This window comes from Primulina eburnea, chromosome 5 (genome assembly GCF_022965805.1).
Source record: "Primulina eburnea isolate SZY01 chromosome 5, ASM2296580v1, whole genome shotgun sequence".
NCBI classification, from domain to species: Eukaryota; Viridiplantae; Streptophyta; class Magnoliopsida; order Lamiales; family Gesneriaceae; genus Primulina; species Primulina eburnea.
This window is the reverse complement of record NC_133105.1, coordinates 5,873,154-5,934,325: the sequence shown is the minus strand read 5'-3', so window position 1 is coordinate 5,934,325 and position 61,172 is coordinate 5,873,154. Positions and strand designations below refer to the sequence as shown.

At 33.9% G+C, this 61,172-nt stretch overlaps 10 protein-coding genes and 1 pseudogene across 15 annotated transcripts; 5 read left to right on the top strand and 6 right to left on the bottom strand.

The window, feature by feature from the left end:
• Positions 1-3,584: 3,584 nt before the first annotated feature.
• On the bottom strand, positions 3,585-6,687 carry LOC140832696 (uncharacterized). 2 transcript variants are annotated; one of them, XM_073196840.1, is made up of 6 exons: positions 6,282-6,687; positions 5,205-5,325; positions 4,593-4,732; positions 4,415-4,474; positions 4,239-4,307; positions 3,585-4,016 (listed from the first exon to the last, which is right to left on the bottom strand). In XM_073196840.1, exons 1-6 carry the CDS (start codon positions 6,492-6,494, stop codon positions 3,945-3,947), a joined length of 675 nt encoding a protein of 224 aa, XP_073052941.1. In that variant the 5' UTR covers positions 6,495-6,687; the 3' UTR covers positions 3,585-3,944. The 2 variants fall into 2 exon arrangements, with proteins under 2 accessions (XP_073052941.1, XP_073052940.1); XM_073196839.1 differs by having other exon boundaries at positions 3,587-4,016; positions 4,415-4,477.
• Positions 6,688-9,228: 2,541 nt separating this feature from the next.
• On the bottom strand, positions 9,229-13,286 carry LOC140832694 (uncharacterized). Of its 2 annotated transcripts, XM_073196838.1 has the most exons (6): positions 13,113-13,283; positions 11,801-12,007; positions 10,411-10,637; positions 10,165-10,338; positions 9,726-10,056; positions 9,229-9,630 (listed from the first exon to the last, which is right to left on the bottom strand). In XM_073196838.1, exons 2-6 carry the CDS (start codon positions 11,961-11,963, stop codon positions 9,386-9,388), a joined length of 1,140 nt encoding a protein of 379 aa, XP_073052939.1. In that variant the 5' UTR covers positions 11,964-12,007; positions 13,113-13,283; the 3' UTR covers positions 9,229-9,385. The 2 variants fall into 2 exon arrangements, with proteins under 2 accessions (XP_073052939.1, XP_073052938.1); XM_073196837.1 differs by having other exon boundaries at positions 10,165-10,637; positions 13,113-13,286.
• A 3,106-nt stretch (positions 13,287-16,392) lies between these two features.
• LOC140832692 (geranylgeranyl pyrophosphate synthase, chloroplastic-like) lies at positions 16,393-17,862 on the bottom strand. Its single transcript, XM_073196836.1, has 2 exons — positions 17,122-17,862; positions 16,393-17,013 (listed from the first exon to the last, which is right to left on the bottom strand). The coding sequence occupies exons 1-2, from the start codon at positions 17,669-17,671 to the stop codon at positions 16,463-16,465; spliced, it is 1,101 nt and encodes a 366-aa protein (XP_073052937.1). The 5' UTR covers positions 17,672-17,862; the 3' UTR covers positions 16,393-16,462.
• A 2,270-nt stretch (positions 17,863-20,132) lies between these two features.
• Positions 20,133-22,205, top strand: LOC140832693 (protein BRASSINAZOLE-RESISTANT 1-like; annotated as a pseudogene).
• A 5,766-nt stretch (positions 22,206-27,971) lies between these two features.
• LOC140832690 (anthocyanidin 3-O-glucosyltransferase 5-like) lies at positions 27,972-29,550 on the top strand. The gene has a single exon (XM_073196833.1). The coding sequence runs from the start codon at positions 28,043-28,045 to the stop codon at positions 29,465-29,467; it is 1,425 nt and encodes a 474-aa protein (XP_073052934.1). The 5' UTR covers positions 27,972-28,042; the 3' UTR covers positions 29,468-29,550.
• A 621-nt stretch (positions 29,551-30,171) lies between these two features.
• On the top strand, positions 30,172-33,677 carry LOC140832691 (lysophospholipid acyltransferase LPEAT1-like). Of its 2 annotated transcripts, none has more exons than XM_073196835.1 (8): positions 30,172-30,848; positions 31,467-31,586; positions 31,676-31,713; positions 32,183-32,247; positions 32,528-32,596; positions 32,753-32,886; positions 33,054-33,194; positions 33,419-33,677. In XM_073196835.1, the coding sequence occupies exons 1-8, from the start codon at positions 30,273-30,275 to the stop codon at positions 33,524-33,526; spliced, it is 1,251 nt and encodes a 416-aa protein (XP_073052936.1). In that variant the 5' UTR covers positions 30,172-30,272; the 3' UTR covers positions 33,527-33,677. The 2 variants fall into 2 exon arrangements, with proteins under 2 accessions (XP_073052936.1, XP_073052935.1); XM_073196834.1 differs by having other exon boundaries at positions 30,179-30,869.
• Positions 33,678-33,902: 225 nt separating this feature from the next.
• LOC140832689 (uncharacterized) lies at positions 33,903-36,631 on the bottom strand. The gene is made up of 8 exons (XM_073196831.1): positions 35,835-36,631; positions 35,124-35,646; positions 34,965-35,019; positions 34,809-34,873; positions 34,660-34,725; positions 34,494-34,571; positions 34,248-34,424; positions 33,903-34,168 (listed from the first exon to the last, which is right to left on the bottom strand). Exons 1-8 carry the CDS (start codon positions 36,224-36,226, stop codon positions 34,130-34,132), a joined length of 1,395 nt encoding a protein of 464 aa, XP_073052932.1. The 5' UTR covers positions 36,227-36,631; the 3' UTR covers positions 33,903-34,129.
• Positions 36,632-37,643: 1,012 nt separating this feature from the next.
• On the top strand, positions 37,644-40,038 carry LOC140832688 (APO protein 4, mitochondrial). Its single transcript, XM_073196830.1, has 2 exons — positions 37,644-38,081; positions 39,083-40,038. The coding sequence occupies exons 1-2, from the start codon at positions 37,813-37,815 to the stop codon at positions 39,801-39,803; spliced, it is 990 nt and encodes a 329-aa protein (XP_073052931.1). The 5' UTR covers positions 37,644-37,812; the 3' UTR covers positions 39,804-40,038.
• Positions 40,039-40,688: 650 nt separating this feature from the next.
• On the bottom strand, positions 40,689-42,961 carry LOC140832687 (arabinosyltransferase RRA3-like). The gene is made up of 2 exons (XM_073196829.1): positions 42,523-42,961; positions 40,689-41,980 (listed from the first exon to the last, which is right to left on the bottom strand). Exons 1-2 carry the CDS (start codon positions 42,697-42,699, stop codon positions 40,868-40,870), a joined length of 1,290 nt encoding a protein of 429 aa, XP_073052930.1. The 5' UTR covers positions 42,700-42,961; the 3' UTR covers positions 40,689-40,867.
• An 804-nt stretch (positions 42,962-43,765) lies between these two features.
• On the bottom strand, positions 43,766-49,453 carry LOC140832685 (probable protein phosphatase 2C 55). Of its 3 annotated transcripts, XM_073196827.1 has the most exons (7): positions 49,160-49,453; positions 47,037-47,944; positions 46,261-46,585; positions 45,876-46,025; positions 44,321-44,611; positions 44,004-44,082; positions 43,766-43,963 (listed from the first exon to the last, which is right to left on the bottom strand). In XM_073196827.1, exons 2-6 carry the CDS (start codon positions 47,789-47,791, stop codon positions 44,050-44,052), a joined length of 1,554 nt encoding a protein of 517 aa, XP_073052928.1. In that variant the 5' UTR covers positions 47,792-47,944; positions 49,160-49,453; the 3' UTR covers positions 43,766-43,963; positions 44,004-44,049. The 3 variants fall into 3 exon arrangements, with proteins under 3 accessions (XP_073052928.1, XP_073052927.1, XP_073052929.1); XM_073196826.1 differs by having other exon boundaries at positions 43,766-44,082; XM_073196828.1 differs by lacking the exon at positions 49,160-49,453 and adding an exon at positions 48,906-49,121 and having other exon boundaries at positions 43,766-44,082.
• A 3,784-nt stretch (positions 49,454-53,237) lies between these two features.
• On the top strand, positions 53,238-55,047 carry LOC140831682 (uncharacterized). Its single transcript, XM_073195429.1, has 3 exons — positions 53,238-53,708; positions 54,421-54,645; positions 54,809-55,047. Exons 1-2 carry the CDS (start codon positions 53,427-53,429, stop codon positions 54,643-54,645), a joined length of 507 nt encoding a protein of 168 aa, XP_073051530.1. The 5' UTR covers positions 53,238-53,426; the 3' UTR covers positions 54,809-55,047.
• The last annotated feature ends 6,125 nt before the right edge of the window (positions 55,048-61,172 follow it).

The window sequence follows — 61,172 nt, the reverse complement described above, 5'->3', positions numbered from 1 at the left end:
AATTTTATTAGTAAGCTTGAAATCAATTCTAATATCAAAGGTATTCTATATCAGATTATTTAATGTTAAATTTTTACACAAATTCCCATTTTTCATGGGGAAAAAAACATTACGATATAATTACAATATAACTTAATTAAATTTATATTTTATATCGAACTTTTATTTATGTGTATGCAATCATACCAATGATGACTTTTTATTTATTTTTTTCTTTTTTGGCCTTAACAAAGGAATATATAAAGCATTCATTATGTTTAATATGATGATTAATTTAAATCATCTTGAATACCGTACAAATTGAAGGTTAAAAATTTGAGTAGATTTCTTGTGAGACAGTCTCACGAATCTTTATTGTGAGACCGGTCAAGTGGTCAACCCTACCGATATTCACAATAAAAGTAATACTCTTTCATAAAAAGTATTAATTTTTCATTGATGACCCAAATAAGAAATCTGTCTTACAAAATACGACCAGTGAGACTGTCTCGCACAAGTTTTTGCCTAAAATTTTAGATGAATTGATTTTTTTTTTCAATTAATTTAACCTCTTTCATAATAGGGTTTATATATATAACTATTTTTATTTTATTTTTTTCTACTTGATTTTTGTTTTAATTATATATGTTTGAAGGTTGATTTGCAAAAAAATAACTAATTTTTTTTTTAAAAAAAATCATTGATTAAGGTTATGAAAAAAAATGCTAGTCCCAGACTCCCAATATTATTGAAATCCCCGATAGCTAAGTGGACGAGTACTATTTAATATATAATCAATGAGCAATTTGGATTTCCTATGAGTATTAGAATAGAACTTCGATTTTGAAATTCCCAATCAACTTGTTCTGCAAAATGTTTGACAATTTGATTGAAAAGACGTTTATTATTTTAATATATATATATATATATATATATATATATATATACATATATATATATATATATATATATATATAAAAGTATGATTTGAATATACTTATCTAAGATTTTCTTTTATAAAAAAAAGTCAACATTTTTATGTTATTAAAATCAACCAATTGGTGAGACGACCACTTTATCTATCTAGTCTACTGAAATGCATCGTCACTTTTTTCTTTCTTTCTACGTCTCATACTTGAACCCTTTCTCTATGAATGAACCTATTGTGGATCAACTTCTTATCAAGATTGAACGAGACTATGATCCAGCATCGCCCTCGACTCGTAAAAGAACCGGCTAGAAACAGCATACGATCTCGAATAAACGTACATTTTTTGAGTGTGTTTCTTTTGTATCTCAGTTAATTAGTAAATAATGATTTGTTGTTTGTTTAATATTATTGATTCATATCATAAAAAAACGAAAATAAAAGGAAAGTATGATATCAAATAAAGTTGCTTCTAAGATTTCTTTTTTCAGATCATTTGTAAAATAGTAAAATAAAATGTATTTTAACTATTACAGGTTGAAACCATTCTTTTTTCTAAATTATTTTATTATTTATATATATTTATATGTACACTCTCTTTTCCGGGAGCTGTGGATGATGGGGTTGGTTAGTTATGAAATGGTTCATGGCTCAATGGTGGCCCTAAAGGCTACAAGTATGGGTTAACGTTTTCCAGATTTTGGCAATTTCAAGTTCCAAATATGCTCAAAAGTTCACCCCAAAGAGGAGTTGCAAACAATTAATTAACTTAAAATTTGTAGCGGTCGGCAATGATTCGTAACTTATTTGACATTAATGTCTAAAGTTTGAGACGAGATATCGAGTTCGATGACCAATACTAACGATATCTTTCTCCAGCTGCTGATTTCGAAAATTTGATAATTAGAATATGAATATAAGACAAATTCTATGACTTCCTTATCCACCCAAAGCATAATTGGGACAAACAACGAATCCAAGAAAAAAAAACTGCAGACTGTGCTTGTGGGTCCTTTTTTTGGGGGGGTTTGGTTGGTCCACCTCACATGGAGTAGGTATCACCAGATATATAATACTTTGGTCATATAATGTTAATTCATTTTTACGCAATTTCGTTCTATATTATAAGTCAAATTTTTTAGTTATAGTTGTCAATTAATTAAATTATATGTCAAAGCGGATAGGATCTCCAAGGGGATCAAAACTTGACTTTGGAGAAAGATCTTGGACACGAGTTTTATAGACGAAATATAAGCACCTGATTTGAACCTAGAACGATTTGACATATGTAAATTTGTTGCTTACTTGGTATCCCCAAGCTCTTGTAAATATATTTCATTTGTGTCTCAAAGTTATGTTCAATTTGGTAGAGTAAGTTAATACTTGATCAGTTATCATAAGTTTGATTATCCCTGTCAATACTTTCTCGGACGTGCATGTCGTGTGTTGCTTGCTTAAGGTGATTTATTTGACTAGTATGTTTGCTGACTATTATATTAGTACGAAGATTTATCCAATATACACCGAAAAAGAACGATCACGAGTTCCTATATTTCCTCACGAATTGACCTAGAGACATATGGGCTCCATCAAAAGAGTGATCTCCAATGCACAAGTTTTTGCATGGACGAGACGTCCAAGTTTGTTTTGGTTTTGCTTTGCATTTTTATAGGAAAAATATATGTTTAAGAAGCAATTTTTTTTTCGTTTTTGAATATGTTCTCTTTACTGTGAATACAATATCACGAAATAATATGCTGGGTCGGTTACGCCAGATTTTATACGTATAATTTTTTAAATAGTGTTTGGTGTATACTTAAAATTAAACATGTTACTTATTGTCATAAATATGATACAATATTTTTTAAGAATTACAAAAAATTAAAAGTCATGTTTGAAATATATTTTCTTGAGGGAAATATATATATAATTTAGTGGAAATAGATGAATTGGTTTCAAAATAAATACTAAGCAAAAAGCAATTATATAATCATAATCTCAAATTTTCCCTTAAGAATAAAGGTAATAAATTGACCAAATTGGAGATCAAAAAGTAAACATTGGATACCCTTTGCAATGATCTATTTGTACTTTGTGTTGTTTTTTTAAGAATATATCTTTTTCTCTTCCCCCAAAAGAATTGGACATTTGTGGCATTTACATTTATCATGGTCGTCAACTTTAAGCCTAATAAATCTCGATTTGAAATCTCCTTCTATTAATATGTTTTGCCCCAAATTATCGACATTATTCTCTGATGGACTATGCAATGCTAGTTTCACCATTTTAACAATTTTTTAAAATCTACGGACCAAGATTATAGTTGTTGCCGAATCTAGAAGCCAGGTTAGATTAAATTTGCGTGCAACGAATTTGATTCTGGCCAGAAAGTGGGCTAAAGTAAAGTAAATTACAATAATTTTTGTACATCCTCTATTTATATTAATAAATAGTAAAAGATACACACATGACCATGACATTGTGGATGACATTGTGGAAAAGGTGTTCTACTAATTTAAAGTCTAATCCTTGAAAAATATATAGTTTGGGACATTTAATTATGTTTCATTTAAGATGAATATGAATTTTAATTTATATGGATGAAAAATAAGCAAAATCACACCCCTCCACAGTCTCACACATGACATCTCAAACAAACGAAAAAGAAAAAAGGATAGCTCTCAAAGATGATCCCTTGATGCTTGACAAGAAAGATTGGTGATCTAAGCATACGTGAAATAGGTCTATACATTTCCAAGAAAGCTCCCCCTTCGTTAGCAATACATTAAACCAAAGCCTTAGCCAAGAATGGCTTCTTAGTAGTCGAGAGTGTCATCGGATAGTCCACCGGCTTTTACATATATCTACATAGCTAAAAACTAGGCCTACACTAATAAAGGGATAACCCTAGAAGATACATGCATATACACATTCGGCTAAGGGAGGAGATGGGGTAGATTAAGGTATCTCGATTAGTTAAGAGTCAGCAAACAGCAAACCAACGGCATGCAAAAGAGTTGGAGTAGTCACTCGATTGTCATTTGCAAACCATTTTAAGTCTCTTAGCAGCCTGCACAAACCCTGAGATCACTTGCAGCTCATCCAATTGCTGCAGAAATGAAAGAGACGCCATGAGGAAAGGGGGGGAAACAGCAGCTTATGAACTCCTTTACCACATGGGGTAACCATTTTATGGAGTGGTCACAGATATAAAATAGCTACTGGCAGAGCTTCGATTGCATGGGTGTGGACACTGGAAGTGACAATTTGCTTGAATACAGTGAACGAAAAATGAGTTGCAAGTCATTTAACATGACCAATGTAATGTTACCTGCGACATGAAATGCTTCTGGACAACATCGATTAGTTGCTCTTTAGAAGGATTGGGATTAGAATCCACCTAATGGCCCCAACATTATATTAGCATCGTAATTTAAAAATTAGATGCCATATTTCCGAATTAATATATAATTCAGATCAATTCCTATGTCATATGAAACTACTCACAAGGTTAAAGTGACGAAAATATCTCCACAATGCAGCCATCTCAAGTTTACCAAAGTCAACCTTCTGTGCAAAATGGTTTGACAATTTTTTTCAATAATTGGTTAATGGATATAAAATTATTGTAAAAATGTGGAAACCCTTTTACTTCTTTAAAGAAGAAAATGTAGATGTCTCTTACAGTGGAGCCCCTTGTAGTAGAAAGGGAATCTTTCGACTGCGAGTCGCAAGAGAGTGACCATCTTATGGATTTGTGAGACAACCCAAATGATCGGTGCATACGATGCCTTGATCTATGCGATTTTTGAGTATCATCAGATGCTAAGAAAATGGAGTACATGACACAATCAGATTATGTGGCGGGCCAAAGAATAAAGGACTGAAGATCAGAGATTGATAAAAAAAAAAGCAAGCAAAAAGTAGGCAAAAGAATGAATGGGGGAGAGAAATAAATGGAAAGAATCCAATGCTAAAACCCAAGCAACTTTTTCAAAAATTGTATGATTGTTGAAATGAATCAAAGCATTAAATAAGATATAAAAAACTTTACCCCAAAGCAAAAAAGTCTCATTCAAGTTTCAATTGAATCATAATTTCATGCATATGATCATATAAAAGAACGCCGCCTAATTCAGTAATTCACCAAAAAATATTGAATGCTTAAAGATTCAATATTAAGTATTCAACCCTATGAAGAGTTTGCTTTAAATAGCTGAAAAAATAGCATCTAATTTAGCAGTGGAACATTAAAATCAAGTAAAAAAATTTAGGCAAACACAACACTAACTGGTACCTGAGCCATTCCACGGCACATGTTCAAATTCAAAGTCATCATCTTCCTCGTTTCCGGTTGGTGCTTCAATGACACTTAAGGCATTCCTTTGAAGCTTCACCTCAATCCCATTGGTAAGAACCTGCAGTATTAAGATAATATCGAGATCTTTCATCTGTAACCAAAAAGAACCATTTGAAGTAATGCTTTCTCAAAGATACGAAACACGCAGATTGAGATCTAAAGTTACAATGAAAATAACTACAAAATATTTCACAACAAAAATTAGAATAATAAGAAAAGGGATCTGATTCTAGTTTCAAAAGTAAGTGAAATACAAGGAATAAAACGGACATTTAGCATATGTGTATGGAATATACAAACCAAACGAGTCACACACCACAATCCCAGAGAATGTCTCCCACTATGAAACTATTATTGTGCATAAATAAATTATAATTTTCAACCATCTTGCAGAGAAAATTATGATATACTGACATTGAAAACATAAAGAAAAAAAATCAGAGAATGATTCAATCAATAGAAAACTCTGAACAATATCTGATGCCAGTAGCTAGCTATTGCTATTAATTTATCCAAATATTATATTATTCGTGTAGTTTAAATAAAAATCCACAATTAATCATTGAAATTATTATATCCAAGAAATTGTTGTAAACACATCATTGGAATAATAGATAAACAAAATAACATTAATAGGATCAAAATCAAAGGATATAACATTATTAGAGATAGATCCGTTAACAAAGTGCCCCATGCAGAAAAATACCAGATGATTGATGATTCAAAAAGGTAAATGGAAATTGGTATAAAATTGAAACTAAAACTACAAACTTTTAAGAAATGAAAGCCAAAGAGCACATCCTTTTGAAATTCAACGACGAGAACGGAAATTTTTTTGCCATAAATAATCATGAAACCCCCCGAATCACTAACATAAGCATCCACATGACTCCACCGAACCAGAATTGGGAATTCAAAAGGTCGACATGAATTACCAAAACCCAAAATAAAACAAAAAATCCAAAAACCACTCCTAGAAAAACAAAAAGACTCAAAATTTCGTCCATGAATTACCAGCCAATGCCATCCACCGAGCCCAACAGCTTTCTTCACCACTCCGTGAAGACCCACGAGCACGGATTTGGTACGGTTATTCCCAGTCACCACAACCTTCGTGTGTCGCGGCAGCACAGAAAGCTCCTCCTCACTACTATCCCCACTCTGCAGCTGCGAAGAATGCGACGAAAATCCCCCATTACTCTCCATCACAGCAGCAGTTTGCAGCATTTTCAATACTGTCTAGACACCTAATGTAACGAAAATCACACTAGCAGAAAGATGCGGCATTACTGAGTCCAAAAATGGAGTCTTTGGGCGAAAGGATGCTGGAAAAAAGGGGAAATTTGGGTTTTGTTTTCGAGAGAGAAAACACAGTGCGCAAAGAGAGAGAAGGAATGAGAGTGACGCTGCTAGTTGTGTTTTTTCTCGCTATAATTTTAGTTGTGCGTGGAGGCTGTGAATCCCGAAGGCCTAAAGCTGACGAATCATCCAGGGCCACGTGGTGTGCAAGAGTCGTCAATCATGCATTAGGGGGCTTGCGTTTCGGCGTGACCACTTGCAGGAGATCGGCGTTGACCATCTGACTTCATGGAGAATGGTGTCCGACCTCAATGTCAAATTACACTTTTATCCTCTGATTCATCCAAATGGAAAGAACCGTTTAAATATTATTATCAAATATAAAGAAAGGATCTCATGTGAGATCGGATCTTAATCTGTGAGACGGGTCAACCCTACATATATTCACAATAAAAGGTAATAATCTTAGCATAAAAAGTAATACTTTTTAATTGATTACCCAAATAAGAGATCCGTCTCACGAATACGATCCGTGAGACCGTCTCACACAAGTTTTTGCCAAAGATAAGTCTCTTGTGAGATAATTTCACAAAGTTTTATTTGTGAGACAGGTTAACTCTATCGATATTCACAATAAAAAATAGTACTCTTAGCATAAAAAATAATATTTTTTCATAGATGACCCAATTAAGATATTTATTTCACAAAATACGATACATGAAACCGTCTCACAAATTTTTTTTCCTAAATATAAAATGTTAAAAATAAACAATCTAGTTTTCATATTTAGTATTATTTATTTCGTTATTTTATCAATCAACAATCATTATTAAATATATTAATTAAATATGTACTTTTTTTATGTTATTAAGATATTTATTAAATAAGAGTAAAATGATTTTTTACTCTTATTTAATCAATCAACAATCATTATTAAATACATTAATTAATAGTTGGTGCTAAAAATGTTTTCCCTCCAAGTGGAAAAGGTGTTCCCGCCATAACGGAGAATATCATTATTGGCCATTAATTATCGTTATTATTATATTATTATCAGCCGTTGGATGATTTCGGCGGAAAAATGAAGCGACTACCGGATTTTTTTTGGTATTGAAGAACTAGGAGGCTTTTAAAATGTTAAAGTAATATTTTTATTAATTCATCGATTATCATGGTTGAATATATATACATGATTTATTTAAACACACGTATCATATGATGAGTAGATAATAACACTGCTCATATCTGTACATTTATTAAAAGGGTAAAATGGTGTATGTAGAATCAAGAATCCACGGGTTCAAATATGGCTCTATAGATTGACGGGATATAAAATTAGGCTGGCACAAATTTATATAACTTGTTATGGATGAAATATGCTATTTCATAATTTTAAGTGCTAGAAATAAATAATAATTAGTTAATCAAGATAACATAGTTGATGTTCTGAGCAAGTCAATAAACATTGATAAATTTGAGTGGTATAGATAATAAAATCAAAGAATATATGAATATATATTTGATTCTCAATTAAATCTTCAAGCATGAGAAATATATGCAAAATTAAGAATGTTTGGCGACATTAATGAGTTGTTGGAAGTTGGTCAACATGAAAAGGTAGTGTAAAACAAATGACAGAAACACATTTCAATTCATATGAAACAGAGAGAAATCTATAAATCGAGCTCTCTCATAACATTTTAGATAATCTCATTCTCAAGTTCTTATCTTCATCTCATCGGTATTATTTGAATGTTTTGTTCTATAATACTTGTGATGTATTTGTTATTCTGTATTAAGAAAGTGAGTGTTTTGTTTAAAACACAGTGACATATTTTAACTTATAAAATATCACAGTGGAATCTTTTGATTTTGTCCATGATTTTTATCCTAATAATTTTTAGACAAAAACTTGTGTTAGACGGTCTCATTGGTCGTATTTGTGAGACAGATCTCTTATTTGGATTGTTCATGAAAAAATATTAATTTTTATGCCAAAGTATTACTTTTTATTGTGAATATCGTTAGGGTTAAACCGTCTCACATGAGACCCACTCTAATTTTTAAAAGTCTTCCATGTAAATCTCGTTATTCAATTTTATTATTTATTTTCATAATTATATATCAAAATATCGCACTTCCGGATACCAATAACAAAGAGGACTTCATGATTTTAAGCTTTAAGTGGTTCTAAATTAATATTCCGAAATCTTGAAATAGCTAAAATTTATAATTTTAAAACAATTAAGAAAAATCAATCAATCGTACCTAAGGTATAATTTTAAGAAAAGAAGCGGTCAATTAGAAAAATAAGTATCCAATTATAGAGCATAATTATAATTTTTTCATATACAAAATTCAATAATAGTAGCCACGTTATTTATGTACGATGGGCTGATATGCTACTGTAGGTAACATGTGTATGGTCAAAATTCCTTTGTATTTAATGTGGGGGATAGGGGCTATGTTGACTCTGGGTTCCCCTACCTTACTTTTTGTTTCATTATTATTAGTTTTATAACTTAATTTATAAATAATTAAAGAGACGGTCTCACGAATCTTTATCTGTTAGACGAATCAGTCATATCGATATTCACAAAAAAAAAACAATACTCTTAACATAAAAGATATTATAAACAAACCCATATTATAACATCGTACAAACGAAAAATACAGAATATCATAAATAAGAAGCCTCCGAAGATTCCTTCTCTGCATGGATCAATTTTCTGATCTTCTTAATATAAACTAATTCTTGCAATATTAGTCGTGCTTAGCTTAATTTTCTTGGATTTCCGTGTGAGTGATATGTGGTTGATTCACAATGGTTTAAAACAGCAATATTGCTTCAGCTTTTTCATCCGGGACCGGGGGGAGGTCTTCTTTTCTCCATCTGAACTTGCATTTGTATGGCTAGCGGATGGCGATGAAGAAGAATCAGAGAAATTCGAAGGGCCTTCATCTCGGGTGTCGGATATATGCCTTTTAGCAGTATTTTCTAGTGCTCTTTCTACGGTTAACTGTTCATTTCCTGAAGTACTTCCACCAACAGAGAGTGCAGATCCTAGGAATGCATCAAAAGAAAATGAAGAATAAAGCCTTATCGAGTACGAATACAGACTATAGGGAAGTGACTCGTATTATCACTGATAGATACACCTGAAGAGGGAGGCTGAATTATTACGCGGTCGGATCCCACCGTGTGAGTGAAATGGTATCTAGAACTCGAAGGATTCTCCTTAGTTTTCATGCGATCTTCTTCCTCAAGATCTTGTAGTAAACCCAACGAATCAAAGTAGTCTTCTGACAACTTGCTAGGACAGGTTGAATTCTGTGAACTGGAAGAATTAGATTCAGGATCATCTTGTAGATCATTTAATTCCAAATAATCGCCTCTTGACAAACATTCTAGTTCAGACAAATCTCGTGGAGAAAAATTCGAAGTGATATCCGTCAATGGGAGCAATCCCGCATCACATTCCGGTTTCGCCTACAAAAAATGAAATATTAACAATGAGCCAAGAAACCATCGGTTAAATATTTGATTTAGACCATTACAAGTGTAAAACCAATGTAAAAGGAACACAAGTCAGCGCACCTGGGATTCATTTTTAGAATCTTGTAGTGAGGTACTATTTATGTCTGGTATAATTGATGCAGCCATACTAATTGGCTTTGATCCATCCACAGTTTTGTTGTTCTGAGAGGAGGGCGACTCATTTTCCGAAATTCTTGCCTTATAGAGGAAGACTTTACACAGTGATCTCGACTCCTGCACAATCACTAACCAAATTGACTTGCAGTTCAAAAGAACACAGACAGATATAATAGCTACAGTGGGTACTTTTGGCTTATCTTTATAGAATCGTCCCTTCTGAGTTATCTTGTGCTCGTGCATAAGCCAATCAGTTCGTTGTCCATGAGGGGCTTGGCCTTCGAAATATTCAAGACTCGCTCTCCAACCAAAAATGGATGAGTTCGAATATATCTTACAAGCTTCCCCTTTGTCTTTCCAAAATCCATAAACCGAATCCTTTTTCTCGTTTGCATCAACTAGGTACCAAATTCCTTCTGCAAGAAGCATCGAGCATTTCTTTTTCATTTCGGAAACTGTAAAATGGTAGTAGCTAAGCATGCCCGAGAATATTTACTGTTTTGCCGTATATGCCAGGAATATCACGATTTAACATGAAACTTATAGGTGAAGGTTATAGCTGTGTTCTACTGAATGAAACAACATGTGTTGGTGAGTGATAATTGATGGAAGGACATATTGCATATTGAAGTATAACTAGAAAATCACCTAAGATCCATATCCATGTTAATGAAATACTATCAGATTATCTAGTTCAATGAAGAGCAATAACTTATTTATTCTGTGTAAAAGACCTGTTCGATGTGAGCAGTTTTAAGGAAATAGAAAAGAGAGCTCGAGTCAGAAAAATGCTACTGACTATATCCTTGCTGCCATACAAAAGCTCCAGATATATACGTCTGCCTACTGGTGATTTTATTAAATATGTTCAACAAACTTTGTGAGAACTGAAAACAATAGTTGATGACACACGAGACTTTGGTGAATTACTACTCCAAACAATTCCCCTTACAATATTGTATAAATAAATATTTTATATGAATTGAATATGTGATATTAACTCTGATACATTGAGCTATCGCCCGTTATACTATGAGTTAAAAACTGGTGGCTGTGGCAAGACTCTAAAGTTGAGCTTGGATAGAAAGATTTCATTTGGAGGGAAGGATTTGAAGGATGAATTTGAAATGACATTCATCTTGAGTGTATTTCAAATCCATTGTAATCAACATTACATCTACATAAGCTAAGGAATGGGTGAATTTGAATAATATCAAAGCAGTCAAATGGATTTGAAATTCATAACCTCGAATCCCTGTATCCAAGCACAACCTAACATTTGAAACCATATAGCAATCTGAACTTCACATTTTGATTGTGACGCCATCAAAAGACAGCCACAGAAGATGACCGAGGCAACCACTAGTCAAATATTTAATTGTCACCACCATCATAAAAGTAGTTTGACATGAGAGTTAATAACCACTTCCATAGTATTTCCAATCGGAAACAGTCACAGTAGCGATGGAACATAAACGAGGCATGAGTAAGAATTTTTACAAGCATGGATATTCAATTGATAGAAAGAACAATAGTAAACACACATAATAAAACAAATGGCAGAAACCTTAAAACTCACCTGGTAAATTCGAAGGGTGGTACTGGAAGGGAGTCATATCTGCTAGCACATTAGTTGGGAGAGAGAATCCTCGATTGTATCGATCCAGCCACAAAAAACTTTGCTCATCATTCAAAAGCTGACCAATTTCAGCAGGAGAAGAGGGCCCTACCGGAGGACACATGGTAATCCAATGCAAAGAGAGTGCCACAACACTTGATGCCTTAACTGGGTTCATGAGAAAACAAAGCAAAAAAAATTTGACACAAAAGCTGACTGATCACAAAGAGAAGTTTTAGGTTGTGACAAGAAAAATTAGACAAATCCCATTTGCTAACAGTGGCACAGATATGAGCAAATAGTATGTAGGCCGATATTTGAAGGATGAACTGGTAATGTGGAAATGTTAGTTTTAATAGATCATATTCTACTTAAAATAAACATATAATCGAAGAGTTTTCGGCTTTATTCTACGTTGTGATGCAAGTTGATATATATGTTAAAATCGGATAACGAAAAATGTATAACGATGAAGTTATAATTCTGAACTCCATCAAAGGGACCCACAGTCTCCACTCCCCTTCCCTTCCCCCAGCCAAGTAACTCCCCTTGGCGTATTTTATATAAAGAAGCTAACTCTTTACATAGACGACGACACACACTAGGGCTCAATATGCTTGCTTCACAGGAATTTCCCGAATGTAGGGAGTCATCCCCACTAAAATTGTAAGTTTAGACAAACAATTATCGTTGTTTCGTAGATTTTTCGAGCTTCCTATAAAGCCGACTAATTCTTAGAATCAGAAGTGTTACAAGTTGGCCAAACATGCTTCAGGTTTGTATCTTTCTATGAATGATTAATCAAGTCCCATCTACTCATAAGAAATTTCTACAAGTTTCAATGACAAGATTTTCACCAAGGATTCCACTCCGTGCCCATGTGTTAATTCATAACAGATTCCATCTAAACATAAACAGATTGACCATCAAGACTAGAGAAGACAAAAATCACAGCAGAAAATTCCTCGAAGTTTACTCAAATAAGGTCAAAATATGAGAAAACCTGAAGTACACTACGATCACAAGTTGCAATAATTTCGAGAAACCTCAGCTCAAGTAAACCCAGCTAGAAATTTGAAGACTGCTCACCAAAAACACCAAGATAACTCAGTTGCAAACTCAATCCAAGAAAACAAAGCATCGACTACCAAACCAAAAGGGAAAAAAGAAGACGAAGCAAGATTTACGCAAACAACTCACAAAAGTCCTCAAAGAACAATCAAAACTAATAAAAAATAACCCACAAACCCGAGGGAAAGGGCGAAAACCAAACCTTCTCGTTCACAAGGCAAGGCAGAAACGCGCAGCCCTTCTCTTCGCGTCACTTCGAGGCTAATCAAAGAAATACCACTGGTGTATATGTAAAATATGATTATATCACAATTAACATAATTGCTCTACTTTCTTTCTTTCTTTTTGCCTCCCAAATCATCTTCATTAATATCTACATCTTCACAAAAAACAAATTTTTTAATAATAATATTTACAAACCTTCGTGCTTTGCTATATCAAACAATATTTATAGTAATTTCAATTAATTTGTATATATCTATATTATCAAACATAAAAACACACAGAAAATAAAAGTCGATCTTATTAGCAATCCGCAATCCGGGTCTGGTTGGTGAAAGTGGATAGGACAAGTGTCTTATCATGATTGGCTGAGATAATAATTTTATTTTATAAATCATGATAAATTTTCTTTTCTGGTCAAATAGAAAGACCGCACATTTGACATTTCGTGACTCACTAGAGTAGTTCTCTATCATGAACGGGATTAGACATTGTCGGCAACTGACGATCGATCAAGTCTACGAATCAACAAGAAAGATGATCTTTAACATAAAAATATTGTACTTATGCCTTATCCAAATATGTTGGATTAGTTAGATCTAACATTCGGATAAAATATTATACATGAAATATCGAACCATGAGTTGATATTAGAACGTGCGTGAATCCAATTTAGACGAGTAGATCCTATGATTCAGTGCACATGTCACGGTATGATTCCAAAACAAATCAATGGATGAGAGTCTAAAAACATTAATCGAGTCAATACAATTTTCACTTTCAAATCATTTTGACATGAGATATGGTCATTATCCAAATAAGTAACTATATTAATTATTGAAATTGGAATAAAGACAAATATATTCATTCAAAGATGACACACATTCACATTCGACAAGATTTTAATTTTTAACAAGTCATCAAATTCTTTTATTCAATAAACATCTTATACACTACAAAAAAATATGTGTTAGCGACAGTTTTGAATTTGCGACAGTATAAACAAAAACCGTCGCAAAGTAAAAATTTACGACAATTTTGTTAAAATCGTCGTCAATTTTAGAAACGGTTTATAAAACATCGCTGATTAGCGACAATTTTGATAACGACAATTTAAGCAAAAATGTCGACGGTGAAAGAGAACCGTCGAGACTTGTCGTTAATTAACGACGATTTTTCTTAAATCGTCGCTTCATCATCGCTAATTAGCGACAATTCTTAAAATCGTCGCTAAAATTAGCGACCATTTTTTTATAAAACCGTCGCTAATATATAAGTTATAACACACACCAAACTAAGTTTTAAAAACAAAATTATAAAGAATGTTAAAAATATAATTCATGTACAATAGTGTGATGAAGTTGATAACTTCATCTTATTTTCTTTAGTGGTGATATGAAGTTGCAAAGATGATGTTAAAACATATATTTTTTATTTCATTAAATAACTTTGTATTTTAAAAACAAAATAATTAAAACAAATTACAATTGCATATAGTAAAATTTAAAACACAACTAAAAATTATACATGATAAAAAAACACATAGTTGAAAATTACACCTGACTAAAAAGTATATGGATTTTAGTATGCATGCAATATAAATTTGAAATATTTTAAAATCAATTCTTTTTTTTTTTTATACATTTTTATAGCAGCTGATCTCAATCAGAAAAATCTGAATGTCCAAAATTTTCCCAAAAATAAAAAATGAGACGAACGTTTCACCGCATGGGGCCCACCAGCTTCCTCACACTTTGGAGTCCGTGGCGAGGATATAAGAGAGAGAAGATTGGTTTTGTAACTTTCCTGTGAAATATTATATAGTGATGTAACTCGAGCGAAAATAACGAGTTGGGTCAGGTACTTCGTCGGATTTGTTATCAAAATGTTGAAGGAAATATGAGTTGGACGTATGAGCTGAACTTCTCTGATGTGACCGGCCCTCAACAGCTCTCCCACTTACTTTTCAATGACTTTAATTTTTCAGGCCGAAGTGTTTTTTCTTCTGTTTTATAGGCCGGGATCTCAGGAGAATATTTAACTTGTGCTCAGCCACTTGGGGTGAGATCCCGGCTATCAAAATGTTGAAGGAAATATGAGTTGGATGTATGAACTGAACTTCTCTGATGTGACCGGCCCTCGACAGCTCTCCCACTTGCTCTTCAATGACTTTAATTTTTCAGGGCCGAAGTGCCTCTTCTTCTGTTTCACAGGCCGGGATCTCGGGAGAATATTTAACTTGTGCTCAGCCACTTGGGGTGAGATCCCGGCTAGTTCTTGTTGAGACCAGGCGAAAACACTAATGTTAGTTTTTAAACAGTTTAACATATAGCTATGCAACTTCGTATTCTATTATCATCTATGTTTTTTATAATCGAATTGATGATCGAAATATTTGACATTTTAAAACAATCCAATCGATTGTTTTGATCGGAAACTTTTATATCATATAAAATAGTAATATAATTATAATATAATAAATGTATGTAAATAATTTTCAAAAATATATTTATTAAATTATAAAATCTTTAAACAATATAGATATAATCAAATATAAGTATATACATATATATTTTTAAAAATAAATTAAAATAAGACTAACACTAATAAAAAAATATTTTAATAAAATTCAAAATCTAAATAATCATATATATATTTAAAATAAAATATAAAATTAAATTTTAAATACAACAAATAATCAAATTCTAAACGAAAAAGTTTTTTTTTAAAAAAAAAAATTGAACCAATCAAAATGATTTTTCACCAGGTTACGACCTATCCAATCGGTTCTTGGATCGGTTTGTATCGTTCTAATCGATTTGATTGTACAAACGATTATCAGACTATGTCCAGACTGAACTCGTGATTAATTTTGGTCAAACGGGTCAGCCTGACTTTTAAAACACTTATTAATAAAAGGCAAAAACTTGTGTAAGACGACCTCACAGATCATATTTTGTGAAACGAATATTTTATTTAGGTTATCAATGAAAAAATATTATTTTTTATTGTGAATGTCGGTAAGATTGACCCGTCTCACAAAAGACTTACTCTTAGTACAATATAACATATTTTAAAATTTATAACCACGAAAAATATTATAGAACATCAATCACACAAAATGTTATATTATCTGCTCACCAGTTGTATATATATATTTTCTTAAAACATAATCGAGCACAACTTTGTTTTCTAATGATTTTCCAAAAAATTAAGTGAATATACTAAAGAAAAGCAGAAAACATAACCACAAAAGCCCATAAGCTTTTCTATGAAAAAGGCACTAAAAACTCCCAAGAAGTTGTCACAACAAACCCCAAATTCCCATCTCTAGTTCTGCCTATAAGCAATGTAATTGGCCAAAGCCACAAGTGGTGCCGCCTTATAAGGATCAAAACCAACCAGCTGCTCCATAGCCTCCTCATTCAACTTCTGAGCAAACTCCCTAGCCTTTTCCAATCCAAGTAACTTCGGATACGTCGTTTTATCCGCCACCAAATCTTTACCAGCAGTTTTCCCCAGTTCAGCTGATGATTTTGTAACATCTAATATATCATCCACCACCTGAAACAGAAGCCCTATCTTCCTAGAAAACGTCCTTAATTTCTCAACTTCGAAGTCACTCCCTCCGCCCAATATCGCCCCCAAGACCACCGAAGCCTCGAGTAATGCAGCAGTTTTATGTAGGTGTATGAACTCTAAAGTATCCAATCCTACATTTGTATTCCCTGTGCAGCTCAAATCCACAACCTGCCCAGCCACCAGACCCTCCGACCCAATCGCCTTCGCCAATTCCCCAATCGCCGCCAAAACCCTGTCCGGGGACACCCCGGTGGAGCCAGTGGCGAGAAATTCAAATGCAAAGGCTAGCAAAGAATCGCCTGCAAATGGGAATTTAAAACCAAGATTTTAGACTGACTAAAAAGTCAACTAAGACTGTTGTAGCAGTTTCATTCAAAAAATTAATCCAAATGTCTTCCAAATCTTACCGGCCAAAACCGCCACATCCTCGCCGAACACTTTGTGATTAGTGGGCTTTCCACGGCGGAGGTCGTCATTGTCCATACACGGCAAATCATCATGCATAAGGGACATAGTGTGAATCATCTCCACCGCGCAGGCAGCGGGCACAGCGGCGGACTGCTGGCCACCGACCACCTCACAGGCGGCGATGCACAAGATGGGGCGGACCCTTTTTCCACCGGCTAACAAAGAGTACCTCATCGACTCGTGAATCATCACCGGATTCTTCACCGAAACCGCCTCGTCTAAAGCTTTGTTCACAAATGTGGCTTTCTCTAAAACGTAAGCTTTGAAATCGAAAGGGGATTCCTCATCCGAGGTCAAGACTTTTGCTTCCTGTTCCGTAACAATGGCGGACACGCTTAAAGAAGATACGAACTTCCTCGATTTGGAAAAATCGGGCTTGCAAACGATTCTGGGATAGTAAACGAAGCCAATCAAGGATCCAAACGACAATGATTGCTTCAAAATCGAGCAAGACTGAACCCATGGATCCACAAGATTTAAAGATCTCATTTTTTCTTGATTTCCGCCTCAAAAATCACAGCTCTTGTTTTCTGGGATGGAAGAGTTTGTACGTTTTTCGAACTAGTGTAGCTTAATTTGATTTAAATGGCTGTAAATAGGACACGTGAAAAGGGTAATGAGAGACAACATTGGAAAAGCTGATGCTTTAAGTGGGAAAGAGATAGGGTTGTGGATGAGGAGTGGGATTGCAGTTAAAACTGCAAGATGACACAAATGGTGGAGGCTTCATTTTTGGTTTAGGTTGGGTGTGGTTTGCTCCACTAGACTGCCTAATCAAGTCACCAAATTATTTAAATATTTTATAAACACATTTTAAGGTGCATTTTTATTCCCTTAAAATAATATTATTATGTATCACTCATACTTTTATATAAATATATATATACTTATATATATATTTATATATATAATTTAGAGATGGTATTGCAGTGGAGAGAATTTTTTAGATTAATAAGCTTTTTAAAAAAATATATTTTAGGGTTAATTATTGACATTAAAGACAAAAAGTTTAAGTATGAGCATCATTAAATTAATTAGGATCTTAAAAAAACAAGTTGTTTTGGTATAGTTATTGACAATTGAAAGACAATGGAAATGGGACGGTGAGCCGGTGAGGTCTAAATCGAATATTTAAGGTTGATGTTATGAGATTTGTTGGTCTCATATCGAGTCCTGGACTCCTGTTGATTACCAATAGTTCTTTTAGTTTTTCGTTAGTAATGCGGACAGTTATATTATATCTAATATTTATAAATTTCATATACTTTGTTTATGGAATGTATATTTATTGTATATACCAGCAAAATATGTTCATTGTCACGGATGGAGGTGGAAAAAATTGGTTTGGAAGTCGAAAATTGATTATAAAAACTATACTTAGTTATTAACACAAAAAATAAGATTGGTGATATCAAAGTAATAAGAACAACGAGGAATGATCTCAAAGTTTTTAATATTTTATCATGAATGATTCATAACAGTTAAAATTTCAAGCTTCAACAAATAAAAAAATATAAAATATGACCATTATAATTCGATTAATGATGTTAAAGATATATTTACAATAAAAGAGTGACAAAAATTTAACTTGTTGATTGCGGAATAATTTGTAAATATTTTTAAATAAAAAACCTCAATAATAGGTGAAGTGATTAATATACATCAAAGAAAAATCAATTGCGAGTTTTATCGTCGTTAAAAACAAAGTCATCTACTCCCTTAATTTTTTTTTGTTTTTTTTTTTTTCGTTTTTTTAAGTAGAAGAGAGTTTCAAACCAGACACAGCCATCTTTCTGGACACATTAAAGTAGATTTTTATTGCTTAATATAATTTTGACATTAAAAAACAATATTTTTTACTCAAACTATCACATATTACACAATATTTATTCAAAATATAACTAGCAAAAAATGATATTTTTGTAGTAAAAAATAATATTTTTGTTTTCATATATATATATATATTTATTTATTTATTTATAAATCTAGTAATTATAATTAAGGTACTGATATATGTTTACCCACAGTTATAGGAAATTATAGAAATTTGTTTTTATTATTCATATCAATATGGAGACATCTATTTGATTTTATTTTGGGAATTTCGGAAAATATTTCCGACTAATAAACAGCGACGTTTGGTTTTTATTTTGGAAAATAAAATCGTTGAAGAAGAATATATCAGATGGCATAGGAAATTATATGAGAAAATAAATCTGAAATACTATATTATACGTCACAATACAATGTGGAACCAAATTATTTTTGAGAAAATACGAAAAAGTAAATACTAAACTAAACAAAACTAAAATAGAGAAAAATGAAAACAAACAACGATCTTGTTTTGTGAAAGAAAATTCCAAAGCCAGAAATAGAAAACTTAATCCATAGACACGCCTTTGTGGCCCAACGCGGCAACAAAAAAATACAGCGGAAAGAGTTCAACTGAAGATAATAAATTGCCTAACAATTTCCATTTTCATGTTTTAAGGAATTATTTTGAATTTCGAGAATATTTATTGGGCTTCTCATGTATGATGTATGCAAGTAATAATCGTCAAGTAGACGATCTTAGGAGTAATATTTTGTGAGACAGATTTTTTTTTTGGGTCATCCACGAAAATATATTACTTTTTATGCTAAGAATATTAATTTTTGTTGTGAAAATCGACAGGGTTGACCTATCTCACAGATAAAAATTCGTGAGAGTCTGAGACTGTCTAACAAAAACATATTCTAATAATAATAATTATTTATAGGACAATGTTCCACTTATCATAATTAAATACTAAAAATAACAGGTACCATACAAATTTTATAGGTCAAGAAGGGTTTTAATATGTTTTTGGTAATATTTCAATATACAAATTATAGTAATTTGTTTTTCAAATAAAGCGCACAAGTCTAATGTTATGTGAGCTTTTTAATTTTCCTTCCGTGTCCGAAGACATGCACATTAATAAATACAAGAACACTTCATACACAGATTCTTCCATACTCTGGGAAGAAGCTTATTCCTCGTGAGTACTCTACATCCTGCAACGCAATATACGCTAATATTAGCTATAGCCCAGCTTTATCTATCTATATCTATTTATATAAATAATTATTCAGGGAGTGTGAGAGAGAAGAAAAGAAAAATGATGTGGGAAGCTGGAGGATCGATATCTTCATCAGCAGCAGCTGGAAATGCCGACGGAGGCGGAGGAGGAGGGGACGGGTCGGGCAGGAGGAAGCCTTCTTGGAGAGAAAGGGAGAACAACAGGCGGAGAGAGAGGAGGAGGAGGGCAATTGCAGGCCAAGATTTATGCAGGGTTAAGGGCACAGGGGAACTACGATTTGCCTAAGCACTGCGACAATAATGAAGTATTGAAAGCGCTTTGTGCCGAGGCTGGTTGGATCGTTGAGCCAGATGGCTCTACTTATCGAAAGGTTAACTTTTACCTACATTTTTCTTGCAGTTTTTTCATAGTTTCTTTCGTATTTTCCTTTTTGCATCTGGGTTTTTTTCCACTCTCTTTCCATTTGTGACTGGATCTTCCTCACTGATGGGGTTTTAAGGTCGAGTTGTGGGTTTCGTTGGATCTGTATAGGCCTGTAAGTTTCAATTTTGATCAAGATTGCTGTTTTCTGTTTTAGAGTTTGTTGACTTCTTTATGTTGCGATTGTTACTTGGGAAGGGCAGTGCACATTTTAGGATTTGATCTAGTTGTTTAATAATTTGTGCTCTGTTAGATTGAAACACAACACATAAATTAGCTGAATCATGATCTGAAGCTCTGATGGCCGCTGCATTGACATTTATTTCTGTAAAATTTTTGCTCTGTTTAAGGTTTATTTGATGCAGAGGGAACTGATTATGTGTTGTGGTGGCAAAACTAAGAAAATGAGTCTGAAAGTGGAATTGGCTCCACACTGATTAAGAAATGCGCAGTTAATTTCTTGAAGCAGCTTCGAGTACTAATTATGCTTTATTTGTCAGTGCAACTTTTCATCTGATCTTATGTATCAATCAACATGCAGGGATGCAAGCCATGTCCAATGGAAATAGGAGGCATTTCAGCCAACATTACCCCAAGTTCGTCCAGGAATCCTAGCCCACCATCTTCATATTTTGCGAGCCCTATTCCTTCGTATCAACCAAGTCCATCTTCCTCTCTGTGCCCAAGCCCTACTCGTCAAACCGCTGTTGCCCCATTTCACCCATTCGCTTTCCTTCTTAACTCACTCCCTATGTCTCTGCCTCCTGTCCGGATATCAAACAGTGCCCCTGTTACTCCACCTTTATCATCCCCCACACGAATCCCACAAAACACTTTCAATTTAGAGACTCATGCCAAGGAATCCATGTCTGCCTTTAATATCCCTTGTTTTGCAGCTTCAGCCCCAACTAGTCCAACTCGTACCCAGCGTTTCAAACCAGAGTGTGCTATACCCGAGTGTGACGAATCTGACACATCCACTGTTGATTCGGGGCAATTGATGAACTTTCAAGCCTATGCAAATGCAACCAACTTGGTTCCAACATCTCCAACTTTTAATCTGGTGAAACCTCTTGCTCAACGTCTTCCGTCCAAGGGTGCTACCTCAAATGAGGGGAAGTGTCCTGAATTCGACTTTGAGAATATGGCTGTTAAGCCATGGGAAGGGGAGAGAATTCACGAGGTGGGGATGGATGATCTTGAGCTCACACTAGGCAATGGGAATACTCGAACTTGAGTCATGACCTCGCCTTAAACGCAAGCCATCTTTCACACACAGTTGTGGTGAAAAGACTCTGAGTTGTAGATGATATTAGTAAACCGTAGTGTAAGATTGAAAAGCTCGAGTCAATTCCTAGTTTTAAGTTGGATTTGTTTTTTAGCTTTTTCCTGCTTACCTTCTTATGTGCTTCTTCAGTTTCTGGTAATTATTTCTTTAGGAGCTAGCATCACATGTAGATACATATATTGTATTATTTTTTTATGTCATTTACTGTAGACTATACAGTCTCAATCATCGATGAATTTACATTTTAGCTATTTTTTACTAACCGATAAACTAATAATTTATAATTTTGAAGAGTATGTTTTTACTTTATTGAACATAAATTTAGTTATATGAAAAGTTATTGTGTTTCACCAATTCTCATATAATTTTCTTTGAATTTTTTTCATATATATGTATAAAAATAAATAATTTATATTCAATGCTTTGAATGAATAAATAATAGTTTTGTATTGACTAATCAAATAAAATTCATTATATAAACAAAAATAACAATATAATTAGATGTCATGAAATAATAAACAAAAATAGAATGTTATTTTTTACTAAATATTATGTTTCTAATTTTAGAAAATTGTTAATTTATAGTACTGATGAAACCATAGTTTCATACAATGGTTTTTAGAAAAATTATTATCTTATTAATTTATTTGAAATTATTAATTTAGCACATTGAGCCAAGTCATGACAAAAAAATATATTATTATTTTAAAGATTTTATCAATTTATAAAGGTTTAAGTGCATATATGATTTTTCATTTAAGCAAATGAGTTCATATGAGTTATTTTTTTCCCATATAAATAATGTCGAGTTGAATAAAAAAATAAATAAATTGTAACAAACTTAAATAATAATTATAAACATAGATCCTAACTCATTATGATATCACATTGTACTAAGGATACATATAAAATCAGTTCCTTACTCATCAATTTATTAAATTTATTAGGGAGTATTTGCACAGCTTCTAATTTTAAAGAACTGATTAAATTTATTGATTAATATTAAGTTATTTTTTTTATTTACCAAAATCGTTTTTATAGGAGCACGTTCAGAATCCGAGTAAATTAATTTAGCTAATCGGATAAAAGACATGACAGATTAATATCTGTGGTTCGAGTTGAATGAGTTCATTAGTTCTGTAGGGATGCAACCAAAGTCCCACATTGAAAGATCTAGATAAAGATCATGGGTTAATAAAGATGAATGATATCTCTATTGGTATGAGGCCTTTTGGGTGGTTCCAAAAGCAAAACCATGAGGGTTAAAACCCAAAGTGGACAATATCATACCAGTGTGGAGATATCCGGATTCCGTTGCTCCTAACAAGTGGTATCAGAGTCATGGTCTAGATCGAGCCGTGTGGGTAGAATCCTCGATACCTAAACGAAGGAGGTGAGGGCTCCCGGTAAAAATCCTTGATTAAACTTTCGGGGTGGTTTATGCTCCAGTATTCATGTAAGGCGTGCGCTCCAACGCAGTGAAGTGGAGTAACCTCGATTGGAGGACGGACAAGGCTTGAGGGGAGGCTCGGACTATGAGAATAATAATGGAACTTCGTTTGAGGGGAGGATTGTTGGGATGCAACCAAAGTCCCACATTGGAAGATCTAGAGAAAGATCATGGGTTAATAAAGATGAAATGATATCAATATTGGTATGAGGCCTTTTGGGTGGTTCCAAAAGCAAAATCATAAGGGTTAAAACCCATAATAGACAATATCATATCAGTGTGGAGATATCCGGATTTCATTGGTCTTAACAAGTTCTCTTCAAATTTTTAAATGTTTAGGTTTTATAAGCTAAGTTGAATGCAACATTAAATTTTTCCTAAACGGTGTTACCACCTATTGGTATCATTGGATTCCAATTTTCCTAAAACATCCATTAATGCCAATTAAATTACCTGCAGGTTAGAAACAGATCTGCAGAGAAAGCTTCTTTGTGCACATTTTCCGAGTTACTCAACTCTATCGGTGATGTCACAACTTCTACGCAAGTGAGTTTGCCATAGAACTTCATCTCTTCTTAGAACTAGCTAGCTAGTTGCCACAGAATTAATTATCTAAACTTAATTATTTGCAAGTCTATAGTCATCCAAAAACAGGGAAAATTATGATATCTGAGTTTCTAGCGTTTTTGAGATAAAGATCACTAAGATTATATTAAGACAATAAAACAGCAGTTATGTACTCTAATAACAACATGGGCTCGATGAATTCAAAACATATTGACATCAAGTTCTTAGTTGTAAAAAAAAATTCAGAGTGACAAGTTATCTATTAAGTATATCGGTACGTACTCCATTGTTGAGTATAACAAACTACCACTCCAATAATTTCATGAGCATATTGCTTGTATGAGTGTTATGTACATTGAGAATATTGAGTTTTAGTTGGAATTTGTTATTTAAATACTTTTCACCTGCAGATATTTTCAGTTACAATTTTGTAAATTTATGTTTTGAAGAAATAAATTTCGATTTATTCACTTTGATTATAGTCAAAGTTCGATCTCAACAAGGTTTAAGGAGGATCAGTTGGAAATATACATTTAATGAGAACATTGCATAAAATTTTCATGCTACACATCTACTTCACAATCCATGTACATGTTGTGTCATCATATGTGACCATTGATGGGTCGAGTTAACTTGCGTGTAGCGAAGACTACTTTAATTCTATATTGACTAGTATTTCAGCCGTGCGATGCACAGAGTGTTATTTTATATAATTAATGATTAAAATTAGTAGTATTAGTTTTTGAATAATGATTTAAAATTATTTATTTAATATAATGAATATATTTAAATTTTAAATATTATTATAAAAAATTATTATATCAAAATATTAATGTCATTTGAAATAACACTCAAATGATGATAACAATATTTTGTCGTCAAATTGACTTATTATCTTGGTTAAGTGGAACTGCTATAAATAAAAAGAAAATAAAAATATTTAAAAAAATATATTATTTTGTTTATCAAAATTTTAAAAAATAAATAAACATTTTTAAAAAAAATTCACATTTTTTGTCATTTATTATACGAATAAATTTTGATTACAAAATTAATTATTTTTTGGACATGTTAAAAATATTTATATTAAATTTCTATTAAAATACATATTTTAAAATTCTATACATAACAATAATAACAACAATTTACTGACATTCTTTCAAAAAAATTGAAAAAACATAATATTATATAATATCTTTTATATTTTATTTAGTATGATAGAAAATAGTAAAATAAATTCTATAAAAGAAACAAACAATTTAAAACCATAATCGAAATTAAATAGAATGATATAATCAATACAGATACTTAAATGTAATTTATAATTTCAAAAAATATCAAATTTAAATTTGAATTTTAAAAAATAATTTGAAAAAAATTCACATTTAACTACGTATTTATTTCCTATTTGTTTCAAATATTAATGTGGTATGTGAATACATTAATAATGGTATTTTTTATAACTACTATTTTTGAGAAAAAAACTTTCCAGATATGAAAAAAACCTTTTTTTTTATATATACGTGTGTACGCGTGTAAACCATATAAAATAAAGAAAATATAAATATTACCCAATCAAAAAATAAAATACATGAAAAAAATAGTAAAATTATGATAATGAAAAATATATTTTAAATTTGAATTTCTGTAGTTTCCATATGCTGGTAGATCGTATCAACGAACTAATCAGAGTTTAAGCGTTAAATGTATTTTTGAATGATTTAAAAATATTTTATGTTTTCAATTGAGTTCAGGTTCAATTTGAAAAAAGAACATAAAAACACATAATTGAAGTTTATATTTTCAAATTTCTTCAATTCACATTTGAATACATTTGAATTCAAGATATTTAGATTTAAATTTGAAACTAAAATTGAAATTTATATTTTCAATAAATTCAATTTGAACGGAAATTTGAAAAAGAATTTGAAAATGTTTTACGACAATTTTATTAATTTTCATACTTTAATCAACTACATATTAATTAACAATTATCAAATATTTCAAATTATGTTATTCAATAAGATAGAAATTTGAAAAAGAAACTTTGAAAAGAGAACTCATTAATATTATGAAATTGTATATATCATTAAATATATTAAGAATAATTTTTCTTTTTTATTTCCTTATTCAGTAATAATTTTGGCGGGAAGTTTACTAAATATAGCAACAAATCTGCTTTTATATATATATATATATATATATATATATATATATATATATATATTAATATAGATATATATATAATATATTATAATATATATGGCGGGAAGTTACTAAATATAGCAACAATCTGCTTTTATATATATATATATATATATATATATATATATTATATATATATAATATATATATATATATATTTCAAATTCTTTTTTCAATTTCCATTAAAATTGAATTTTATTGAAAATATAAATTCAATTTTAGTTTCAAATTTATATATATATATATATATATATATATATATATTTCAAATTCTTTTCCAATTTCCATTAAATTGAATTTATTGAAAAATATAAATTTCAATTTTAGTTTTCAAAATTTAAATCTAATATCTTGAATTCAAATGTGTATATATATATAGATGTGATTGATAGACCGATTTGGTTATATATACATTTCGGTAATGGCAATGTTTCGAGCTCACAAAGTTATTTTCACAAAACATAATCATAATATTACATATATAGCTCAAGGGATAGATTTTTGGGTCAATTTTATTTGTATACGCTTATATGTTAATAATTATGTGATGTTTGTTATACGTTAAAGTGAAGCCTAAAATTTAAAGTGATCGATTAAGTTTTTACTTAATGAGCTTTATTGTATATGATAAGTTATGTGTCTTAAATGTGTAGAGACAAAAAATTAATTTATATTTTCATGATAATCTAAAACAGAAACATTAGAAGTTAGCACGTTTCTTATTATCAACTCTCATTATGTAAATTAATTTTGAAGAGAAAACTAAATGATTTTCTCAAGAAAGAACCCACTGATATGGAATATCAAGATTGATTCTAAAAAAATTAAAGATAATGACTTTAAGTTCATTTTCGTTTTAGATTTCGGTTGAATTCTTAACCGATAAATATCAACTATATCGGGCGAATATGTATGGGTCGGGGATGGATAGCAATGGAGCATCCGGAGCAGGCAAAGCGTAATAAATCCTTGAAAATGATAGAGGTATACCTAGAATAGAATATGGCATCCACTATTAACATATTGTCCACTTGATCTTCAATAGTTCAATTCTTCACGATCACACATGCAGCAAGTAATCGTGATATTATACAGTGTTGTAAATTGTGCCCATACATATCAAAAAAGTGCTCGTCGGTCAGCTTAGACGATCTTAATGTGATAGAACTCCGGCTATAGCTTTCGCTGCACCAATCGAGTTGATGGAGAATAACGAAGATTTTGGCAGTGGGAGTCTTCCGATATTTCTATTTTCTATAGTCAATAAGATTCTAGACATGTTGAATGATGGAAATTAATGGTAGAAAAGGAGGAGAAAAAAAAAGAGAACGAATAAGAATAATCCATTTTTATTTTAACTTTAGATCAATTAATGGACAAGCTCATTAATTTATAAATTAATCTAATTCCAAATAACTAAAAATATTTAACATATTTCCTGTTCTTTAACATTAATAAAAGATTTAATTACTTCTTATCATGAATCCGATTAATCATCGCTTAGACGATCTAGATGCTAAACACTGGTCTATCGTTTTATTAACATCTTTTAGAACTTTATATTGTAATAACAATATTCTGTTTATTTTATTTTATCTCTTACAATTTCAATTTAAAAAATTATAATTTTTATTTTAAAATGTAGTTAAAAAACAATTTCATCCTTAATTTTTTTTAAAGAACGATAAGCTCGTATTAATAAATACTGATGATATTTAAGAATAGCACGAAATCTTCCAGTCTTATAGATCACGTAATCTCAAGGCAGCGGAGTTATAAATTGCAAACAGTGGAGAGACCTCCACATTACTCCATGAAAAGTGAAATAACTTCAAAACCACAGAGTACGGCGGAGCACAACCGGAGAAATGAAACCTCACGTGTCATTCCTCCCCAGTCCCGGCATGGGACACATCATTCCACTCTTCCAGCTCGCAAAATGCCTCGTTTTCAATCATGGTTTCCAAGTCAGCTTCTTTGTGATCACCACACAGTCCTCCGCTGCGCAGGATCAATTCACACGCTCCGCCGCGGAACTCTCACCGGATCTCAGGATCATCAGCCTCCCAGAAGCCGACGTTTCCGGTATTATTTTTGAAAACATGAGGATCCTCACCCAAATATGCGTTATCACTAGGGAATCCATCAAACCACTTAAACCCATGTTAATCGAGCTCAATCCCGCCCCGGTGGCTTTGATAATCGACATTTTTACCACCGACGCCATTGAAATTTGTGAAGAGCTCTCGATTCCCGTTTACTCATTTTTCACTGCCTCAACCCCTCTGCTAGCCCTTTCACTCTATCTCCCGACGCTAGACTTCGAAGTGGAGGGCGAATTTGTCGATCTTCCGGCTCCTATTGAAATCCCCGGCTGTAAACCCATGCGCACGGAGGACCTTCTAGATCAACTCAAGGATAGAAAGAATGACGAGTACAAGTGGTACTTGCTCCATGTAAGCCGGTTGCAATATGCCGCCGGGATCTTGGTGAATACATGGGAGAATCTTGATGTTCAGCGTATCGCAGCGCTGAAACAAAATTCTTTCTTCAGAAGCATACCCACTCCACCCATTTTCCCAATCGGTCCGTTGATAAAAGAGGAGGAAACTTTAAATGAAAAAGACGCCGAAATTCTTGCATGGCTGGATAATCAGCCCTGTGAATCTGTATTGCTCGTGGCTTTTGGAAGTGGAGGAACTTTGTCGAGCAAACAGCTGATTGAACTAGCCTGGGGTTTGGAAATGAGCAAACATAAGTTCATCCTCGTGGTGCGTAAGCCAAACGATGCCAACGCCTCCGGTACATATTTCACAGTCGGAAGCGACGAAGATGACCCTTCGGCGTACTTGCCGGACGGGTTTCTCGAGAAGACCAGTGGGGTCGGAGTTGTCGTCCCTTCATGGGTTCCGCAGCTCGCTGTTCTCCGCCACCGGTCAACCGGAGCATTTTTGTCTCATTGTGGTTGGAATTCTGCCTTGGAGAGCTTAGTTCAAGGCGTTCCGATGATTGCATGGCCCATGTATGCGGAGCAGAGAATGAACTCCACCATGCTGGTTGGGGAAGTAGGGGTGGCGGTGAAGGCTGCGGCGGAGATAGGGGAGGTGGTCGTGGGTAGAAAGGAGATTGAGACTGCCGTTAGGGAAGTAATGGAGGGGGAAAAGGGGAAGATGTTGAGGAGCAGAGCGACGGAGCTGAAACGAAGCGCAAACGAGGCGTTGGAAGGCGGGGGCTCCTCGTTTCTTTCACTTTCTCTACTTGTCGATATTTGGAAATCTTCTTTTAAAAAATAAATAAATTATTGATGTATTCCAAATTCTTAATTTTCAATGTATTTTGAGTGTTTCGATAATTTGAATAAAGGTGTATTTGGATGATTAATAATCAGTTGAAATTAATAATTTTAAATATATTAATTATTATTATTATGAAAGATATATTTTTATCTGAATTTTGTGTTTTGGAGATAATGGGGATGGAGATCACCTATCTGAGCCCAAGACTTGATGGGTTTCGGAGTGTCACACTTCGCTACTAAACATGATGCATTTTTAAGTTGTGTACTCGTGCCTTGAAGAAGTTTAAGTGTGTAATATTTTCCCTAACTATTTGACAGATAATATATATACATATATATATAGTTTTCATGTTAGATGGTTTTACTGATATGTCGACATGATCTATATTTATAATAAAAAATAATATTTTTTTTAAAATATCATTTTTTCACGAGTGATGTCAAATAAAACATATGTTTCATAAAATTGACTATCAAATCGTTTCATATGAGTTTTTGGCTAATTTTAATGGTAAACTATTTTTTAAAGTAAATCTATTGGTAGATTTGCAATGGGCAGTGCTATAAAATTATAGTGTGTTTAATTTTTGTTTAAAAGATAATTATGTTTAGTTGACCGCAATTAATGTTCAAAATCAAATTGTTCCATATTTTTAATTAAAATATGGTGGGCCATCATTGGCAGCGTAGGGCCCCCTAATATATAGACGCGTAGTTTGTCAAGCTTCCTCCACGTGCAGCATCTCTCTGTGAATCCTTGTACACTTGCTGCGTCTTCACAAAAACGATGCAAAAACTGGATGCCCATCGACTTAATACTCTGGAAAACAACAAAAACCATTCAAGTTCTGAAAGGAAATTTGTTGAAAATGAAATCCAAGCTCAAAACCCCGACTTCAAAATCCGTAGAACGGCGATCGGACCACAACATACCCGTCGATGACGGCAACCCGCTCCTCGAACCCGACCCGGAAATCCTTTTACCCCAAACCCAAGCCTTTGACATAGAAGAGCTCAAGAAAATGTCTGCCGCATTTGTTCGGTACGACGTGTATGGGACACTGGGCAGGGGGAAGTTGCCTTGGCCGGAAAAGATTTTACTTGCTGTGGGTCTGGCTTTTTTGGTACCTACGAGAGTGGCGATGGGAATGAGTATTTTAGTACTTTATTACGTTATTTGTAGGCTTTGCACGGCGTTTTTCTATCCTAACAGGGAGGATGACCGGGAAGATTACGCTCACATTAGGGGCTGGCAGAGGGCGGTGATTGTGCGGAGCGGCAGGTTTCTGTCCAGGCTTTTGCTGTTAGTATTCGGGTTTTATTCCATTCGGGAGACCAGTCTGAGCAAAGAAGTTGATGGGCAGTTGAATAATGAGGTTGATTATTGTGTTCTTTCGGTATGTACTGAGTTTTATTTAACATTCCAGAATGCTTTAATCTTAGTTATGGAATGAAGTTTTTTTAGAATGCTAGAAATACCGTGCTTTGAGTGAAATTATAAGTGTATGCCAAGTGGCTATACAAGAAACTAAAGCTCGATATAGACAAAACGAGATTTTCTGGTTATATAAAAAACAAGATCTTCATGATTATATAAAAATAAAAAATGTATATGAATATATAAAAAAAATTTCTTTCCCTCAGCGCGGATATCTGTATTCCATATGAAAAAGTTGTTTCTTTGGTCCTTCAAAATAATCGGAAATGCGAAAGAATTCGACTTTGAGCGTGTGTAAAAGTTAGGCTTGCTTGCGCTGTTAACTAAAGTAATATGCATGTTATAAATGGCTGTCCTGTTCATATGATTTCTCATATGGCCATTACGTTGAGTTGATTGTCATATCATACTAGAAGTACGTGTGCCATAATTATTCATGACATGGAATGATTTTGTCAGTAACGATTTGATTTACATCACTTGGATGCTAGTTTCTTGTTTATGCATTGTTTTGTAAAAACGTATTTTTTTTGTTTATGATTTTTGAACTTTTCAGCCCGCCTCTATGGATCAATCTGAAGAGTTGGAAAGACCTGGTGCTATTGTGTCGAATCATATATCATATATAGATATTTTGTACCACATGTCTTCCTCTTTCCCAAGCTTCGTTGCCAAGGTTAGGTTGCTCTTAGATGCGTGTGCTTATGTTACCCCTTCTCACTCACATCTTTATATTTTCTTGCTTACTTGGCAATTTTTCTGAAGAGATCAGTGGCTGAGCTTCCTCTTGTTGGTCTCATAAGGTTCGTTCAATCAATAATTTTTTACTCCTTCTATGTAGACGGTATTTCAAGGATGACAAACGGATATTACCGTCTCCTTTTTCCTGATGTGTATTTTTGGCCTTCTCTTTTGGGTTGTAACATGTGAATGATTGGTGATAACAAGTGTAAAAACCGGTCTGCACAATATGTATTGTTGGATTGGTTTTCCGAATATGATGTACAATATTTGTTTCGCTGAAGGTAAAAATGCATTGTTTTGTAATATAAAATTCTCGTTACAAATTTCTTCATGAATGACGTTTTTCCGAGCAAATAAGGATGACTTTTTTATTTTTCTTCCTTTCAAAGAATTATAGAATAAGTCTGGTTCGATGATAAAATATACATCTGAAATGTTTGCTTACGTTCTCTAGCGAGCATGTTCCAGTCAATAGTTACTTGTTCAGTCAAAAGGTGTCTTACATTGTTAATATTGTTCATATTACAGCAAATGTCTTGGTTGTGTCTACGTTCATCGGGGGTTAAAATCTTCAGACTTTAAGGGTGTCTCAGGTAGCTGTTTACCATTTTATGAACATTTTAGTTATTGCGCAAAATCTGACCTCCATACAGTACTTCTATAGCGGGTGCCATTTAGAATCATTTGAGTTTATGTATGGATTGATATCTTGGAAAAGCCGTATTTAGAATGATGTGAATAACACGTATTTTGCTTTAATGCAAAACTACTAAAACCCAAAAACAAGGTTAGCATCAAATTAATTGTCCAGTTAGAAAACGTCAAAAATCAAATATTCAATTGTTATGCTCAAAATGTTGGATTTTGTTTCAGGTATTGTTAACGAAAGAATTCTGGAAGCTCATCAAGATAAGTCTGCTCCACAGATGATGCTTTTCCCAGGTAATGTTTTTAATGGCAGGCTAATAGCTCAAGTTGTTTGGTTCTTTCCCAGATTTTGTGCTGTATGTTCAAATTATTCTATTTTTCACCCCTTTATAATAAACGTCATAGCCTTTTTTCAAATGGACATATTTGCTTCTTTTGGTCTTTCGGCAGAAGGCACAACCACGAACGGAGACTACCTTCTTAAATTCAAAACCGGTGCATTTTTGGCGAAAACACAGGTTCTTCCTGTCATTCTAAGATATCCCTACCAGAGGTTTAGTGCTGCATGGGATTCTATTTCTGGGGTGAGACTTCCAGTTTGAAATCTTAGTTTTTGTTTCTGTTGGTTTCTCGCATATATATTTTTGTTTTTGTATTAATTAAGAAGATGGATGTGTATTTAATAGAACGATTCTTTCGTGTAAAACTTGTCATGTGTTAAAAATACTGATATAACGTTCATTTTGTGCAGATGCGCCACTTAATTCTTCTACTTTGCCAGTTTGTAAATTATATCGAAGTGACCAAGTTACCGGTTTATCACCCATCAGAACAGGAAAGGAAAGATCCGAAGCTCTATGCTGAACATGTCAGACAGCTAATGGCTCTCAAGGTATTTGATTGGTTTTATACTTAAATTATGATTACAACTTAGGAATCAAATGAGACCAACCAAGTATTTTTTGGTAGCTTTGACATACATTTCACTTACTTTTGATAATCCTCAAAAAAATAAAAAATGGTTGGAGAGTTTAAATACTCGTGTTTAGAATCTTTGCCACCTTCAGTCTTCAATTGAGGGTTAACACATCTTTTGCTTTCGCCCGAACGATGCAGGGTAATTTGATTCTTTCAGATGTTGGACTGGCAGAAAAACGAGTTTATCTTACGGCTCTCGATGGTAATCTTAGCATGCGTAATGTTTTGCAGCACAAAGATGATTGATAATTTTATGGCCTGGCTCTGAAAAGTTTAGTCATCTTGTATTCCTTATGGTTTAAAAGATTGCAAGATAGATTTTCGAGTGGTTTTACTCCGAAAGGAACCAGAATATTTACGTTATGCTTGTGCAAAGGTTTTATAAAAATGTTGCTTATATTGTGTCATCACATGGTTTAACGTTTTGATAATCTTTTTGGTGTTCCTGCAGGATTGTTTAACCAACAACAATCCTGGTTCGCTTTGTGTTGATGCTTTTTTTATTATCTTGTTTGTGCGTTTTGTATATCGATTTTTTGTAGCAATCTTAATTGCAGCCAACCCGTAGAGAAAAATTTCAATCCATTCTTCTAACAAACATGCTCCACCAATTTTATATATAAAAAAAAAAATTTAAAACAACACAGATGATGTGACTTTTGTCTTGCCTTTATGTACATACATTGTGAAACAAAGCAAAAAATATATATGTTCAGTAAACAAGCAATCCAACCTACACAAATTCCTCCCCTAAAATTTCTGTTCACACCAGGATTCCTGAGTCAAATCCTCGCCAATTGCCAGAACATCACCCTTTGTTGCTGTTCCATTTGTTTTTTTCCTTTCTCGTTAAAGAGGGGTAAGTGCATTGAACTGATCCCACGCCTCCTGCATGAACATAAGGATTCAAGAACGGTTGCCCAACTGGGTTGAGTTCGTGATAAAAAAAAAACTAAAACTAACATACCTGTAGAATGTCGAAAACTTTCTCCGCTGTATACTTATGATGCGAAGTAGCATCGTTCTGCTGCAACTTATCTGGATGTATGCGTAACAAAGCTTTCTGATACGCTCTTTTCACTGCATTCACCTCTATTAGATCAACCAGGGGAATTGGTATCCAACCATTTCCGGGCCAAAGAACCTGTGTGACTAACGTTAGAAACAGAGATGATGATTTGAAATTCTGAGGGAAATAATGAATGCTGCTTACACATTGCAAATTTGCCAGCAGCGAACGGATGTTTCCTTTCTTCCCAACTGACCATTGAAGGATTTTAGTATCTAAAGCCTGAAAGAGGTTCAAGTTATACAACGCTCAGATTTTCATTTTAAACAGCTCAGATTTTCATCTTAAACGAGTGAAATTCTGAACTTACTTTTTTTTCAGCACAATCTTCTTCACCGTGTGTAACATTTTCATTATCATCGGACAATTCTTGGAACTGTTAAAGCATCGTGGGTTAAAAACTTCATTAAAGTCAACTAGGACAGTAATTCTGATGAAAAGAATCAACCGTCTGTGTACCAGGAAGTCGTCTTCAAAAGGGTCGTCCAAATCTTCCATTATCTTCGACTCCAAGCTAAACGATTCTACGAAAACACAAACATATACCGACCATCAGATCAACTAAACAGGGCCTGTGGAATAAAAAAATCCTTCGGTACTGTATAAAATTGTTACTTCGAAAACTTGGGGTCTTAACTTGTGCTTCATCCTTGTTCATATTTTCACATTCCTAAAGAACAACAAGAAAACGTTACTGGGTATTCTTTTTTTTTATAGGCTGAATGATTTTTAGGAACCAATTGATATCTTCTTGTCCGCAAAAATGGTACTCACTTGTTCTTTCCCCTGTGCTGCGTTCAAGTTCACTCCATTATTCTCTTTTTCCCCATATTCTGTTTTCAAGGAATCAGGCACTATATTTGCAGACAAATCTTGATTCATCATCACTTTTGGTGATTCCTTCCGGATAAATTCACCTTCAGTCTTTCCACCAGAGCGCGAAAACCTATCATTTGTGCTCAATTCTTTAACGTTACTCCTCTCAATATGAGGCGTGAGCACTGGAACTCCTCTTCCCGCCCATTTGTATATGGAGAAATGGAACCGATCACCACTTGCCGGAGATTCCATTGCGTTGGTATTTTTTTTCGAGCTTTGGACATTGTCATTGGGATCAGGTGTGGCAGTGGACGACGAATCCTCGCTGCTAAAAGAAGCAAAGGGACTTCGATGATAGAATCTAAACGACGAACTTGAAGAACGGGTAGTGTTCATTTGATTTGTGGTACCATCAACCTGGCCGTGATTCTGAGAGACAGACGTAGAAAACGCGGCTTTTCTCCATTTGGCTGGAAGACTAGTACACAACAGAGAGTTTGAAGTAAAAGTTCTTGGTTGAAAATACGTACAGATTTTCATGTGCAGAATTTGGATATACAAGAATTATACCAACAAAATAATATTTCAAATGAGCAAGTCAAAATTCTTGATTAGAACATATAAAGACTTGAAAAAGGTTAAATATAAAAACAAAAGCTCGAGTACCTTGATTGAGTAGGTAGTGAAGTGCCCAAAAGCTCGGCTCTAATCGCAGGGCTCGTGATCCTCCAACTCTGACTCGAGCCCAACAAATTTTCCCAATCATGATGGGTTCGCGTTGGCGAACTGTAAGACTCATCGCCTCTAAATATATCATCGAAGAAATTATTGCTTAGATTCGGCCTTCTCGCCACACTTGCCTCACTAAACCTGAGCTTTTCCTTCGGTCTCAGGGTTGATGGTGTTCCACCATGTTCAGAGGCCAGTAGATCACCAAGGCTGCGTCTTACTCTCACTTCTTGCATCGAAAATCGCCTCGGCGGACCCCCGAATACATCTTCATAATCCAAACTTTCTGAGTTTTTGTTTGGTATTTTACTGTGCATGTATTCCTCCATTGTTCTGCAGGAATTTCTGCTTCTTAGCTACTGAGTTATATCATATGTGATTAGGAGAAAAGAAGAAGAGAAAACAAGATTTGGTGATTCTCGAAGACCAGAGTTTGTAACCAAACTGAAAAGGATCACTTCATCGAAGAACAAGAAACACGCAGATCGCCGCGTGATAAAAAAAAGAGAGAAAGATTCAAGACTGGAACCTGCGTTGGAATTCGAATCCTACAACTTGAGCATAGATTACTCCTTTTTTTTTTCTTTCCTATGGCGTGTCTTAATATTTCGACTTTTTTTTTTGCATGAAGCAACAATCTATAATTGGGTTGGTTTGGGTTCTGAATTTGGAGAAGAAATTAAGGGAAGAAGAGTGATAAAGTGGGAGTGCGAAATCGAAGCCACAAGTTGAGTATGAGTGGCATCGTATTTCTTGATCAAATTTCGGATAAGGTAGCAAAAAAGTGCAAAAACCCAAACGACATAACAGGTGGGCTAATCAAGATTCCATGCTAAAATACAAGAAACGAAGTCTTTTTGATAACTTTGTTGGCGCCTGTTCATTCAATCTGTGACATATCAATGATTTATATATACAATTTTGGTGGTTTACAGTACACTTGAGGGCCAATACACGAGCTGATGTTGGAAACTCAAGATTCGCAATTTATTGTTAGTTTGCACACATCAACTCAGTGATCGCTAGAGTGGAATTATTTTTTTATGTATAAAAAATGATAATAATTCATTAATGCGCCAAATCGAATTTACACGCTCATGCATCTTAAAAATGATTCAAAGTCTATATCTACATTAGCAAAAATATCGGCTGTTATATCAAAAAAGTAGTATAGAACAAATAGTGGCGTTTTGGGAGTCAGTCATTTAGGCCTTCTGTGAAATTTGTAGTAATTATTTTTTCTTTGGTTTTTTTGATTTTTTTTTTCCGATGTTTTTTATTTGTCTTTTACGTTATTAGAAAATATAGAAAAAATGTTTTTTGGTACATGTTTACTTTTTTACGATTTCGATCATCTATTTTATCGAAATTTATTTTTTATCATACATCTCCAGTTCTTTTTATAATTTAGCCATTTTCATCGGACAAGTCAACTTCACGTCTATTTAAAATTAATATGATATAAATACATAATCTGGCGATTTTGAGTAGGTCTCTTGTGAAGTTGTCTCACGAATCTTTATTGTGAGACGGGTCAATTTTACCGATATTCACAATAAAAAGTAATATTTTTAGCATATTTTTTCATGGATGACCTAAATGAGATATTCATCTCACAAAATATGTTTATATAAATTTTTTTGCAATTTTAATGATATCAAAAATTTAAAAAGAATTTAAAAAATTAGCATAGCAAAAAAAAAAAGCACTATTTGAAATTGGAAATTATGGAATTTTGGGACTATAATTTCATAAACATTTCTCCTGTCCTGCCCATCATCAAGGACCAAGGTAGTGCAGCTCCTGAAATCTGGTGTAGCGAAGCCACCGTCAATCTCCCGTACGAGCTCTTCGCCGGCCGCCGCCCATCCTTTGAGATTCTGGTTTAAAACTTTAGAAGTTGAATTGTGCAGATATGATTCTCAGAAATCGGAAACTCTGGTTGAACTGTTCCATGATTCCCGATGAAATGAGCGTGGGGTTCAGATTTTACGGCACAAAATCCAATTCCAGGTTGGATTTCAAGAAGCTTAGACCTATGATATTGAATCGAATTGAGGAACGGTCTAAGGAATATCCTGTCAAAGGCATGCTCCAGGTAGCCCGCGAAGTTCTTGGGGCCCGAAATGCCCTCTACGATGGCGTTTCGACCCTTATCAATCACTTTCCCGTATGGTCTTGCAAGTAAGTTCTCACCTTTATTCCTTTCTTTGTGGATGTTTCTCTAGGATGTGAATCTAGGTGTTTAAGATTTAATGATGGGATTAACAGACCGGGGAGGCGATTCTATTTATTGAGAGAGGAAACTTGTGTTTTATCAGAAGATTTTGTTTTTCTTTATTTGTGCACCTGGTGGATGAAAAGGGTGTTTCCGTCGTATGCTTTTCATCATTGCTTTGCTTATTATGCTTTGACTGATCATTGAAGGCTCTATGGAACAAGGAAATTTGTTCTGGCCTCGTTAGTAGAGCTAATTAATCGAACTCAAGGAGATATAAGCTATTAATCTCGAGCCAAAATAGAAGTTACTCATACTCAGCCTGCTGATGTGTTGGAGAGAGGTCTGTCCTAATTGTACACCGATGATTGTGTTGTTTTTTCTGGGTAGAAGATTTTGGGTGATTGTATCTTGTGTCACAAACTTCAAAAGATTTCAAGCCATTAACTATAATTTATTCTGATTAGTTGTTTGGACGCCATGTAGTATCTTGTTTTGTTTCACGCTTCCCTTGAAAATTGGTGTTGCTTTTGCAGTTAGTGTCTTTCATCTTGTGTCACAAACCAACATGATTTGAATGCTTTCGTTGGATTCTTATCTTTAGCATGTTCAGCTGGCTTGAAAGTAATTCTTCTGCCAATCGCAGTTAATGGTTTCAAAATTTAATTTGCTCTCTAATTCTTTCTATGAGTTCTCAAAGTCACATGATTCTGCCCAATAAAATTTTGAAGATACGGTCTGTTTTCAGATCTTCTCATATTTGTATATATTTCAACAAGTTTCACTCTAGATATTTTTTTTTATATTAGCTAATTTCTAGTCACATGATTAACCATTTTGTAGATTGCAACATCTTAGCTTGAAGATTATTCTTATTTTCTTTTTTAACATGAGTCAGATGGAAACATGTTCGTTTGCAATTTCTTTTATACTTCTATAATTACTTCTATAATTTTTATTGCAACAGATACTGCCCAGAAGTGTACATTGGTGAAGGTGGTCATTTGATTCAAACTTGCCCGGGTTACAGGCATTATGCAAAGAACAAGGTCCATAATTGGGTTAAAGGAGGCATAAATGATGTGATAGTCCCAGTAGAAACATATCATTTGCAGAAAATGTTTCAGAAAGTAATCGAACACCACGAAAGATTTGATCATGATCGAATTCCTGCCATCTTGGAACTGTGTCTCCAGGCAGGTGTAGATGTTAACGATCCTACTCTTTCTTTGAGTACCATTAGCTCACATAGTCCAAGAAACGATATTATGCCCGAATCATTATCAGACTATGATTTGAGATCATTAGGTATACGAACACTAAAAGCATGGGAGATTTTGAGATCAGGGGTGCAAAAGTTATTGTTAGTATATCCTGCAAGAGTTTGTAAGCATTGCTCAGAAGTTCATGTAGGACCATCTGGACACAAAGCTCGTATGTGCGGGGTTTTTAAGTTTGAGAGTTGGAACGGGGCCCATTTCTGGGAGAAGGCGAAAGTTGATAACTTGGTCCCCCCGAATATAGTTTGGTTTAGGAGGCGACAAGATCCGCCTGTACTTCTTGATAGTGGGCGCAATTTTTACGGGCATTCTCCTGCTGTGGTGGACCTGTGTAGCAAGGCTGGTGCAGTGGTGCCGTCAAAATACCATTGTATGATGAAAATGGACGGCATAACGGCTCCTGTTTGAATGAGTGGTTGTGTCTACTTTAATAACCCGTGATTTCCCTTCAATCCATTTGTATGGATAAATACAAGAATGCGGTTCTTTTTGGTCCCATCAATATGGTATTTAGTTTGTTCTGAATGATTGATTATATGCCATTTATGGCTGGGATAAATGCGTTTAGCATTTGAAGTTTTGTTGGTTTAAGAGTTCTTCATTTTCTGTGTACATATGGTAGTTTAGTTTTGCATAGGAAATTTTTTGTAGTTTCATAATCTTCCATAATGTTATTTTGTGAAAATCGGATTTTATAGGGATCAGAATTCTTCACACACACGCACATACCTAGTATGCAGAATGGATAACGTTGAACACTTCTAGTAACGGAAACCACTCGGCCCACTCCAATCGTATTAATTATCCAGACACAACTCCACATTATTTCAAAATAATAATAATAATAATAATAAAAACCCATGTGAATCGGCTCCCTTTTCCGAGCAAAACTTGTAGCAAAAACTTGTGTGAAACGATCTCACGAGTCATATTTTGTGAGACATATATCTTATTTGGGTCACTCATAAAAAATATGACTTTATATTATAAGAGTATTATTTTTTATTATGAATATCGGTATGGTTGACTCGTTTCACAAATAAAGATTCGTGAGACTATTTCACAAGAGATCTACTCAAAACTCTTTCAAAAATCGTTCCGCCCTCTCTATACGATTATTGGGTCGCTTCTCGTACACAATGATTGTACAACGGAAATTTGAACTTAAAACTTACTTTAGTAATCCATACGTATGATTGGATATCAATGATCGAAATCCTAACTGTATCCAATGGCGATGTGAGATCAGTGCATAGAATTGACACGGCAAATGTAAAGAATATTACACTGAGAAAAGATAAAAAGCAGCTTTAGCATCATAACAAACGTGATACATGAAACAAAAGTAAGATGTTTAAGCCATGTTAGCAAACGACCTTCCCAAAACATGTAATCTGTTGAGCATCCAGTATACAGTAAAAAGAAGCAAGAAAAGAGACCAACTTAAACAGAAATCTATCACCAGTTCACTGTCATTCTGACCCATCCGGGAAAGGGTCGAGAGCATCCTTCTTGCCATTTACATAAAACTCGACAACAGCTTTCATTCTTGGAAGTTTATCTGGGTGGTAATTTACGTGAACAATAACTGGCATGAGCTTCTTCAAATTGACATCTCTTCTGACAGTCTTGAAAAGGACCTTACTGTTCATAAAGAGGTAATGGTCCATTGTTCTCTTAGCCGCATGAAGACCGATATAACCAGGATGCGATGGGAAGAAGAGTTCTTCGTTGAAAACTGCTTGGTCCCAGGCATTTTCTCGAGCAAGCCTATTAGCAATTCGATCCAAGAGCTCAATTGAAGGAACTGTAGGCCTGATATAGAAGAAACCTGAATTATACACCCATATTCGCATCGTGTGAGCATACCTAGCCCAACCCATTGAAGGTTCATCAAATACGTCGTTGTATCCATAAGCTGTCATGTTATTATGACCATCAGACATAGACTCCACGTCAGAATCTCTGTATAAATGGTCGAACGGATTCTGCAAGTATACTATATCGATATCTGAAAGCAGTACACCATAACCAAGCTGCAGAAACTCTCTCAAGATTCGGAATTTCAGTCCTGAGACAGCATGGTTTCCACCTGTTTTTCCCACAGAATCAATAGCCTCATCAGGGTCCCTTTGGTACACGGGGACGTCATTCGACTTGCAAAACTCTAGGACCCCATCATCTAATGCCACTACCAGATAATTTGGGATGCCCAGTTTTTTAATTCTGGTAAACCACAACTCTAGCATCCACTTGACATTTGAATTGGCAATTGCAACAATAAGCTCTTTATTCACAGCAACCTTTGCCAAAATCTTTGCTAGTCTTGGATTCACATTTTCATCAGGAACAACAGTTGGATTCGTCCTCAAGCCTTTAACAGTACCGAAAGGTCCAGCTTTGTGCGGTTCACCCAATACCATAATCTGTTCTTGTGCACGACCTTTTCCTTGCTCAGCCAGGCGTAGCTTTTCATTCAACTCTCTAACTGTCCTTTTCAGCTCAACAGTCTTGTCAGATAGCTTCATTATATCAGCTTTCAGAATATTTATTTTTCCCGTTGATTCGCATGAAGAAGAATCAACCTATGGAATAATCGTAACATTACATCAGATATCATCAAATTAAGCTTTCCATCATATTCACATTAGGAAGGATCTCTGCACGGTTAGGCTCAGAGTTAAATTTCCCAGAGACTATATACACGTCAAGCATGCACAAACAACTTTCTGCCTTAAATTTTTTTACTCTGCACATCAAGTTTTATCCAAGATGAAATTCACAAATTTTCTGTTCATAGCAACTAGAGAATAAGAAATATACACTGTCATTCCCACCAACTAAAAGTGTGGCAACATCCATTCTGAATTATACAGAAAAAGTAATTTTTTTCACAAACCAATTCCTTGAAACACACCACCACTTCCAACAACAATACGTTATGAAATCACCAAGGGTAGTTGCACAACTCAAAATGGAATTTTATATAGATTCCTTCTAAAAAGCACGAAAATTAAAGGAACTCCTGGGATTCCCCCTTGATAACCACCGATGAGAATCACGGAGGAACCAACAAATTAAAGGAAAAAATAGAGTAACAAAAAGGAACGACAACGGAATTGCACACCTCCAGATTAGACTTGGAGAGCGGAAGAATTTCAGTAGGCGGCTTGGAGGAGACAAACCCATGTGGGAACAAGAATGCGAAGATGCATCCCGCCAAAACCCCGATCCCAATTGCCGCAGCGATTCGAGATCCACGGCTCGACAATTGGCCGCTCCTCTCCTTCCGACCACCCGCCATTTCCTTGAAACTATATCCCCTACACAACCCCGAGAAAGAAAATTTAAACAACACCAAACCTCAACAATCTTCCAAGAAACCCATGGATTTTATCCTCCTTTAGTGATCGATTGATGTGTCAACTTTCTTTCAGGTGTGCAGGAAGTGGCAAAGTCTCGGGCTTTGGTGTGTTTGATGGGTCAAGGGAGGTTCGATTGAATGTTTCGAGAGCATTGATTGTGGTTTGTTCTTCAAAATCCTATTGGCTGGTGTAGCCAAATCAACTTGAGATCAAAGTTGACTTAATCTCATATAGACTGCGCCATCATCCTTTACCTAATTCAGTTGACAACTAAGCTCTGATCCCTGTTTAATTCTGTGATAAATCATACCAAACCTATTTTTTTAAAAAAAATTATTATTATTATTTATATGTTTTTTCCCTTTAAACATCGATCGAATCTTTCAAGAGATAAATATATGAGACATGCTCATTATTCATTAATTAATGATCAACAAAATATTGTCCCATTAATAAATTTTCAAGAGATGACAATAAGATGAATCTGCTTGTTTCTCATCGCTCATCGGTGAGAAGTCAATAATATAAATTTTTTAAATTGAGAGAAACTTATGTTTAGCACAAGTGGAAGTGTTATTTCATCGCAATTATGTCGGTTTAATGCATCCACACCCCTTTTAATGTAAAATGTAAAAATTATTCATTCCATTATTGAAGTGGAGTTGAATTAATTAACCATGTTATATTGATTCTGAATGACAAATGCATATTAATAATTAAGGATCACGATTTTGCTGCAATAAGATCTGTGGTTGGAGGAGTCTTGCGAGTGAAAAACTAAACGTTGGAAAAACTAATCTAATAATAAATCTGACACAACTCAGATTGATATAAATTTAATGTGATCTCAGTGATCTAGACAAAATAACTATTAACTAATTCACATAGAAAAAGCATGCAATTATGGAAAGAAATGGAAACATAGTCGAGGAATTAAGTTGGTAACCACGGTCCAGATTGTGGCATCCATGGGTACACTCTCCAAACAAAACCAAACAAAACAAGGAGTAAACCTACCCTTCTCAGATTATTTCCATGTACATCGATTTTTAGAATCTGGGAGTTAGAATTACACGCAAAATGCCCAAAGCAAGTATATATACAAGAGAACAAGATTGGCATACGATACAAAAACTACATAAACTCGATCATGAAACGGATGCATCAACCTTAGCATAGGGCCAAAACATTCCATGAAATTACTTTTGGAACATCATAAAATAAAATAATTCCATGAAATTACCTTTGGAACATCATAAAATAAAATCACACCGGGTAACACTGATTCTCTATTTAGAGCTGTCCGTTAGAAGGCCTTCCTCCTGGACAAGAACATGCACGACCATCACAATTTGATTTCAGGAAAAAATAAATCAGGATGACTACTTTTCTAAACAAGGAATTACATCTAATAATGCAAGAAATAAGTCATATCCCCACAACAAACTAATACAGAATGCGAGAAGTTCTGTGACAGTTGACAGAATGCAAGCACACAGACAAATTCTCAATATGTGTAACTAACTGTGTGCGTGTATCTGGGAGGAAAGGAGTCCATACATTTTGGTCACTGGTGATAAAAGAAACAACTACAGTGATATCGTCAAGCTTCCCACCATAATAACGGAATCCAGCTTCTTGGGCTGCAGCAGAGAAAGGAGTCTGCCGGTTTTTGTCAAGTGCCCGTTCCCGCGCCAACGCTGCTATTTTCTGTGCAGTCACTTGAGGTGCTAAACCAGCTCTCACAGCATGGACCACAACTGCAATAATGTCATTGTTGTACAAATTGTCAAAAAGGCCATCAGTCCCAGCAATTATGACATCTCCGGGAGCAATGGGGACGGTAAATACCTGTGTAACACATAAGACCATTTAAGACCTGTTTGGATAGCAAACATAGTTTAAAAAACACTTCAATAAGCTTGACTTTTTTAAGGGTCTTTTGCCCAAAAAAGTAGGAATTTTAATATTTTGATATGTGATGAAATAAATTTTTCTTTCGTTTTTAAAGAATAAACTTAATCATAAACCTCAAAGCCACATTTTCTGGCTTGTGGAAAATGAGTTTGTAAGCCCTTTAAACGATATTCTTCATCGAAACATCAGTTCTTTTATCGCCTTTAACTTTAAAAGTTTCTCTATCTAAACACACTATTAGTTTCAGATAGTTCGTACTTCATCCCCAACATCAAGATAATAACAAGTCCTGTAAAAAGTAAACACAGATGAAAGTGATGGACAATATTATGCCTTCAAGGAGAAAGAAATAACATTTGAATGGTACATCATAAAGAGATGAACAACCAATTAAGAATATATAACACGTGGAAAATTACTCACAAAGCGTGAAAATCTACAGCATTAATGAAAAGAAACAGTGGAATATCCATTTGGCAAAAAAGATAGAGAACTCCCATTAAGGTTCAGATTTTCAAAGACGGAGTCAATACATTGAACAAGTCCTAATATATAGAAAATGAAGTTGAACATAGAATCGGGGAAGGGCCATGGAAGTAGGTAAAAGCTACTGGTAAATACCCACACAGGTATATGCCAGGACCAGTTTTTATGTACAATTCTATGCTTCGAATAAAGGATCCACATGACAGGTGCTGGTTATGACGACTAGGTGCAACATCCATCCAGTATTAAACAAGAGTCAATGAAGATAGCATATTTTCAAATCCAGGATTAGATACTTGAAATCTTGCAGGAATTAGTATCCAGCAGTGTGAGTATGCACGGAAAGCAGAATTAATCAATGATGAGAGTTCCAAAAACTAAGTTTCTGAAACCTTGCAAGGTACTTTTTTTCGGTTCTCGAATCATCAATGAAAAAAAATAATTAATACACACGATCAAACAATGTAAAATGCAAGGAAAGCGCACAGCAATATTAAATGCTAGACACTGGAGAGCTACCAAAGTCTAGATAACTTTCACCCAGTCACTTTACAAATTACAGATGCTCCCAAGCGCGTGTGACATCATGAGAAAATAAACACAATGAAAAAATAAGCGTATGATGAATAATGATGGTTATTGCTATATCTATGAACGTATTAGAAAAACAATAAGCAGAAAGCAACTATAAAGGAAACAGGAGGTAATCTACCTGTCCAGAGCTCGGTAAATCTCCAGCGTCACCACTCTCCAGCTGATAAGTATAATTGAAATCATGCTGCTGAACAGGGGATCTAAAAACTGTACTTCCATCTCTAACTACCATAAACCCACTATCCCCCAAATTAATGGCATGAAGACCCTACATAAGAAAGGTAGCACGAATAAAAAAGCCATGCAACTTGCAAGCATTGAGCTTATCCATTGTTTCTTATAAAATCTTAACATTTAAAAATCAGGGACAAATTACAGCTAAAATTTGCAGAAATGATTTTCTTAAGGTTCCTAGGGCAACTTTAGATGAGCAAATCATGCTGGTCAACTATTGCATATAATAATGATAATAATAAAAGATCTATACGCATACATCAGGATACCTGATCTGTCAGAGCAATAATACAAGCAGTGGAAGACCCTTTCGCTTTTGTGCTGGCATGGGCTTTCTCAAGGACTCTGGCTGGGTCAATGGAACCTCTTGGTTCATCTTGCACTGCATTAACCGAATTAGACATTAACTCACGAGCATAATACCCTGCATTGACACCAAGATCAGCCCATCCACCAACGCCATCAGCTACACCAATTGCTGGTTTATCAGTACAAATGAAATGAGCATCCTCTCCACCAGTTTCTTCTTTGTCAGGATGAGGCAGGTAACATGACCCTGATTTTAGTTTCAGTCTCCTGCCCGCTGGGATGCTCCTGAATACAAGAAGATGAATAAATCCAAAGTAGAAATGGCAAATAATTCGACATAGCAGAAAAGCTTCAGATCTCTCATCACGATGCTTTCAGAATAGAGATTGATGAGAACTGCAAGGCCTCATTTGCTACCTGGATGTATGATTAGATGATGCTCTGAAGGAAAAACTGTAGGATTAGATGATGCTCGGATGGAAAAACTTTTTAAAACGGATGAATCAGTTGGAGAAAGGTCATACAGAAATATGTGGGCGATCACAAACTTTTCTTTACAAAAATTGATGAATTTGGAGTTTTTCCCTTGTAAGGGTTAGAAAAATTCAACAACAAAATCAAAGTATCACAAACCAAGACATAATGTGGAGGTGAAACTCTACTCGAAAATTACAATATGTAAAAAAGTATAGCTCTTAGTTAATATAACAAATCAAATGGAATGAAATCAACATACAGCTCTGATGAATCTGCAAAACTTAAATGTTGTTCCTCCCTAGTAGAATTTTCAAAGGACACGTCATGAGCAGTCCCAGCCGAGGAACAAGAAGGTGATAATAGATGAAAACCCTCAAAACCAAATCCCAGGAATGTATTGCCGTTTCCCTTTCGCCTCACAGCATTGTATGTGAAATACCCATAGAGAAAGAAGTTATTCGGCTGCTCTTTGTTTCCCAAACTCATGCTCACTTTTCTACTAATGTCAAAGCTTCTTCTGCTGTATGAACTGAAAGAATGATAAGCAGCCACACCAGGTTGAACAGGCCTAGAGTTCAAATTACTGATAGAGCAGCGAGTGAGAGCTGACCTAGATCCACAGACAGACATAAGTTCCTTTTGAGAATTATTGCCCAAAACTTTATTAGGCTCTGATAGCAGACATTCGATGTGATATCCACAAACTTGAAACGAAGGACCTGATACAGAAGGTATAGAAATTGTGCGAGAAAATGCTCCAACAACTGAAATATTCTTTCTTCGATTGGCTGTATGCAAATTTGCCTGAGCGGCAGCAAGACTGCCAGGACGCACAAATACGTGCAGATCGGTGAATTTCGCAGAGGATAAAGAATTTGATTGGTCAATAAGCTTTTTCCCTTGGTCAATCAAAATATCTACCTGATCTCGTATTCCACCTTCTCTTCCAGATATTGTTCCCCGGATTCCTTTCCAGATTACGCGAGAAAGGGCTGAGAAACAATTAGATGGCATTTCCTTGGCCCAAATGATGAAGCTTTTTTGTTACAAATGGTGAAGCCAGGAGAACTACTAATAAAAGATAATCTCATGCTTCAATACATCTATGCAATAACCATGCAACCAGGAGCCCTTTCCTCACCAAGATAAGTTATGGAACAAGAAAACCTGACAAATGAAAGTGAAAACAATGAAGTAAAGATGATAAAAATAATATGACATTATTCTATTGATTACTGTTAGGAATTTAGAACAAACATCATATTTTTAAAGTGTCATGCGAGATTTCAAAAATATCTAGGTCTTCACGATACTTAATCCATGATTTATATGCTTAAATTATCAAGCCTCTGTTTGAACAAGTGGTGCAATATTAAAACATATTTTCTTTCATTAAAAATGTAAATTTAACAGCAAGAAACATCTCCAAGATTTATTACAATTCGTCAATCCCCACATCCAACAATTTCGACAAAGATAAAAAGTGTCGAGAAAGTAAATTGATAGGAGAAAAGTAAACTCCATTATGAAATTTGAGAAGAATGAATACAAAAAAATCCAATTGCTCAGTATATCTGCACCTATTTATGCATTTCTAATCTACCTAAAATACAACTTTAAAATAAACAAAACACAACTCTTAACAAAAAAAATTGTTAAATTGCATTGTGGCACAAATAAACTTACATACGAAAACCGAGTGAATCTAGCTTCTAACAGGGAACAATACAAGAGTTATATAATACATAAATTACTTCCTCGGTCCCAAATCAGGCGCTTTAATTTTTTATTAGGAATCGAAACACTCTATTTCCTAGAGTGGCAATTTTCTATCGGATATGAAGCTAACTAAAGCTAATAACTACTTATGACACTAAAACTAAGTCGAATAATTGATTCAATACTCAATTTTCAATAAGTAATATTTTCCAATTCCATATGACAGTTTAATACCACGCAGGAGAGAGGTAGCATGTTCTAGATCAAACTGCTTGTCTATATTATGTACTTTACTAAGCTAGAGACTGCTGGAGTAGTCCATTTGAAAATCAAAGAAAACCGAGAAACAGAACAAATATTGAATACAGCAAAATACTCATCCACAAATACAGGCCATAGAGAATCCTACCGAGCAAAAAGAGAGAGCTTTACAACGCCACAGTCTGAAATATTAAATTTTCCTCATTTCCCACCACAGTTTATAATCACCATCGCCACCAAACTAATCTCAGATGAAAAACTAACCAGAAACCAATCCCAATATCTACATCCTTTTTCCATCCGAATAAACATAAAATAACGAGCAAGGCAAAACCGCATTACCGGCATCACTAATCCAAATCCCTCTTCATCAATCACAATTTACTGAAAAAAAAATCTCACCTTTATTAATATCGATGAACGGGAGCAATTTGATCAAAGTTTTAAAATTATCGTCAACGGTATGTCAACAGAAAGCTCACAATTTAACACCTGTTTTCGGTTTCAGGGTTAGTGGTGTTAAATCGTTGGATTTGTGATTCACGTAAATTAGGAATGATATATGCAAGCCACGCGTCTGCTCTAAAACTAAGGCGGCTCCTGGAGCTTCGTAGGGGACTACTTGATTTGATTTTCGGACTCGGCTTCAGGAAATCAACGGAAAAACCCTAATCAGCTTTGACTAATATAGGGATTTGAGGGCCAACTTGTCAATAATACTGGATTTGCTGCTTCCCACAAAAAGCTCAGGAGTGTGAGGTCTATTTTGCCCCCGACCAGATTGATTTTGTCATTTTTTTCCTTCTTTTTTTTGGTAACTAGTAATAAATTGATTTTTTATTTTATTTTTTTTATTTTTATTTTTTTGTGATCGTGGGCTTCTGTGAATGGAATAATAATATATTTTTATTACATTACTGCATCCTAAGTTGCATGACTAGTTAGTTCCATGATCCACGATACATTTCCTTCCAAATCTCTGCAAAAGCTTCTATGATGACTTTATGATGCTGTGTTGAATTGAGAGACAGGAAGCTCATCAACAGGTTTTCCATTTCCTTGGGATCAGACATTTTTTGATCCCAAATCATTTCCAACATCGATCTCTTGAAATCCCAGTAGGGATCGACTGACCTCTTCACCACAATGTGTGGCACTAACCTCTCTGATATTGGTTTCCTTTCGGCAGACTCGCGTGGTGGCACTGTCAACTCATCATCTTTCCATTCTTTTGAGCCGAATCGTTTAAACCTTCGTGGTCCGATATGCTTCTGCTGCATCATTTTCTCTCTCGAATGAAGTTGCTCTTCAATAGTAGTATTTAATGGATGACTGTAGCTACAAGATGAGTTGAAGCTCGTTGGAGATGAAATGCTGGAGTAAAATATTCTAGCTTTTGATTTCTTTTTTATGGTCTTTTTACTTATCTTCTCAATTCTCGAATATGCAATTGCCATATGATCATTTTCATCCGATTCACTCGAAACCGGTGAGTTGTGATACATCTTCATCTTGCCTTCTACTATTGGTTTTGAGTATCCATTCGATCGGAATTCACGGCCGATCATCCTGTGTTTCGTGCATGATTTTGATCGACTTTCATAGTTGCCAAGTGCTTTGATCTCTGATGATCCTCTGGAATCAGATGTTGGATGGGTTGGGAGCTTGGGAATGAAATGTCGCATGATCTAGAGTTGACAGGGGAGAGCATGCATGTGACAGCAGGCAAAGGGTTTCTAACCAATGAATTGGGGTTTTTGGGACAACAAATTTGGAAGTGGTCGAGAAAAAGAGTGGATATTTATTACCTCTTCCCATCTTTTCTCGACTGTGGAGATTGTAGAACGTGCAACACGAGACCATGTTTATATAAGAAAAATCGGTGGATGCACGCACGCGAATTGAATTGGATAAACCGAGAGGGATCAAAAAAGGACAGGCCGGCATGGGATTTGTCAGTTTGCCACTGACCAAATCTTAGTTGTGCAAATGAGGTTTGCACCTAAATGGGACAACGAAATCTTCGGCTGCCTACAGTTGAACTAGTCTCTCTAATGGTTTATTTCATCTTAATTATGTGGGCATTGTCCACATGATATGATGGATGACCAAGATTTACCCATGCATGCATATATAAGACCCATTTTTTAAAAAAAAATTATATGTGTGACAAGATCTTACCCGTTGAAATGAAGTGAAGTAGTGTCCACATAGGTGAGATCTCATCTATCCTTTAAAATAATTTATTTAGACTCAACGTGAGAGAATTTCGTGTGTCAACATTCATTAATTAAAGAGGATGGCTATAATTTATAAATGCAATGCATCGTCTGGTATCAATTTGAAACCTGTTATTGGACATGCCAAATGCGCTCTTCGCGATTCCAGTTCAGGGAGGACAATGAGCCGGGATTAGACCCAACTCTGTATTAAAACTGTTTCATTCGGGGCGAGTTATACCGAGTTAAACAAGTATAGGTATTGTTCATGAGATTTAGTGGACTCGTCATGTACTCACCCCATTATTATATATATATTATTGATAATATATTTATTTTTTTATATTGAATAATGAATAACTTGATCCATATTTTAGTTCATATCTATGTTTGAAATAATTCTATTCTGATATGTTTAATATAAGAATATATAATTATGTTTTTTTTGTTATCGATTTAATATAAATGAACATATTTTAACTTGTGATAATATTTATTTCCATAAATATTATAAATATAAAGTTGAAAATAACTTTACTAATTTATTATTTTTAAATGTTTATTGTGTGTTGAATAATTTAATATTTATACACTTTTTTTCGCGTCCCACTATTGAACTTTTCTGGTGTACGGGGACGAGCGGGCGAGCTAAAGTAAGGTGGGCAAGTCCCAAGTTTACATCCCTACTCTGAACGGCTTTGATGATTTGCTAAACATGCTGTGTTGGATACGGCTCAATCAACCTACAATTTTCTTGATCTTACTTATCTCTCGTAGAGTTGTCAAAACATGATGATGATGATGGAGTCTGCCAACAACTTGTTGTTTGACGAGAGGGGTTGAGACAGAACAAGCTACCAATTTTTAGTTATATTAGACGGGTTGATACGAGTTGACCCTCAATCTGTTACTTCGCGGGATGACCCGAATTCTCCAATCCAACTCTCCTATTTGACAGGAGGAACTCAACCCATTTTGATAGGTCTAATAAATCTGTCACTCATACAAGCTCGTTATCTCGTTTATAATGTGTGAGAAGGTTTGCAAATATAATAAATAGAAAACTGGAAAATCAACATGAAATTATAATTCCTGAAATTGAAAAAAATAATCGTAGCTGGATAAACTGAAAGAGTTATAATTTGGTTGGAATGGAAATTACAAGATTTAATTCAGTTTACAGTTTGAATCTTTTAATTTGTCGGATAAATGAAAATTAATATTTACTTTTTTCTCTGTCTCACCCAACAAATCGCCGAGAAAATTATTCTTTTTTATGATGTGGGGACCTAAAATCGCAAACCTTCGGTATGTACTGGGTATATCTTCAGACTAACATGATAGCTTATATATCATACTAGCTAACATAATAGCCTATATGACAGGTTTGTTCAAGAAGATATTGATAGGATAATCAAACTTTTGATCATTGAATAAATGTTCACCTGCCCTACTAATAAAGACAAAAAATATTTAATTTATTTGTCATTATATATAAGCTAATTCTTTGAAGAAGAAAATGGTTGGTTCGATCTTAATGCTTTATCCAATGACATTCGTTGAGTCACATATGATTTTTCATTCTGGACCATGTATTGTAGAACGTGAAAAATATGATGTGTTTCGTCAAATGAACAAGAATAAACTGAACAAAAGTACACAAAACATTCATTTGCTCGCATACTAGCATGATAACACCCCATGTAGAGATGACAATTAGTTGGATATGAGTAAAATTTCATATCATACGTCTTCATCCTCATTTATAAAAAAAAAATAACAAAATATTAAAAATAATTTATTCTAACATCATCGTCATAAAAAAATAAAATCAATTATATGTTAATAAAATTTTTCGTTTCATCCAACTTATATTATTCAACAAAGTCATATTACAATAAAATTCATATATATATATATATATATATATATATATATAATCTAATATTCCAGTCGGGTCCAATTATAATTCCTTAAGAACAGCTTTCATTTACATACTCGATTTTCCATTTATTTAATCAGGTAAAAAAATCTCTTCCATATTCGTTTACATTCGAGTCAAATATCGGATCTGTGTTGAGTTAGGAGAAAATGACCATATGTGATCCAATGCCATATTTTACGTATGGTACGAAACGTTAACGCAGAAGACCCCACCGTCGGTGGAGGGTTTTGAAGCTGCCGCTCAACTGGCCAGGCCGTGTGATAATTGTACACTCCTTCATGATAAGTGACTCGCATTTGAGATTTTAAAATGAAAAATGTAAGTTAATTAACAATATACTGTCGAGTAATCCAACATCTTAACCCAATCAATTATCAATAGTTTTACACTTTAAAAAATACCCTTTTTGTGCTGTTCATTCTCGGCTCATTCTTCAAGAAAACTGAACTGAAAAACAAGTTGAATCGTCAGTGATTGTACTAAAAGCCCACCAACCACAGTAAAAATGAAAGATGAAGAATCCCAAAAGTCCCACACAACAACTACCAGTGGTGGTAGAACCACGTGTTCAGCTGAAAGTTGCAGTATCAAGAAATATGGCCAAGGTTTCGAGGAACTCTTTGTCAAAGGCAAATACAGGTTTTGGGCTTTGGCTGCTATTCTTTTGCTTGCATTGTGGTCGATGTTTGCTGGCTCAGTCACTCTGAAACTCTCGGCTGTTGATCTTAAGCTGCCTTCCTCACATGTTTTGGATAGTTCCACCACCCATGCCGATCTTGATGTTCTGGTACATGTGTTTGATTCTTACTGTTGTTTGAATGTGTTATTGCTTTAGGTTTTATTTTTCTTCAACGGGTCTGTTTTTTCTGTCTTTTGGCATTATTTAAGTGTACTGTACGTAATCTGTAAAATATACAGATACACTGCTAGATCTGAATAATTCCTTTTCCATTGAGAGGAAGAATGTTTTTTAACAACATTTTAATTGGAGACATCATGAATAGTTGATTGAAGGCTAAAATTTGATCCATTGGCAAGTTGGACGGCATCTAGAAGTTCGACCAAATGCGGCATAATAAGTTGAAGAGCAAAACTTGCTCAATTTTTAAAAATTACTTGCGAAATTTCAAGGTTTTGTGTCTGCTCGTGATCTGATAACACATTGTTGCTGCTGCATTCTTCATTTAGGTTGTGTCCAAATTGCACTATGTGACAAACCATAAATTGTTGGATTTAAATTCATCCTTTTGAACCAAATATGAAGGTTCTTCAGTAATTTTCATCATATTCGAATATAGATTGAAAATAATGAATTTGAAATCCGCTACAAAACCTGAATTCAGACAAAATGTATCACAATCATTCAGAATCAGGACCTTCAGGTCTTCCGCGTTTTTCTAATATTCATTTTGTCACCCACCATTTTTGCTGATCTTTCATGCGACTCCAAACATTTGGGGTCAATTAATAATCTGGGTTCGTGTTTTGGGAATTCGTAGGATGTGGAAGAAAGGGAAAAAACAGTGAAAGAAATGTGGAATGCATACAAGTACAGTAGTATCATTAGGCTGCCAAGCTTCTTACAAGACGCATTTGGGGCAGCGTACCAGGACTTGACCAGTGAAGTATCCAGTGTGCGGGATGCTGCACTTTTGGAGATTGCCAAGATGTCATTCACGTCTACGGACTTTTATAAGACGGCTCCCGTTCAATCTACTACTTAGGTAACTAATTTCTTCCTGGACTCCTTATCCTTTGTAGAATTTTGGGTTCAGAAAAACTTCGTGTTAAGCGATAAACGTGAGAGAAGAATTCTCCTTGGATTGATGTGGGACATGCAAAACTTTACCTAATGAATTCCACCATCATTCTCTGTTTGTGCGACAGAGTTTCTGAGGAGGAGGCAGAAGCAAGAATGCATATGGAGAAGAGAAGAAATTATTCATCTACTACAAAAAAATTGCGATTTTTCTTGTGTTAGCATATGCCTTTTGCATCTTTGTTGAAATGTAATGAACGAGATGTATTCTGTGTTGTATTGCTAGTCTTCATATCACATAAAAGAGTCACCTGGTTCTTGTGATCAAATAATCAGTTTACACGTGAAAACAGTAGTTTTTGCTCTTTCTTTTGCAGCATACTTTAGTATTTGCAGCTTGAAATTCAACACCACAAATCTCTATGATATGATATAATGGCCAAGTAATCAAACTAAAATTTGTAGGATTCACATGAATATATATATATATATATATATATATATATATATATATATATATATATATATATATATATATATATATATATATATATATATATATATATATATTTCTTACGTTTAGCTCATGAGAGACAACGATGTCACCCGTCTTGTAGAAACTTGCAAAAGCCAACTTCTATGTGCCTAAATACTGTTTATAATGTACATCATGCATGAATGTTTGTGGGAAGATCCAATCCATGAAAGCACTTCTTTCCTCTCTGCTGGCTACGATCTCTCCAGGTTTAAGTTTACCTAGTTGTGTTTTCTTCTCCCTTCCGTTGTTTATGCAGATGGAGGATTTTCTTGTTGCTTATTGATCACACTCGCGATTCGATCTCATAGTGCTGCAGACACTACAGTTCCTGCCTGAGGCAAAGCCTTGATTCCCACGGATATAAGCATCGCGGTTGCCGAAAGAACTTATGCTCGAATTGGTAAATTTCCACTACTTTTCTTTCATTGCATCTCCTAAAAACTAGTTCATGGGTCCTTCTCCATCAAATTCGGACAAAAAAAGCCAAATTGTTGATCGAAACGCAAAGAGCTGGATTTTGGGGGGGGGGAAAAAACCCATACCTAGTATTACCCACCATCGAGGTGCATTAAAAAAACGGTAGAAGCTTTTCTCAATCGAACCGCAGTCTTAAATGTTATTTGGGGTGACTTGCTATTTTTTTTATTTCTTTTTACATTTTCTTTCAATTTTATTTTAACTTAATACTCAACGTCAAATATTTTTAAAAAAAATTTAAAATTAGATATAATTATTAAATTGAAATGTATTATTAATTTATTAAATTAAATTAATATGTATTGTTAATAAATTAATTTAAGATGACTGCCATAAAACATAAACGAGGATCATAAATAAAGATAGTAAATAGGTTGTGTGGATTATTAATATCTAACAAAAAGTTATCTTTTGAGTTTTATGATCGTGTGGAAAAGTTAATAAAAGTGAGTTTTTAACTTTTGATGCATTTGAATTTGTTGTCAATGTAAGAGAGAATGTTACAACAATTGACACGCTGTAAATTTTTTTCCCCCAAAATGATGTTACCATTGATCCTTCGTGGATTAAGAAATATTTATGAGGATTTCTTCTCCTTCTTCGAAAAAATCCTGAAAATTTGGGTATCAATACTTGTCGAGTACAGGAGCGTGAGGGAAAAAATCTTAATTCTTATATGAACAGGAATTAAATCGGAGGCTACGAAATGAGTCCCTACCCAATCTTAAGCTAATTTAGACGCAATGATTCGTAAATTAAAAGGATGTGTTTGTTATATCGGAAATCTCAATGGAAGTGTTGCTTCAGATATATGAATATCGTGTCTAATTAGTTTGATAATATTATACAGTAAACTCAAAAAAAAAAAAATTTATTGCCGCAATATAATAACTAACACATAGAAGAACGGATTTGAATTTCATAATGTGTTCTCTATTCCGATAGACATGGAAAAATCGTCTAGGCCAGTTGTTTGATTTGATACGAAAGCAAGATAGGTAAAAACTTATGTGATACGGTCTCACGGGTCGTATTTTGTGAGACAGATATCTTATTTGAGTCATACATTAAAAAATATTATTTTTTATGTTAAGAGTATTGTTTTTTATCGTAAAAATCTGTAGAGTTGACTCGTCTCACATATAAAGATTCGTGATACCATCTCACAAGAGACCTACTCAGCAACATATACTCTACTTCTTGCGTAAAGTTCTTTATAATCAAATCATGAAATGTCCATTTTCAATAATTGATGTATGAGATAGTTTACAAGTAAATTTATTTATTTTTCATTCATATTTATCTTAAATAAAAAAAACATAAGAAATTATTGTTTTAATTAGTTATTGACCGAACCAACTAATCAAAGTATTTTTTTTATATAATATATCATATTACTTATTAAAATCACAATTAATAATAGCTGACATAAATAATAAAAAAATTTAAAATACAAACCGACATTCCAATACATGCCATGCAGTATTCTTCAAGGCAATCTAAAAGGTACTCGACAAATCGGACAATTTAGTCTCATCAACAGCCAAGGATCAATACATTGAGCATGAAACTTGTGGTGGCAAGCCGGCATGGTTCTGCAGATTTCCCCGCACCGAAGATTTTCCAAGCAAATGGCGCAGATCGTGCAAGTCTCTCCATCTTCGTGGTATAAACAGCTAATTTCTTGTAATCCCTCCACGGATATATGGGTGTAGGTGCTGTGATTGACTCGCAAATCATCGACCCTTACGTCTTGATCTTCACTTCGAGTGATGAAATCGATGATCAAATAGCAACATATTACATATACTAGGACGATCATTGTTATGCAAATGAAAGAAAGAGGGGGTGGTAATTCTCGCAACGAAGGAACCATAACCTTCAATAATCTCGAGGAGTGTTTATTTAGCTTGGAAATTAACCTCGAAATCCTAGCTAGAGGTGGGAGTGTTCCCCTTTACGTGAAGAATTAAAAATGGTCCTTACGTACGTTATGGACAAAGTTGGTCATGGATAGCCAGCTTCGTCAAGTTTTGCCTCGAAATTCGTTCGACTCATTCATTCTGCATATTCTTTGGTATGTTACTTTTTCTTTTTCTTTTTTACAAAACACACCGGAAGCGGAGGGGTTAGGCGAACCCTTACCAGTATATGCAACAATCTAATATGACATGACCAAATAAATTGTTTAGGTCCAACACATGAAATTCAATTTCTAATGAATATAAATGGAACGTCGTAGTTCCATCAATCCAATGTCTTGATCTACTTAGTAAGATGAGAACTTGGTATATCTATTATGCGCTAATTCATTAAAATATGTCTATGGTTAACTAATTGACGGGCTGACCTGCCTTAACATGTCCTCAGATAACTAGTCTTTCGATCGGTCGTTCGCCTCTAGTGTGGTGAATTAACGAGCAAATTGCATCAACACTTCTTTAAAAAATTTAAGAAACAACTATATATGTCCATTGTTAAATCATTGAGTATTTAAAACCAAGTGTGTTTGAAAAATTAGGCTTAAAACTCATCGCGATGACGATAAATATGTTTGATTTTTTTAAAAACGTATAAGAATGTGAAATCTTATCAATATTACATATGGGATTTTATGTTTTTGATTGATATGAGTTGATCATTATTTTAATTGACAGCATGGGGAGATGAGGGAAAATAGGTTGACTTTATTGCCGTTTACGACAATTGCAATCAATCCTCACATGTTGATTTCTTACAAAATAGACAAACTTGAAATGGTTTGTAAAAAATGAACATATAAAAATGGAAATAATATACGTAAATTGCATTACTTTTTGATTAAATTATAAATATTTAAAATTAGGTCTGACTGCTTAAATCACCTTTTGATTATAGTCGTTTAGGTTCCATATTGTAAAATGAACAAAAAAAAAAGGACTTTTCTGTACTTTGGGTGTATTTGCGGGAGATTTATCGATCTTAGCTACAAGTAAATTATCTTTTGTTTTTTGTTTTTAATAATCATTTTAGTTTGTTTCTTGGGCAATTTGGAAAAAAATACATCTGCACATGATTTACTTAAGATTCAGTACCTATCAGTTTTTTTTCTATTTTAATATCTGACAAAAGACAAACTTAGTTTTTAGTACATGTTTCATGCATTTTTACTTTTTTACCCTTATAATTAATAAAAAAAAATATAAAAATACATATTTTTGTTTGTTATCTTCTCTTTCCACTCATGATCGATGCATTTGGACGATATGTATATTTAATTTAAAAATTTTTTATTTAAAAAAAATAAATTCACAACTAAGAATTGAACTTTTTGAAATACTTAGTTTTACTTACAAAATACTTAATTTAGTAAATTAAATACTCAGAATGTGTATTAAAATACTGGATATTTGAATATACAACGCAAGTTAACCAAATGCTCCCATTTTCATCCAAGATGCATTTGGATGACACGTTCATTTCATTTAATTATTTTTTTACTGTTAAAAAACAAATTGCAACTAAGCATTGAAGTTTTTCAAGTACTTAGTTTTACTTGTGAAATACCTAATTTCAGTTTTAAAATACTTGATTTGGTAAATGAGATACTCAGAATGTGTATTAAAATACTAGATATTCAAATATGCAACGTAAGTTCACCAAATGCTCGCATTTCCATCCGATATGTATTTGAATGACATGTTCATTTCATTTAATTATTTTCTTTATTTAAAAAACAAAAACAAATTCGCAACTAATCATTGAATATTTAGAAGTATTTACTTTTATTCGCGAAATACATAATTTCAATTTTAAAATACTTGATTTGATAATTGAGATACACATATAAAAGTTAATAAAATACTGGATATTTTAGTAGGCAATGTAAGTTCACAAAATGCTGGCATGTCCATTCAAGATGCATTTGGATGACATGTACATTTCATTTAAATATTTTTTTATTTAAAAAACAAATTTGCAACTAAGCATTGAACTTTTTCAAGTACTTAGTTTTACTTGCGAAATACTTAATTTCAATGTTAAAATACTTGATTTGGTAAATGAAATACTCAGAATAAGTATTAAAATACTGGATATTAAAATATGCAATGTAAGTTCACCAAATGCTCGCATTTTCATCCAAGATGCATTTGGATGATATGTTCATTTCGTTTAATTATTTTTTTATTGTTAAAAAACAAATTTGTAACTAAGCATTGAACTTTTTCAAGTACTTAGTTTTACTTGCGAAATACCTAATTTCAATTTTAAAATACTTGATTTAGCAAATGAGATACTCAGAATAGGTATTAAAATACTGGATATTCGAATATGCAACGTAAGTTCACCAAGTGTTCGCATTTTCATCCAAGATGCATTTGGATGACATGTTCATTTCATTTAATTATTTTCTTTATTTAAAAAAATCGCAACTAAGTATAGAACATTTTAAAGTACTTACTTTTATTTGCGAAATAACTATTTTCAATTTTAAAATACTTGATTTGGTAAATGAGATACTCAGAATGCATATTAAAATACTGAATATTCGAATATGCAATGTAAGTTTAACAAGTGCTCTCATTTATATCCAAGCTATATTTGGATGACATATTCATTTAATTTAATTGTTTTTTTATTGTAAAAAAACAAATTTGCAACTAAGCATTGAACTTTTTCAAGTACTTAGTTTTACTTGTGAAATACCTAATTTCAGTTTTAAAATACTTGATTTGGTAAATGAGATACTCATAATGAGTTTTAAAACACTGGATATTCGAATATGCAATGTAAGTTCACCAAGTGCTCGAATTTCCTTCTAAGATGCATTTGGATAACATGTTCAAGGACTTTTCAGCAGCTACAAAGCTTTGAAAGAGAAAAATAGGCTTGAAGCGAATGTTTGAAGATTCCAGGCAATGTTCTTCGAGAGAATAGCCTCTGATAGGAACGAGTAGCATAATCCGTGGATTTACAATTTACATAGAAATATGAAGTCACATACCCGTCGATAGTCATAGTCCAGTAGGTCGAAATAAAACGACATGCAATTCACCCTTGATAAATAATTAAAGAGATTTAGTTACTTCATTAAGTTGAATTAGTTTGACATAGCTTGAAAGGGCATGTTCAATTGGATAGGAAATCTCTTCGAAAGAATAGATCATTGTCGAACGAATTAAGTAGATTAGCGAGGGGTAGGTGAACCGAGATTCTCAACAAATTCATTTCTCATTGAACTTTAATCAATCATTCTAGCTTATTTATTTCATCATTTAATCCTTGAACCATTTCATGGAGTTTTAATTTAATAATTGTAGTAGTAAACAATCATCTGAAATATCGCTGCTAAAAATTGAATAAATGAGAATAATAATTGAGAAATACAGTCCTTAAAGGAACGATAATCATACTCTTGTACACTATATTATTACTTGATATCGTACACTTGCGATTATTTCGAGCTTGAATATTATTAATTTTTACTAAGAATTTTA

Excerpts from the sequence above, each read along its gene's own strand:
- LOC140832691 (XM_073196834.1), top strand. The coding sequence starts at position 30,273 with ATGCCCATCGACTTAATACTCTGGAAAACAACAAAAACCATTCAAGTT. Across the intron at positions 31,587-31,675 it reads TCCCAAGCTTCGTTGCCAAG|AGATCAGTGGCTGAGCTTCC; the intron begins GTTAGGTTGCTC and ends ATTTTTCTGAAG. Across the intron at positions 33,195-33,418 it reads GACAGCTAATGGCTCTCAAG|GGTAATTTGATTCTTTCAGA; the intron begins GTATTTGATTGG and ends CGAACGATGCAG.
- LOC140832694 (XM_073196837.1), bottom strand. The coding sequence starts at position 11,963 with ATGTGTCCTCCGGTAGGGCCCTCTTCTCCTGCTGAAATTGGTCAGCTT. Across the intron at positions 10,638-11,800 it reads CCACCCTTCGAATTTACCAG|AAGGAATTTGGTACCTAGTT; the intron begins GTGAGTTTTAAG and ends TGCTTCTTGCAG. Across the intron at positions 9,631-9,725 it reads AATTCAGCCTCCCTCTTCAG|GATCTGCACTCTCTGTTGGT; the intron begins GTGTATCTATCA and ends ATGCATTCCTAG.
- LOC140832696 (XM_073196839.1), bottom strand. The coding sequence starts at position 6,494 with ATGCTGCAAACTGCTGCTGTGATGGAGAGTAATGGGGGATTTTCGTCG. Across the intron at positions 5,326-6,281 it reads TCGGTGGATGGCATTGGCTG|GTTCTTACCAATGGGATTGA; the intron begins GTAATTCATGGA and ends TTAATACTGCAG. Across the intron at positions 4,478-4,592 it reads CTACTACAAGGGGCTCCACT|AAGGTTGACTTTGGTAAACT; the intron begins GTAAGAGACATC and ends CATTTTGCACAG.
- LOC140832687 (XM_073196829.1), bottom strand. The coding sequence starts at position 42,699 with ATGGCGGGTGGTCGGAAGGAGAGGAGCGGCCAATTGTCGAGCCGTGGA. Across the intron at positions 41,981-42,522 it reads TCTCCAAGTCTAATCTGGAG|GTTGATTCTTCTTCATGCGA; the intron begins GTGTGCAATTCC and ends ATTATTCCATAG.
- LOC140832690 (XM_073196833.1), top strand. The coding sequence starts at position 28,043 with ATGAAACCTCACGTGTCATTCCTCCCCAGTCCCGGCATGGGACACATC.
- LOC140832692 (XM_073196836.1), bottom strand. The coding sequence starts at position 17,671 with ATGAGATCTTTAAATCTTGTGGATCCATGGGTTCAGTCTTGCTCGATT. Across the intron at positions 17,014-17,121 it reads GGATGTGGCGGTTTTGGCCG|GCGATTCTTTGCTAGCCTTT; the intron begins GTAAGATTTGGA and ends TCCCATTTGCAG.
- LOC140832689 (XM_073196831.1), bottom strand. The coding sequence starts at position 36,226 with ATGGAGGAATACATGCACAGTAAAATACCAAACAAAAACTCAGAAAGT. Across the intron at positions 34,572-34,659 it reads AAGATTGTGCTGAAAAAAAA|GCTTTAGATACTAAAATCCT; the intron begins GTAAGTTCAGAA and ends AACCTCTTTCAG. Across the intron at positions 34,169-34,247 it reads AAGTTTTCGACATTCTACAG|GAGGCGTGGGATCAGTTCAA; the intron begins GTATGTTAGTTT and ends ATGTTCATGCAG.
- LOC140832688 (XM_073196830.1), top strand. The coding sequence starts at position 37,813 with ATGATTCTCAGAAATCGGAAACTCTGGTTGAACTGTTCCATGATTCCC. Across the intron at positions 38,082-39,082 it reads TTTCCCGTATGGTCTTGCAA|ATACTGCCCAGAAGTGTACA; the intron begins GTAAGTTCTCAC and ends TTATTGCAACAG.
- LOC140832685 (XM_073196826.1), bottom strand. The coding sequence starts at position 47,791 with ATGCCATCTAATTGTTTCTCAGCCCTTTCTCGCGTAATCTGGAAAGGA. Across the intron at positions 46,586-47,036 it reads TTTGCAGATTCATCAGAGCT|GAGCATCCCAGCGGGCAGGA; the intron begins GTATGTTGATTT and ends TCTTGTATTCAG. Across the intron at positions 44,612-45,875 it reads ATTTACCGAGCTCTGGACAG|GTATTTACCGTCCCCATTGC; the intron begins GTAGATTACCTC and ends TGTGTTACACAG.
- LOC140831682 (XM_073195429.1), top strand. The coding sequence starts at position 53,427 with ATGAAAGATGAAGAATCCCAAAAGTCCCACACAACAACTACCAGTGGT. Across the intron at positions 53,709-54,420 it reads ATGCCGATCTTGATGTTCTG|GATGTGGAAGAAAGGGAAAA; the intron begins GTACATGTGTTT and ends GGGAATTCGTAG.